This window comes from Pinus tabuliformis, chromosome 6 (genome assembly GCF_031772625.1).
Source record: "Pinus tabuliformis cultivar Carrire ecotype Pingquan chromosome 6, CPIR1, whole genome shotgun sequence".
NCBI lineage: Eukaryota > Viridiplantae > Streptophyta > Pinopsida > Pinales > Pinaceae > Pinus > Pinus tabuliformis.
The window spans coordinates 966,569,492-966,641,580 of record NC_142292.1 but is presented as its reverse complement, the minus strand read 5'-3'; positions in this window follow the sequence as shown (position 1 = coordinate 966,641,580).

The following is a 72,089-nucleotide window of genomic DNA, read 5'->3' as shown; positions in this document are numbered from 1 at the left end:
TTTTTGAATAAATTTAAATAATTTATTACTATTTTAATGTTGGAAGCTACATAACACGAAATCTTAGTGCGTGAGCTTCCACACAGAGTAATTTTGTTTGGACTCTATGAAAGAAAACTCTCTTTTGTTTGTTTGGACTGTTGTTGAAAACTTCTGACCCATTTTGTAGATAGGAAATATATACTTTGATTTTGTTTTGTGCAACATGAAATGGTAACAACAAGAATCTTTAGTTAAATAGTACAAATTTTGGTAACTGTGGCTATTCACTTATGGACACCATAATGTGGTATCCTTCCTTTATAGGGATGTTATTCAAATATTAAATTGACTTTATTTTACTTGAGATTCAATGGCTTCATCTTTTTTTTCTTCCATGTTTTTAAAGTGATATAAATATTTCCATATTATTAATTAATTGAAATTATATGTACTTTATTAAGTATTGGAAATTGTATATACTTTTAAAACTAAAATAGGAATCATGTTGGATTTTTCCTTTTAGAATATATATATATATATAAAGAAAGTTGTGGTATCAATGAAATTTTTTCACAGTGCATAAAGAGATTAATTTTACATATTTGGGATAATTAAGAAAACTAATTTGGAAGTAATATAAATGGATTTGAAAGGACTAATGAATATTTCCTTGTTAGAAATATTATTCAAGTTACAATACTTGAGATTTAAGAAGACAATGTTCTAGTGGGGTCAACAATATATTAGCCAAAAGAAAAGGCAAATTGCTTTCCAACACGAGTAAGAATCTTTGACAATTATTGAGAAGAAGAAATGGAAATGAATCCCCATGATATGATCATTTTATGGTTTCATAATGGTATCAAATATTTCCAAAATGACAGAATTTTATGTTTAAAATATAGGGTATTGCTGCAAAGAAAGATTCTTCAAATGACTGGATTGATTGTTAATATCTGAATTTTATGTTGCATGGAAGAGTGTTTTTGGATAGTATGAGTTCTCCATTTTTCTAAAACTTATAATTTATGTTATGATTAATGCTTTTAGTGTTCATGTACCATTTTTTTAATTAAGGAATTACTGGGGGGTGGTGAATCAGTAATAGTGAGATTCTTAATTCATTTTCTTGAATATTCTTTCAGTCCTTTTAATTTTCTGTTACTTATGAAAGCATTTATTCATAAAGAAAGTAAGCATCAAGTTTTAAGCATGCATATGTTCATACAACAAATAATATGAGAAACATACACATTTTGACACTGGTGTTTTCATGTGGAAACCCAAAGAAACAATGTAAACTTTGAAACGGGAACTCTAACCAAAAAACCCTGTAAAAACATCAAAAAAAGTGCTAAAAACTAAAAGTGTTGATGCTGGAATAACACCTTTTTTTTTTCTAGGGTAAATTTTCAACATGTTTTAAAAATGGAAGTGAAAACCGATTTTTTGTGCAAAAATTGTCCAAAAAACACCCTCAAAATTAAAAGGGTTGGTGTTCGAATAACACTTTTTTTTTTAATGGTAAATTTTGTGCAAAAAACACCCTCAAAACGAAAAGTGTTGACGCTAGGATAACACTTTTTTTTTCAAGGGTAAAATTTCAACATTTCAAAATAATGGCGTAAAAGATTTTATCATGACCCCGAAAAACATTAAAATTTCAAAAGAATAATGAAAACATAAAATAAAATTAAAAATTAAAAAAAATAAAACAATGAAAAAACACAAAACAAAAAAATTTAAAAAAAATAACAAAACATAAAATAAAATATATACTAAAAACCAAAAAAAAAAAAAAATCAATCATAAAAATGTAAAAAAAGTAAATAGCAAGAAAAACATATTTAAAAAAAAAATGGAAAAAAAAAAATTTATCTTGTAAACCATAAAAAAATTTCAAGTTGTTTTATTTTTCTTTTTTTAAATGTTGATTACTTAAAAAAAACAAATATATATATCTCATAAACCATAAAAGAATTTGGGAAAAAAAAAAAACAAAATTAAAAAAAAAAAAATATATATATATATATATATATATATATATATATAAAATTAAGTAATTAAGAATAGAAAAATTTTAAAAAACATTAACAAAAATTAGAAAATAAAAAATAAAAAATAAAAATTGAAATCAAACTACATTTAAAAAAAAAAAAAAATAGAAAATTAACAAAAAAAATTTAAAAACTAGTAATTTTTTAAAAGGAATGATAATTAACAATGCGGAAAATGAAACAAAAAATTATGAATAAGACCTCACAACTCACAGGGGCCCTCTTAGAGTTCAGGTTTGACTAGTGCTCAAAAGCTTCTTTACACATGCATTTGAAAACAATAGTGATTCGTATTATAAAACATAGTATCAATCTTCTCCATAAAAGAGCTATAAACTTAGTAATAAGAACCTTATGTTTCTTGTCTTGCTTACAACATTTACACAAATTATAAACTGACTTTGAAAGAGTTTTTAGCCAATATGGTATGAATCATTTTGACATGTATGAGACTGATCTGTCTTAGAATTCAATCTCTTTATGACTTGCTATTGAAAAATCAAGTCATAGATGATTTTATATCGATCTACAATCTTGACAACTAATCCAATCTTCATTCTCACTCGCTTGATGTTTGTTATTTTTCTTCTATCTATGTTTCATTGCTACACGCAGTTCCCAGGTTTGACTACTCCTTTGACTTCAAGATTTGTTTAACCTGCATAGCTTTCCAGGTGATACCAATAGGCAGTTGTCCATGTGGAATCCATTTGTCACCTTTTGGTAGTCTTTTTCCTTTCACTGGAGTGCTGCAACCTGTCTAACAGTGGATTCTGCTATGGAAACAAATATCAGTTGCAGAATGGTTGAAATTCCATAGTTGTAAGAATATTTTCATCATAATTCATTAAGAAGCAGAGATTCTAATTATGGATGATGAATACCATTTTGAGAGTTGACCTTGACCTTAAACATGTTGTGTTTGCTACAAAATGGTGATAAAAAGGTGAAGGAAGATGAAATAAGAGGGGAAAAAGGATAATAAAAAATAAACAATTCCAGACTTCAACATTCCCCCACACCAAAGGTTTTGCATGTCCTCATGCACCAAAATTTCAAAAACTGGTTCTTCCTTCCTCCTTTAGTGAATGATCTCTGAGGTCTGTGCAAGTACATCCAAGCTAGTATTATCTTTCTTCTTTTTAATGCCAAACATGGTCCTTAGTTTCTTCATTAGAATTCTTCTTTGTAATCCTTTGACCCTGTTTTTAAGAAACTTATTTTGAACTTTATGTTTCTTATTCTTTTTGTACCAATGACAGAGATGTAGAAGTATATTTTCATTATGAGTTCTGAGTATCTCATTCTAAACCTTAGCTACTTCCCTTTCCTGAATTAGATATTTATTAAGAACCCCCAGATCATATATATCTTGTTTTAGATTTTTTCCTATTTTGTGTTCTTGTTTTGTATTTTGTTTTGTTATTGAAGTTTCTCCCATTTCATACTGAGAAAAATTTTCCTTTTGTTGTGCTTTTCCTCTAGAGATTCCATTTAGTCATGTATTTCTTACTGGACGAGATCAATTTCTAGAGTTTGTCTTGTTGGGCTCTCTCTGTGAGGTGGCATATTATACCCTTCTTCTTCAAGATTTATCATCTCTGGTGACTGAGTATTTTTCATTTTCGAAATCCTTTTGCTTCTCCTTAATTTTACCTCTGAGCTTCCAATGTTTTGCCTCTTTTCTCTATTATCCTTTGTTTTCTTCTTTTCTTCAAGTACTTGCTGACTTGGGCTGGCTTTCTTCCTTCTAAGGTTTTGTTTCTCATTCTTCTGTTTAAATTTTTCAAGATATTGGGACAATGGAGTATTGTCTTCGAATGGGTCCTCTGGAGTTTCAGTCACACTCTGCTCTTGAATTTCCTCTTCGACTCTTTCTTTTTCAGGGCTAGGGTTTGATTTTATTCTACTTCTTCTAACCCTATTGTTTGGTTTCTTCTTTGGAGTTTCTATAAAGTGATTTCTTACTAATAAATCCTATGAATTATCTCCTCGGGTTTGCCAATGTGCCTCTATCAGAATCTTAATGAGTCCATGATGGTATAAAGAGTTATCAATGGAACTCGACTCTCTTTGTAAACTTTGAAGTAGGAAGTAAGGCATATTAATTTTAAACCCATTAACAAAATGCATCACAAGCCTAGCATGGTAGAAAAACATTGTCCTAAGCCTCCCTTCACATGTTACAAACTTTTGGATGACTAATAACAGATTCACCATTTTCCTTTTAACGCTATGACTGGAATATATTTCTCCATTCCTTGGTAGTCCTATTGCTTCTGTTACAATTGATTCTTCTAGGATGATTTTAATGTCTCCAATTTCTGCTTCCTCTCCATCAAATGCCTAGGCAAAGACTTTTGTAACTTCTGCTTCATAACCATCAAACTTTTCGAAGAACTGGAGTCATCCCACCTGTTGAAATTTCTCTCTAACCCTTGAGTATGCCTAGAGGAATTTTACCCCATTTGGATCAGAATGAACAAGTGTCCCCATGGTGCAAGGAAGTCTTGGTCCTGAATCGTTATTTCAACTAGGAAGATGGAAATTCCAAGAGAGACAATGGAATGAAGTGTAAAGTGAGAATGAGCAGAATGGATATGGCACAAGGTTAAATGATTGCAAAATAGGGCACTAATGAAAGAAGTAGTGTTACGTCTGGATTTTTACTTCACAACTTCCTAGATCCGATTTCAAAGGACTAATGTCATGTTTTAATTCTATTCGGACTTGATGTGACCAATGATGCAATGATGATGAGATATTGTACAATGATTATGAATGTAATGGAAAATATATAAGGTCCTATAAGGTCTTCAACTATTAATATATTCCTCCATGAATTAAAACCTAAGCTCTTACATAAAATATAATTCCAACATTCTTATTTATTTTGTGCTCCCTAAATTTTGTTGTAGGAATTGGATGTAGTTGTAGAATTGAGGATTGGCTGCAAAATGATAGAATTTCTATCTCTGCTTTTTACTCTTGGACTTTCTTTATTTAATTAGAAGAAGGATTCCTTATTGTTGTTGCAGCTGATGATGATGACCAATAAAAGTAATGATCATGAATGTAGTTTTGGCACCTGAAAAGAAAGAGAAGGACAAAAGAAATATGGACAAGAAAAAGGGGTTTTGAAAATCTAAACTACCAAGAGATCTTGGTTTTCAGTTAAGATTTTATGCATAAATATTCCAACATAGTTGGTTTTCATATTTATACTTTATTTTTTATTTTTTATTTTGTTTCTTATCTTTTAACAAAGATTACAATGAAGTTAGAGAGTGAGGAGAATAATCCCCTTCTTCAACCAACTTGAATTCATAATCCTCTTGCAAATATTGCTAAATTCTTCCCTGGTTAGTGGTTTATGATACAATCTTAATCTATGCCCATTAACAAGGAAAGTAATTTGTTCATAATCAATAATTTTGATTTGGACTGCTCCATTCTAAAAAATAGTATAAATCTCATAAGGACCAAGCCAATGAGCTTGAATTTTTCCTTGAAAATCTTTGAACTTGGAATCAAAGAGAAGAGTCCAGTGACCTTGCTTGAAATTTTTAGCTTTGATAAACTTGTCATGCCACTTAGATCTTTGCTACTGAACTATGATGGTCCTCTGAATAACATCTTGTCGGATCTCATCTAGCTCATTCAATTGTGCCAATATTTTTTCCTGAGCTTCTGAGATATCAAGGCCAAATTTGATTGATGTTCTCAAGGTCTCCACTTGGAATTCAATTGCAAACAAGACTTGCTTCCCATAGACAAGCTCATAAGGAGTATGTCTAGTTGTGTTTATCCATGTAGTTCGGTATGCCTATAATGCTTTTGGAAGCTTTTCTTCCCAATCCTTATGCAAATGCACAATTTTGGTAAGAATTGCTTCAAGAACTTTGTTGGTAGATTTCACTTTCCCATTGGCTTGTGGATGATATGGAGTAGACTTCTAATGCTTGATTTTATATTGATCCATGATCTTTTGCACCAACTTTTATGTGAATTGAGTACCTTTATATGTCACAATTTATCTTGGAACATCAAAATGAGTAAAAATATCCTCAAAAGGATATGTAACTACAACATTTTCAGTTGCAAATAAAAGAGGTTTAGCTTCTACCAATTTTGTAACATAATCCATGCAAACAAGTATATACTATTGGAAATAATACTAAGAGGGGGGGGTGGGTGGTGTGAATCAGTATTAGTCAAATCAATAACTTTTTCTTTTCATACTCTGATTTATATACGATACTTCATTGAAGGTAACTCGCGTGTACACGTAACTATATTTAAGGCAAACAACGTATATCCAACAAACTTATAATTGAGTTAATTCATCATATGTTGATCTTTAATCTGTGCATTAGTACTTCATTAACCATATAAATAGTAACCATGTGCAGTGATAACAGAACAAACCATCACACATAAGAAACACGTATGAACACCAAGATTTTAGTCCTTTCTCATTACCTTGGACCAAAACCACTTAGGACCAATACCTTGGACCAAATACCTAGGGTCAATACCTCAGACCAAATACCTTGGATCAATTACCTCGAACCAAAACTTTGGTTTTCCAAGATGTACACACTTTTCCTCCTGTGGGAGTGCGTGTATACGTATATGCTCTTTTTTTCTGTTAACCCGCGTGTATACGCTGCTTGGACAAAGTGAACCAGTGTATACTTATTAAACCACTCTCTTTCTTCAATCTTTGGAGTCTAATCTGTAAGTTAACTTGTTGCATTGTGAACTGTCATCTGAGTGAGTTTCCATCAAGGACAACACTTGTATCATAATGCCAACAATCTCCCCCTTTGGACTTGATGGCAACAACAAACCCAAGACACTCTCCCCCTTTGACATCAAGGGAAAAGGGCGAACCAAGATATTCTCCCCCTCTGATATACATTATGATGTCCATGCTCCCTCTGAGTACATGTTGAATTCTCTGATTAAGTTCCCCCTTTGGACATGCTGAGATGCACTAAGCCGTCCATACTCCTCCTGAGCACATGCAGAGTTTGTAAAAAATATTTTTCAAAAGAATAACATGACTCTATAACTCAACTATGTGAGTATGACCTTCCTATCACCACTGACTCATACATACATTAATCTCCCAACCAAGTGGGGATACACTAATTTTGACTCATCCACCCAACCAAGTGGGGATATACCAAATGTTTATACATGACTGAAATAGAAACTATTACATCATCCTTTCCATGCATAGTGGGGTTACAAATTAGGTCTTTTCATGACCTTTACATCAAATGATATACATGACATTTATAACAAGGATCAACAATCTAGACAAGACCATGATAGTCATCAACAACTATCATACACCATATATGATCTCCATCATCAGCATTTGTCAGCAACATCAAGATCAACATCATCAAAAGAGTCACCTGATTCAAGACAACTATGTGGATCAACCAATATAAGTATCTTTATGTACCAAGATCTTCTAACTTAATGCCAACAATGCATTATTAGAATCATATGCTCCCCCTGAACCTATGCTAGTCATTCACTATCAGATCTGATCATTGCAAATATCAGTAAGAATCATCAAGGAATCATCATCAATCAGATATACATCAAGTCATCAACAACTCAAGATCACTTCTACATATTATCAGTAGACTGTAATCATCATCAATCAAAACATAACAAATATTGATAATTAACTGAACCATATCAAACCCCCTTTTTCTGAGTCTATCCCACTGCTTTTTCCTTAAACCACATATATGCAACTGTGCAGCTTCGAACACGCATATATACATGACTTGTTTTCATGAAACTTGCATATGAGATTTAGGACATTGAAGTTTCACACTTTCAGCTCCCCCTGAGTCTTTTATATCTGTACACTGTGCTATGCCACATCTTTTTGACTGTACTTCCTTCTTCTTCCATATCGTCAAGTGTGATGATGTTTTGTCGTTTTGGTATGGTGCCTGAACTTTGCTCCTGCATTCCTTTGCTATATGTCCAAACTTGTTACATGCATAACATCTTACATGTTTCATATTTCTTCTATAGCATTTGATGGCTTTGTGACCAAACATATTGCAATAAAAATTATATCCCTTAAAGTACTTGGAAGCTGATGATCTTTCTTTGTGACAGTCTTGAACCATTCTACTTCTGCATCTCACTACAACATGTCCAAAATTATGACATATAAAACATTCAACATTATTCATCAGAGGAAATAACAAACTATCACTTCCATAGTTAGGAGTAAAAGACTTTCATTGAAGACTTTCTTTACTTGGTTGTTGATGGGGTTGACCTCTCATCTCCTTGTTGAGAATTTCAGATTTTGCATTAGAGTTCCTTGCCTCACCTTGTGAGCTAGATTCACCTTCAATAGATTCATGAAAACCATGACTAGTTTTGATGGTAGGAGACCTTTGACTACTAAGAATATTATCCAAAATCTTAGTATTGTCTTGAAATCGTAACAGTTTATCCTTTTCTTCTAATTTACCTTTTAATATTTTTACCTCAACCTGATATTGCTCTTCCTTTTCCAGATATTGCTTCTTCAAGATTTCTTCAGCCTTTCTTCCTTCTTCCACTTGTTGCCTTAATTTGAGAATCTCATTTTCTTGTTCTTCATATGCTTGAGGTAGTTCTTCATTCTGCTTATTTTCAAGATCTTCTTTTAGAGAGAGGATCTTAGCTTCAAGACTTTCATAGTAACTGGATCTATCTTTAAGTCTCTTGATTGTTGTACTATTTTCATTTACTTCAGTTCTTAATGATGTCGATTCATCTTGCAGCTTTTGACATTGATCTTCCTTTTTCTTGTACTGCTTCCTTACTTTGTTTCCTTCCTCCAATTGAGCTTTTAATCTCGTAACTTCTTCTTTGAAGGCACACTCCCTTTTTTAAAATAGATCTTGTTGATCTCTGATTTTATCTGCGAGTCTTTTAACTTCTACCTCTATGTTTCTTTCACGGTCACTTCCAATATCTTCAATATTGCATGAACAAAGAAAAGTATCACTAGAAGACAAAAAAATTGTACCTGATACTTCATTTGCTTGTTCATCTTCAATCTGAGGTGATTCTGAATCTGAATACTTGCTTCCACCTAACAACCCGTTGTCTCTCCTGTTATCACTATTCCTTTGAGATGTCTTCCTTTTCTGAGGCGCTGTCTTCTTTAGCTTCTTTCCCATTGTTTCTACAGATCTCCTTCAAGCGATCAAGCTTCTGCTAAAGGACCTACTATGATTCCAATTGTTTGAAATAATACTGAGAGGGGGGGTGAATTAATATTAGTCAAATCAATAACTTTTTCTTTTCATACTCTGATTTATATACGCTACTTCAATGAAGGTAACTCGCATGTACACGCAACTGTATTTAAGGCAACCAGCGTATATCCAACAAACTTATGATTCAGTTAATTCATCATATGTTGATCTTTAATTAGTGCATCAGTACTTCATTAACCATATAAATAGTAACCATGTGCAATTATAACAGAACAAACCATCACACGTAAGAAACACACATAAACACCAATATTTAAGGTGGAAACCCAATGCGAGACAAAAACTACCTGCTGTTGTCTTCTATTAATATAAGAAAAACATGTTTACAATCTTGTACTGGTGCAGACTCATACCAGTACAAAATCACCCACTTGCAGAAGGCTACAACCTTCTCTCGATCTCTAGATTCTATTGGAAGGGAGCTACAACCCCCTAGCTCTTGTACTAGCCAATGTTTTTACTAGTATGCAGGCACTGACCTACAGAAGGCTCCAACCTTCACTCATTTTCCAGCTGTTATTAGAAGGGAGCTACAACCCCCTGGCTCTTGTACTGGTCGATATGTTTACCAGTATATAGGTGCCGGCCTACAGAAGGCTACGACCTTCACTTCTTCCTCCAAGGACCACATTTCATAAATTTTCAGATTGGATACTCCTAGAACACAATACCATAATCTGAAGGCCTCGTTTCATCAAATTTTCATACTGGACCCATCAACAACATTAAAGATCAAAATCACAACTGCAATACAACCATCAAATACATCTGCATCAACCGATCACTCTCTGAATCAACTGAATCAATTAATCACTGACAACCCATCATCACTGAAGCAAATCACAATCAGTCAATCTGAACATTCAGAACACTGTCACCAAAATAGAGTCACCAGAACACAAAGCATAACCCAGAACTATGAATCAACAACCAGAACCAACTGCAACTTCAAACATCATATTTCATAATGTATACGCTACTTAGATGTGTCAAACCAGTGTGTAAACGCTCTTTAACCAAAGCGAACTGGCATACAGATCCGCAAATACTAACTTAAAACTTCAGAGCTATTCTAGACTTCAGTCATACCCAGATCATAATATTTATAGAATAAAACATGTGTCAGTATTCAGATCTAGACTATCCATGATCAAACCACATCATGATAATTCATTTCAGGCCTTATGATCCTGATCCATCATCCATCATCAACAAAATAGGTGCATCCTTAGTTCAAATCAAGCAAAGCATCAGAAACACATAACCTGCATATTTTATCTAACACTTCATAAGAGATTCAATCCTTTTACTTCCACCGTTTGGCCTAATGATCTTCTCCTCCTTATATAGTTTTAGTCCTTTCTCATTACCTTGGACCAAAACCACTTAGGACCAATACCTTGGACCAAATACCTAGGGTCAATACCTCAGACCAAATACCTCGGCCAAATACCTTGGACCAATTACCTCAGACCAAAACCTTGGTTTTCCAAGATGTACACACTTTTCCTCCTGTGGGAGTGCGTGTATACGTATATGCTCCTTTTGTTCTGTTAACCTGCATGTATATGCTGCTTGGACAAAGTGAACCAGCATATACTTCTTAAACCACTCTCTTTCTTCATTCTTTGGAGTCTATTCTATAAGTTAAGTTCTTGCACTGTGAACTGTCATATGAGTGAGTTTCCATAAAGGACAACACTTGTATCACAATGCCAACATAAACCTTTTCTATTTAGATGGAGGATTTATTGGTCTAGCAAAATATAGAGCCCATTTTTCAAAGGGTTCTACAAGTACCCATGGTTGTAGAGGCATCTCATCTGATGGAATGGATTTCCCCATTCTTTGACAACTATCACATATTTTAACATATTCTTTGGTATCCTTAAAAATGGATGGCCAATAATATCCCAAAAGAAGAATTTTGTAGGCAGTTCTTTTACCAGCGAAATGTGCTCCACATGGTTTATCATGACAAGCTTTCAGGATTTCAGGCACATTATCTTCTCGAACACATCTTTGGATAATCAAATGAGGTCCATTTTTGTACAACTTTTCATCTATCCAGGAATAAGGTGCACTAGGTTTGATCACTCTTTTCTTTTCTCTAGCTAAATGTTGTGGATGTAACTTTCCTGTAGCCAAATAATTAACAATATATGCAAACCAGGGTGTTTTATTAAATACTGCAAAAATATATTCGTTAGGAAAGTTATCTTTTACAGGAACATCCTCATTATTATTTTCCATTGTAGAAAGAAAATGAATAACTGTTTTTTTTTGTAACACCCTCCTCCCACATCTACCCAAGCAATTGGCTAGTTGGAGTAAACATGCGATGAGAGGCCACTATGATATGATTCGACCTCCTAAGTCACATTAAGGAAGTGGAATATATGGAAATGCTCCATACAAACATCCAACATCATCAACATAACCCTCATAAGACAAGTCAACCACTTAGACAACCTGTCTCTGGTTCCCACTACTATTTTAGGTCTCTTGGGCCATAGTCGCTCTCATCCTATGGGAAAGGGAGAGACCGACAACCTAAATTCACTCTCACAGGCCTTCCTCACAGTGACTGTGGACCGAAATCGTCAGTGCTGTGCCAACGACCCCACGATTTAAGCCACTTTTTCAGGTTCAGAGCCTAGGACACTGTCCATAACTAATCCATCTCTTCAAATCAATAAAGTAACATGGAAATGAAAGTACTAAAGAAAATTCTTGTTTAAGACCTTGATTAGATCCCTACTAGCCATGACAGGTATTTCATCAAACATTTCATCGAGATGTAACCTATAGGTGTAAACAACATAATTAAGTGTAGGGATCTCATACTTATCTGAGAATGACTATGAACCATTGTTCCCTCATACCATTTGTTGCATTATCATCTATTAGGTCAAAGACACATTATCCATTCACATACAAGTAAAAACATGTTGAAATCCATAAATAACTATTTCCATAAAATGTGCATATAACCAACATAATAGGAACATTAAACATGACAACCATCAAATCCATAAATACATCAGTACCTTTACACATGTAAATCAAGGGAAAGGATTTCTCATTAATGAATGCAATGAACCAACCAGAGATGGGACTACCACATTCCACCCGACCATAGAATGGTTGAGCCAAATCTATCTTCATCCATTCACCCTAATGCCATATTCCAAGCATGAATGTGGCATCTCATAAAAGACATGAATCAAAACTCATCCAGGGCTTCCATAGGCCATCCAACTGAACCCATCAAACAGTGATTCCACCTCATGGTCGGACATCAAAAAACCAACATCAACTTGGTCTCTATCCAAGCCTTCCAGGGCTTCAAAGTGTTTGGCCAACCAAGGCTCCAAGACTAATAACTCAACCAACAATGTTTACCGGGCTCTAGAGCGTTTTTCCAACCAAGGCTTCAAGACTAATAACTTAACCCACCAAGGGCTCTGGAGCGTTTTTCCAACCAAACTCCAAGACTAGTAAATCAACCCACCAAAGGCTCCAGAGCATTTATCCAACTAAGGCTCCAGGACTAGTAACTCAACCCAAGCTGGTACAGGGCTCCAGATCATTTTTCCAACCAAGGCTCGAGGACTAATAACTCAACCCAAGCTAATGAAACATGAGAACCAACCAAAAACAAACAATGAAAGTAGACCCGCAATCACCATGGCTAACTATGAAATGGAAAGGCTAGGCAATCCACTGTCAATCCTAACCATCCTCCATGCCAATGACATATCATAACCAAGAAACCACATGCATGTGCCATGCATGCCAAAACTAGTGAGGAAAACATACATACAACTCGGTACCTGCAAGCAAATCCCATTGTAGCTGCTGATCCCATTGCCCTCTTGCATTTTCCTACTCTCCCTTTGCCTTCTTGATCCAATAATCTAAGTATGCCACCCCTCCCAGAGTGCTCCAAGAAGACACGAAGTCTCCAAAAGTATGAGAGAGAGAGAGAGATAATAATGAGAGAGCTCCAAAACTAAACTGACCAAGCCTTGCCCATTGATCCTCAGAAGCCTTTTTATTAATGAGGCCTCTATTTTCTTCATTTCCCATTATTTTCCTTCATTTTTCTCCTCATATGCAACCTGTGACCTCTCACCTTACTTTTCTGCTAATTTCCTTTATTTTCATAAATAAATGTGCCAAAAATGCCTTTTTGCCTTTCCAAAACCTTAGCCATTGCCTTTGCCAATTTCCTTTAGTTATAATAAACCAAATCAACACCCATTAGAATTTCCCCCCACACCATTCAACCTAGAATACATGTCCCAACGCCATGGCCTTATATATATATATATATATATATATATATATATATATATATATATATATATATATATATATATATATATATATATATATATATATATATATATATATATATATATATATATATATATAGATATATATGGAATTTTCACCAGTGTTGTTACAGAACCCTCCCCCTTGGGGGAACACTGTCCTCGGTGTTCAATGAAACCTTATAACCAATAAGACTGCTGAAAACAAAACATATTTCCCATGGAGCTTTATAACATAGCTTGTTGTAGTATTTACAATGACTACTATTGAAACATGACAAACATACCATTTACTGGAGCTTTATACTATATCTCATTACGGTATTTATAATCCACATACACACATATGCACATTTGCTAAACCAAAAAATAAAGGATATGATGCCTACATCCGCAACAATGGAATCCAGAGGCTCATACCTCCACCCCCAAGTAATACCAGGATTCACCTCCTTTCCAGGAAATCCAAAATCCACTTCCATAGTCAAACTGCATCTAATGTCCAATGTTATAATCCTATTCCACTTCTCCTCTCAGTGAATAGTCACTGGCTCATTGTTTCAGGGAACACTCATAATGTGCATCTAATTCCATCTAGAAATTCTAATGACCAAAACAAATCCATCCATGACCTTCCCTTCTCTGCTACATAGTCCCTCCGGCACTCCAGTCACCCCTTCTGTGCAATCACTCACCTTCCAAGTTTCGCTAGTACCCCCATCTCAAGTAGTCCATCCCTTGGAAAGGCTTCCTCGCATCAGAAAATACAAAAACCAAGGCATATACCTGCCTCAAAACCATCATACCAGTCATAGAATGCTCATGGAAATAAATGGACACTATTAGGCACCAGTGTCCCACAATGGCCCTGCTCCTAAAGGCTTCACCAACATATTCTTTCCTGTTTCAATTCCTTTGTTTCTGCTGCTAATTCTTGTAGTTGATTTCATCCACTCCTGGGCATGTTAATGCATTCTTGTTCCAAGCACATAATTTCAATTAGATTCAAAATAAATTGAAATAACTTCAAATCATACCTCATTAGTGGCCCATCAATAAGGTACATTTGTAATTCTATTCACTTCCTGTCACGAGAAGTCAAACTAGCATATTTGACCAAATCATCATGTATAAACATATCACATCAGGTTAGCTCAAAACATAACCATCATAGATCAAAATGATAAATCACATGTAACCATCATAAACCAGAATCATAGATCACATGCAATCAACATAGACCAAAATCATAAATCACATGCATAATAAAACTAAAATGAGACACTTATCCTTTAATCAATCCTTACTTTTGCCTTTTTTCCTTATTCCATATGCACTCTGGATCAGTTGCCACACCTGACAACACCTAGTGCCTTCTCCACAACCATGTGCACATACCCATAGTGTGTAACACACACATACAACCACACACGACATACCACCATGCGATACATGCACCTACACCTAATTTACAACACATACACCTATACTCAGTGCATAACACAATAACATACATACTCCTACATCTGGTGTACAACACAACACAACACGTATACATACACAAGGTACATCACAAGGCATGCATTCGCACACAATGTATGACACCACAAATTCATACCATACACCCGATATACAACATAACTCATACATCTATACCTGATGTACAACGCCACACAATACATGTACTTACACCTGGCGTACAACACAACAAAATACATGTACTACACAAAGTATAGCACAAGGAATACAAACATCATGATACCACGACTACATAATGCACATACATAGTACTGCATGCCTATAACACCTCATGTGCGACATGCACACAATACCACATGTACCCCAGTACCATATGTACAACATGTACGGAGTACCACCGATACACCGCACCACCTATACAACCTGTGCATAACATCACATGTACACGGAAAAAGCTACACAACTTGTACCCAGTGCCACATGTACACCACATCACCTGTACCATGTGTATACAATACCACATGTACATAGTACCACATGCACACATGTACACGACACTACATGTACACAATGCCACATGCACGACATGTACACAGCACTACCTGCACACAGCGGCACTTGTAAAACATGTACACAACATTACATGCACACAACACCACTTGTACAATCATGCACACCACACCATATGTACATAACACCACATGTACAACAGACACACAACACCATGTGTACATAGCACTGCATATCCAACATGTACATAACATCATCTGTACACAAAACTGCATATCTGACATGTGCACAACACCATATGCACACAAAACCGCATATCCATCATGTACATAATACATTATGCATACAATACCACATATCCAACATGTACATAGCACCATCTATACCCAACACTGAATATGCAACATTCATACAACACTATTTGTACTACACCATGTACATAACATTACATAATCAACATGTACACACACTAATTATACACCACACCGCATGCACGCAACATTACAGGCGCAACAAGTACAACATATACGCCATATGCACAACAATCGTACCACATATCCAAAACCACACTAACTCTTTACCAAGCAACCTTGCTTCCAGTGTCTTATCCATGCTTATCCCAACATGCTGCAGATCACATTGCTTTGTCTTTGCTGATGTATCCCTCGGTATATCATATCCATAACATAAGCATAGGCATAATACTAGCATACAATATAAATTCATATTCACATGATACTGACCTCATATATTTGTTGTGACTACTCTTCCCACTCGATTCCTCATAGAATAGGAACCTCTTCATGTCATTTTCTTGCATAAGCAATCATTCCTCCACAAGAATGATTCCTAATGACCCTATTAGATAGTGACATAGATACATGTACACATACATACATCCTAAAATAATAATGATCTCGTTAGTCAACGTCATACATACATACATATGTACATATAAACATTAGCATAAAATAATCATGATTCATGATCACCTTGTCAAACATGACATACATACAGGCCTACATGTATACATATATAAACATCAACATAATTGTGATCACAACAAAATTTCTAGATATTATAATGTCAAGGTTAAGAAAACTTCCTTTATTCATGCATGACATTAAGAATAGTTGTTCCCAACATAGCCAAGGCATATGATGCCTCAGATCCATTTACTTTACCTTTTTGGTTACCTTGCTCATGAATTTACTGCCACCATCCATTTACCGCAATGGACCCAACCAATCCAACCGACTGTCATAGTCTTACCTTCTACCACACTTAATCATGCACATAGCTTCATTCGTTTCTTACATTACCTATTGGGTACCACACAACTCTCCCTGAGCTCCATCAACATTTTCCTCTTTCCCAACCAATTCCCCATGCTCAAAACATAAAAGGCCAGAACGGAAACAATGATAAGAAGAAAACCATGAAAACAAATAATAACATGACTCCACAAACAAAGTGGCATATCTATGGACCAGACAGATGAAAAATCGCAAATCAAGTGCAACAATCACAAAATACCAAAAGCACAAGACTAACCACAAACACCATGACTCAATCCCCATGGTTCCCAAGGAAAGCTCAACATGAGCCTTCTTCAAGATTTCATGGAAATCTCTCCTTTCCATGCAGTCCCCTACATAATATTTTCATAAACACATAACTGTCATTGTATAAATAATAATAACAATAGATAAGTTACCTTATCTTGTAGTTCCAATCACATTTCTTGCAACTAAACACATCCACACCATCTCTCAAGGGACTCCAATCCTTTGTCAGATCCACCTATAACTAAAGACTAGCTAATATACCTATCAAGTACATTTTCACAAATCTAGTACATATCCACATAATGTCAAACAAAATCAAGGTTAATAAGACTCCCTATATGCAAAGCACTTGTTCGTTTGGAATTAGGGTTTCCAAACATAGCAAAAGGAATTTTTACCTAATTCCTTTCTTTTACCTTTACCCTGCAACAAGTGAGTCACACTATATACTGTCACATCACCCAACTGTTAGTTATATAAGCACATCAATTATTACCTCATCACACTAATACCAACCATGTTTCCTGCAACTTCTCACACATGTCAACCACATGTTCCAAATATCAAGACAATCATATCTATCAATTTGAGATCAACTTTTACAAACAATCATGTCATAATCCATAGTCAAATCATAGTCATTAGACATAATGCTACAACTATCACCTACTACACTCAAGTAGATATCAATTGTCTCAACACATATGTGTTAGTAAAACCATCTTAAAGCAAGATCATTAGAACACATACTCATATTATGAAATTCATCAAACATTCAACCAACTTGCAAACATACCATGTTAAATAAATCAACTAGGCACCAAACACTCAAACACAAAATAGATGACATAATAAAACAAAGCACCAAATATATGACATAAGCGAACTCATATCTTAATGTATTTCAGGGGACGCAATCTTTTCTGCACAATCAATCTAGGTTATCACAATACAACTTCACAACATATCAGCTCAAACCTAAATCATGATATCCATAACAGTAACTAACTAACATGTTCACATCATAAGATCATAAGCATTTGTCGTTCATGCATAACAATCACATATGTATGATTAATATATATTAGTACGACGCCATATCACAAATATGTCGGCTCATTCTTGAATATCACAACCATAACCATCACGCATATGACCAATCCAAATTACAACATCAAGATCTCAATGAAATACCCCTAATCATCCAGTTAATGGCACATAACAACAATAAGCTATATATCATGCTTATCAATAACATAAAACCTAATCGTCAAGCTAACTGTCATATATAACAAACAAGTTAACCTATAACATAATCATCAATAACATATCATATAACATAATAATCAAGTTATCTAACCTAACCAACAATAGCAATGCTTACAACCACGTGTTACTATCATCCTTGGTTATTCGACTCATGTGCATATGACTATGCTAATCAACTATCATCTATCAGGTACGTAACCATAACATCAAAAGACAAGTGCATAACCTAATGTATATAACCTACTTCATATAACATTCCTTAAATTTCATACTTGCATTCCAAACATGCAATAATTGTATAACGATATGCTCTTATCCCAAAGTCTAATGTTGCAACCTCATTATGATTATCTGCATCTCCTGCTCTATCTCAACCAACACATTAGCATCATAAAAACCAATAGCATCATGATGACCTAAATTGCATACAATGAATTCACAAGGCATATTTGACCTATTATTCATGCATAACTATAACCAAGGCTATATGTCATTAATAAAACCTGCATATATACATATAACACATGTGTACAAAACCATATACACACCATTCTAGCTAGAGTCTAGTCATCAATGTATGACCATGTCAACTACACAAACCATGACCTCATGAACGACAAAAACAACCACCTCACATGCACTTGATAATATGTGATCTTTGATGTGCATAACAATGCATAATCAACCATACACACATGAAGACATACTCCATGACGACATTTTCAACCTTCACATGGCGACATCAATACAACCATGATCAACACCATGCAAATGCAACAAGCACATGGACTACATGAATAAGGAGCACATATGCAAGAACAATGAAAGAATGATCAACACATAGCCCAAGGAGAGTGCAACCATGCTTTGATACCACTCTGTAACACCCTCCTCCCACATCTACCCAAGCAACCCTCCAGTCGGGGTAAACACGCAATGAAAAGCCACTATGATATGATTCGACCTCCTATGTCACATTAAAGAAGTGGAACCAACAGAAACACTCCATACATACATCCATCATCATCAACAGAACCCTCAGAAGACAAGTCAGACACTCAGACAACATGTCCCTGGGTCCCACTGCAATTTTAGGTCCCTTGGGCCATAGTCACTCTCATGTTATGGGCAAGGGAGTGACCAATAACCTAAAGTCACTCTCACAGGCCTACCTACTAGCGTCTGTGGACCAAAATCGTCAGTGCTATGCCAATGACCCCAAGATTTAAGCCACTTTTTAAGGCTTAGAGCTCAAGACACTGACCCAAAAATGATCCATCTCTTAAATCAGAAAAGTAACATGGAAATGAAAGTACTAAAGAAAATACTTGTTCAAGACCTTGACTGCATCCCTACTAGCCATGACAAACATTTTGTCAAACATATCATCGACATGTAACCTATAGGTGTAAACAATAGAATTAAATGTAGGGATCTCATACTTATCTGAGAATCGATATGAACCATTGTTCCCTCATTCCATTTTCTTCATTATCATATATTAGGTCATAGACACATTATCCATTCACATTCAAGTAAAAACATGTTGAAAGCCATACATAACTATTGTCATAAAATGTGCATATAACCAACATAATAGGAACAGAAAGACAATAAACATGACAACCATCAAACCCACAATACATCAATATCTTTACAGATGGACATCAAGGGAAAGGATTTCTCATTAATGAATGCAATGAACCAACCGGAGATGGGACTCCATGTTCCACCTAACCATAGAATAGTTGAGCCAAAACCCTCTTCAGCCATTCACCCCCATGCCATATTTCAAGTATGAATGTGGGATCTCATAAAACACATCAATCAAAAGTCATCCAGGGCTTCCAGAGGCCATCCACCTCAACCCATAAAACATTGATTCCATCTCACAGTCGGACATCACAAAACCAACATCAGATCGGTCTCTATCCAAGCCTCCCTGGGCTCCAGAGCATTTTCCAACCAAGGCTCCAGGACTAGTAACTCAACCCACAACTTTTACCAGGCTCTAGAGCATTTCTCAAGCCAAGGCTCCATGACTAGTAACTCAACCCACCAAAGACTCCAGAGCGTTAGTCACACCAAGGCTCTAGGACTCGTAACTCAACCCAAGCTGGTATAGGGCTCTAGAGCATTTTTCCAACCAAGGCTCCAAGACTAATAACTCAACCCAATCTAAGGAAACATGAGAATCAACCAAAAAAAATAATGAAAGTAGGCCCACAATCACCATGGCTATCCAGGGAATGGCAAGGCTAGGCAATCCATTGTCAATTCTGACCATCCTTCATGCCATTGACAGATCATAACCAAGAAACCACATGCATGTGCCATGCATGCCAAAACTAGTGAGGAAAAAATATATGCAACTTGGTACCTGCAAGAAAATCCCACTGTAGCTGCTGATCTCGATGCCCACTTGTGATTTCCTACTCTCCATTTGCCTTCTTGATCCAAGAATCCAAGTATGCCACCCCTCCAAGAGTGCTCCAAGAAAACTCTAAGTCTCCAAGATTATGAGAGAGAGAGAGGGAATAATGAGAGAGCTCCAAAACTGAACACCAAGCCTTGCCCACTGATCCTTAGAGTTATTTTATTAATGAGGCCTCTATTTTCTTCATTTTCCATTATTTTCATTCATTTTCCTCCTCACATGCAACCTGTGACCTTTCACCTTACTTTTCTCTTAATTTCCTTTATTTTCATAAATAAATGTGCCAAAAATGTATTTTTTCATTTCCAAAACCTTAGCCATTTCCTTTGCTAATTTCCTTTAGCCATAATAAACCGAATCATCACCCATTAGGATGTTTCCCCCACCATTCATCTTGGAATACGTGTCCCATCGCCATGGCCTTATATATATTTTTACATGGAATTTTCACCAAGGTTATTACATTTTCTTTTCCTAGTCTATCAAGAATAGTAATTGAATTCTTGTAGTAATAACAACCATCTTGTAATTATACCATTTGTCATTGTTTTGTTCATTAGATATCTAATTGCAGAATGATTTGTATGAATACAAGTTTCATAACCAATAATGTAATGACAAAATGTATTAATGGCATGAACAACATCTAAAAAATCCTTTTCTGTTACAATGTAATTTAACCTTACGGGAGTCAAATTTTCACTTGTATAGAAGATGGCATAAGGATTTAAATATTTTTGTTCCAAGACAACCCCTAGAGGTGTATTTGAAGAATCAATAAAAATATGAAAAGGAAGAGCCCGATTAGGTCCTTTTAAAATTGGTGCTTCAGTAATATTTTGTTTCAATGTCTCAAATGCTTTATGATAGTCAGAATTCCAAGCAAATTCACAATCTTTTGTAAGAAGTTTGAAAAGTGGAGAGGCTATTTTTGTGAAATTTTCTATGAATCTCCTATAATATCCAGTAAATCCTAGAAAACTTCTTACATCCCTTTGGAAAATAGGAATTGAAATTTTAGAAATAATTTCTACCTTAGATGTATCCACTTTAATTCCATCACTCGAAATATGGTGGCCTAAAACAATCCCTTCATTGAACATCATAAAGCATTTCTCATGGCTTAATGAAAGGCTTACCACTTTACACCTAACAAATTTTTTTTCCAAATTTTCCATAGCTTCTTCAAAAGTATCACCATACACAATAAAATCATCCATGTACACTTCCACACAATCATGAATTAGATCAGAAAAAATACCTAAGACTACTCTCTAAAATGTGGCAGGTGCATTACATAATCCGAAGGGAAGAACCCTGTAGGAATATGTTCCCCATGGACATGTAAAAGTAGTTTTATCTTGATTTTCTGGTGCTAGTTGGATTTGATTATATCCAATAAAACCATCTAAGAATGAAAAATACTTCTTCCCTTCCAAGGTATCTAATACTTGATATATAAAAGGTAGTGGAAAATGATCTTTTAAAGTATATTTATTTAATTCTTTGTAATTAATTCACATTCTCCATTTGCCATTTTTCTTAGGAACAATAACTAAAGGTGACACCCATTGACTATTTGATATTGGATAAATGAATTTCACATTAAGTAATTTTTGTAATTCCTCAACAATTTCTCTCATATTAGGATTCATCCTTCTCTGAGGTTGTCTAATTGGTTTGGCATTTTCTTCAATATAAATATGATGCATACAAGTTTTAGGATCAATCCCTTTAATATAAGTGTACTCCCATGCCTAAGCAAAAGAGTGTCTTGGTAGCATATGTACCAATTTTATCTTTTGAAATTCTTCCAAGTTATTGTTAATATTCAATTTTTTATCTGGAAAAATTTCTACTTGAGAATTGCCAAATTTTTCCATAGAATGTAAAGCCATTTGGTGAGATGACAAATGTTCGATATTGCATTTTTCCTGAAAACTTTGGTCTTACACACAGTATGAAGAAGAATCATTATTATGAATTAAATTTATCAATTTATCTTCTTCATCTAATTGTGAAAAAGTATAAACTGGTCACAAATCATTAAAGTCCTCATTATCATCATCTATCCAAATATCACTTTCTATTTCAATTGTTGTTTTTGCAAGAGGATACAAGGTAAAATTCTTAGTATAATTTCCATGACAAATATACATATCACCATATCTACAACTTATGAATGCATCAGTTGTAGCTAGCCAAGGTCCACCAAGGATCAATTGATGGCCTCCTAAATTATTCTTGGGAGTTAAAATCATGAAATCTATAGGATATTCCCAAGAATCTAGAGAAACAGACACATCTTCTAATACTCTATCTAGTTTGATAACAAATCAATCTACTAGTTGTAATAATGTAGGAGTATATTGAAGATTAGGAAGCTTAAGTTTCTCCATTGTTTGTTTACTCATGATATTAATGGATGCTACTGGATCAATTAAAGTACTTGGAATCTCAACACCATTGATACGAATTTTCACAATAGGACTAGCAGGATCTGGATATTTTTGAACAATAGGTTTTCCCAACATGATATCAACAATTTTTCCTACCAATTGGATATTTTTTATATCTTTTCTTTTTCTTCCTTGTTTTCTAATGCATAGCTCCTTGATAGTTTTTGCAAATATTGGTATTCCTTTATAGCCTGTAATAAAGGAATTTAATGAAAATATTCTTAAGTTCATCCAGCATATCATAATATGGTAAAATAATTTTCCTTTCTATTCCTTTATCAATTTTAATCCTTTCAGGAAAAGGTGGATCTTGCAAAGAAACATAAGCTTGTTCTACTAGAGGAAATATAGGAGATTTCTTTATTTGCTCATCCTTTGATAGTATAGGAACATCTTCCTTTAGGGGAATTTTTTCTTGATCAAGATTTACATCTTTCGCAGGAACACCATTCTATTTAGGTTTTTGGATGACAGTTGTTGGTGATTTCATTGTTAAAACCCAACCAGATCTAAGTTTAACATCATTTAGACCTAATGGGGTAATCATACAAGCTTGGAAATTTTGTCCTTCGACATTATAAATAGCTTGTTGATTTTTATTGTTTGGATTCGAAAGTGGTTGGGAAGGTAGTTGATTAGGTTTTTGAGGGAATGGTAATGAAAGTTGATTTGGATTTTGAAATTGCAAAAGTTTTGTTGGTTGAGGAGGATAATATTGTGGTGGAAAAGAATGATATGGTTGATGGAACTGAGGATATTGAGGATATTTTCCATAAGGATTTTTCCAACCTTGAGCCCAAGATGGATTTTGAGATTGTGGGGGCCAAGGTTGCCATGGCATGGGTGTAGTCCAATTGTTCTGTGGTTGTGCATATGATTGAGTATTGAAACATTGAGTCATATTTGATTGTTGATTTTTCCATGGTATTTTAGAAATAAAGCAAAGATATTCAGCCTAGCTTGCTCCATCTTCATCTTGAAAAACAACTTTAAGACGAGATATTGAAGGACATTCCTTTGTATTATTATTTTTAGCACATATGACACAATTTTCTATACTATCAAAGGGACATTCTCTCAGGGAATGTTTCTTTCTACACCTGGGATGGAAAATACATAATGCAACATTCTTAGCTTTTTGTTTGTTTTGTATCTTAAGGGTATCTAGATGTTCACTAAGACTCCCTAAGATATTTGTCTTGAAATTATCAAGAAAATTTCTTATTTCAACTCTACTTACTATTCCAGTTGCATATTTATTAATCCTAGACATCACATGATCTCTTGGATTTTTGCTAGTCCTATCCTTACCCATAGAGATATGCTTACATAAATCACATATTTCTCCAAATGAAAGTTTTGACACAGCTCCCTTGCCCAACAAATTAAGAATATCAATCCATTCATCTTTTTTTTTTTAACAAGGACAATTAATGTATTTATTGCCAAAAGTGGAGCAAGCTCCTATTACAATCGACAGTAGCTTTTAAAAATTGAGAAATGAGAATGAGTTGATGGTAGTCCCTTCCCCTATGCTTATATTCAAAACTGTTGTGAGTTCTTTGGCTATTCTTGTTTTCTGTCTTACATTTTCTCTCTGGGAGAACAAATTCTGTGACCTTTTCCTTATTCTTTTCTTTTTGTTGTTCCTTAAGTTTATCGTTCCTTTTGCTATTGTTCATTCTGCTTGCTGTTCCTTTGGCCTGCTATTCCTTCGGTTGTTGTTCCTTCAGTCTGTTGTTCCTTCGGATGCTTTTCCTTCGAACTATTGTTCCTTTGACTTGATGTTCCTTCAGCCCGTTGTTCCTTTAGGTGCTATTCCTTCTGTTGATGTTCCTTCGGCCTGATGTTCCTTCGGATGTTGTTCCTTTGGCCTGTTGTTCCTTCGGATCTTGTTCCTTTGGCCTGCTGTTCCTTCGGATGTTGTTCCTTTGGCCTGCTGTTCCTTTGGATCTTGTTCCTTTGGCCTGCTGTTCCTTCAGATGTTGTTCCTTTGGTTTGCTGTTCCTTCGACCTGTTGTTCCTTCGGCTTGTTGTTCCTTTGGATGTTGTTCCTTCTGTTGTTGTTCCTTCGGCCTGTTGTTTCTTCGAATGTTGTTTTTTCTACTGTTGTTCCTTCTGCTTGTTGTTCCTTCTGATGTTGTTCCTTTTGTTGCTGTTCCTTCTAATTGTTGTTCTTTCTGATGTTGTTCCTTAAACTGCTTGTTGTTCCTTCTACTGCTATTATCCTTCGGCCTGTTGTTCCTTCAAAAGTTGTTCCTTCTTCTGTTGTTCCTTCTGCTTGTTGTTCCTTCTGGTGCTATTCCTTATGCTGTTGTTCATTCTGGTTGTTGTTCCTTCTGTGGCTATTCCTTCTACCATCTGCTGTTGTACATTCTGGTGTTGTTTCTTCTGCTTGATAGTCCTTGTGCTTGTTGTTCCATCTGCTTGCTGCTTGGCAATCCTGAATGTGACCTTCAAGGTACCAAATACCACTCTCCCTATGAAAAGCAGCTTTACCTTCTGTAGCTTGTCTAAGGCAAAGGATGAATCGAGCAGGGTCCTCCATTAAGGCTAAGATTACCTTGAGGCAGCAGGCAGGCTTTATTTGCCAGTGAGTTCGCTTGTTTGTTTAAATCCCGCAGAATATGGTATGAGTCAACAGTGTCGAAGTCTTTCAAAGTGTTTTGAATTCTCTGCAAGGTTTTGTTTAAAGCTAGATTACTAAAATAATATTCAGAGTTTAAGAGATTTTTCAGAAGCTCCGAGTCTCCGTATATTTGGATTGTTTTGTAATCTAACTCCTTCACAATTTGGAAAGCTTTTAGGAGGCTTTAACTCTCTGCTTGATTTTTCAAACTTATGCCTAGGCCCCAACTGAAACTGGTTTTTTTCGATCTGTTTGGGGAAAGAATCAATCCCCCTGCGCCTGCAGTGCCTGGATTCCCCTTGGATGCTCCATCAAAGAAGATAGTGGCTTTTGGGGTCCCCTGCCACCACTTAAGAAAGTCACGTGCAGTGAGACGCAGGCGCCAAGTATGATCTTTCATCAGTTTGTTGATTGGATATTTCCTTTCTCCTGGCACGTAGAGTCCTAGCCATGCAAAGACTTATGTAGATAATATAAAGGCAAAAGCTCCATTATCTATTATTTCCAATAAGAGAGCTTTTACTTTGGCAGCCACTTCCACTGATTTCGGGGTCCTGTTGTTAAAAACACACTCATTTCGAGCCAACTACACTTTCCACCAAAGGCATTTTGGAATAGCTTGCCAAATGTTTTTCCAGCCTACGTTATTAGATTTTTTCTTCGGGTTTTGATCAGCCTAGGAGGTGTAGAGAGTAACAACTAAAATCTGGGAGAGGATGGGTGCGCTAAGTCCGTGGAGGACCATCTTCCAAACTTCTTGTGTGAAAACATAGTCAATCAATAAATGGTCAGAGGTTTTGATAGCAGAAGTGCATAGGCAGCATCTAAAGGGCCCATGGAAGCCTCTTTTATTCAGATTTTCTCTTGTTAGTACCTTTTTATGCATGAATAACCAAGTGAAGAAATTCACCTTTGGAAGGCAAAAGGGAGACCAAATGGATTTCCAGAGCTTCAGAGTTAGCAAAGATGCGTGTGTGGCTTGTAATGAGGAGAATCCTTGAGCTGTTGTATAAATTTTGGTTCTTCCCCACCCCCATTTATCTTTAGATGTATGATGGACAAGGGCGAGGCCAGAAAGTGCTGCACAGAGCAAGTTTTTTTTTGTTTCCAGAGGGTTAGGAACCCCTAGAAAAGTCCATCCTGCCCAATTCCCTTTATTGTCCCAAGAACATATCTCTACAAGCCGGACAAGTCCTTTGTCCACTAGCCAGATTTTTAAATCATTACAGGAATTTAGGGTGGCCAATGGGGCATTCCCTTGAATGGTTTCCTCCCAAAGTAATGTTCTCTTCCCATTACCCAGTATTCTGTATAAATGATGTTGTATATGGTCGATGCTTCTTTTGACTAAATTCCATATTGTTGTTCCTGTTGGAGTAGAAGCAGTTGTGAGGTTTCTCAGGGAGCCTCCCTTTAGGTATTTCTTCCAAAGGATCTTGCTGACAAGATGATTTTTATCTGCATACAATTGCCATATGATTTTTCCACCAAGAGCCAGATTTGCTAAGCCTGGATCCCGTATCTATAACCCACCTTGCTGGAGTGGTCTATTTAGGATATCCCATCTTACCAAATGTAACTTGCTCTGATTGCCCTTGACACCATTCCATAGGAAGTCCCAAAGGAGTTTGGAGATCTATTCTGTGATAGACTTAGGAGCTAGCAAGAGGGAAGACTAGAAGATGGGAAGGGTGGAGAGGACTGCCTTTATCAAAACCAACTTCCCTGCCTTTGTTAGCCATTGGCCTCCCCAATAAGCTATTTTTGCTTTTATCTTGCTAATTACTTCAGTCCATAGGGAGGGAGGGCTTGGTCCCAAGGTTAAGGGAAGGCCTAGATATTTGATCTTTTCCCACTTGTCATACCCAGGGAATCCCAATATGCAAGCAATTCGAAGGATAGTTGGGTGATCTATGTTCCAGCCATAAACCACACTTTTTCTTTTATTGATCAAGGCTCCTGTGATTAAACAGAAGTGTTGAAGGATTTCTTTGAAAGCATTTGCTTTCTTCATCGAGGCCCCTCCTAGAAGGAGAAAGTCATCCACAAAGAGGGCGTAATTTATAGGGTCCACCCCTCTTGCTACCTTGATACCTAGAATAGTTCCTACTTCCATTTCTGTTGTCAACATTCTGCTTAGGGATTCTTCCAACAAGATATAAAGAAAGGGTGACAATGGCCATCCTTGGCGGAGCCCTCTAGAAGCTTGGAAGAAGTCAGAAGCTCTGCCATTGACCACGGGGGCCATCCAAGGTCTGTGTGTGCAGGCTTTTATCAAGTTGACAAAATCAGCACTAAAACCGAAGGAGATGAAGATTTTATAGAGAAATGGCAGTTTAACTCGATCAAAAGCATTTGACATATCCAACTTGATGAGCATACCTTTTTCCTTTCGAGAGTGACTAGAGTGGAGTGTTTCTTACACTTGGATCACATTGTCTATGAGGTGCCTTCCTTTAATGAAACCACCCTACAGAGGGGAGATCAGGTTCCCTAACAAAGGCTTGAGTCTATTGGCTAAGAGTTTGGAAAGGATCTTGTAGGAGGCATTGCATAGAGAGATTGGCCAGAATCTGTCGAAAGTCTCAGGGTTAACTTCTTTCAAGATAAGGGCAAGGAAGGTGGAGTTGGTGCACCCTCCCACTTTGGCTTTCTTTTGGAAGGCTTTTACCATTTTGAGAAGATCGAGTTTTATTACATTCCAGCAAGCTCTGTAGAAATGTATGGTGAAGCCGTTCAGCCCAAGTGTTTTATCCAATTGCATTGACCAAATAACTTCAACTATCTCTTTTTCAGAAAAAGGCTTCATTAACCCAGTGTTTACATCTGCAGTGACAAGAGGGGGGATGTTTGACAGAAAGTCAGTAGCCAGGTCATCATCAGAAGAACCATCCTCCTGGAACAGATTCTGATAATGGGTTGTGGCTGCTTGTTTTATGAGGGACTGTCCTTTGATAACTTCCCCCCCCCCCCTATTGGATATTTCGAAAATGTGATTCCGAGAGAGATGGGCTCTGCATTGTCTGTGAAAAAACATTGTGTTTCTATCTCTAGCTTGGAGCTAGAGGCTGCGAGACTTAAGGTTCCAGTATTCCTCTTCTTGTCGAAAGGAAAGAAAGGAATTGAACTAGGAATTCTATTTGATGAGTAGCTGTGCTTTGGTGATTTCAGATCCTTCCATGCCTAATTGAATCTCAGATAGAGCCTGGACTGTCTTTTGCCTATGGCTCGTAGGAGTGGAAAGGGTTTTTTTTTTCCTATACTTTTAATGCAGACTTAGCGTGTTTGAGTTTCTATTCCCACACAAAGCTGGGAGATCCTTCAACTCGTTGCACCCAAACTTCAGCCACTATGTCCATAAAGCCCTCTCTCGATACCCAAAGAGGGTTGAATCTAAATGGAATAGGGCCCAAGTCCTCCTCTTTCTCTATTAACAACAAGATGGGGTTATGATCAGATGTTATTTTGGGCAGGATATTTGAAGAGATTAAATGCTTCCCCTCCAGCAGAGTACTTTGAACTAGAAACCGATCTAAACGGGCAGCAATGTTGGCATTACCAACTCTATTGTTGGTCCAGGTATAACGAACTTTCTTAGGTTTGTGGTCCAAAAGGTCCCATTCGAGAATCAGAGACTACATCGAGGCATGGAAGGGATATTTACCCCATACTCCGCCTTTTTTCTCGTATGGGTTTAGAGTGATGTTGAGATCCCCCACCAAAATGATGTTTTGGGGGGCATAGATTTCTAGGAAGTCTGAGAGAGAATTCCAGTAGTCCTTCTTTTCCAAAAAGTTAACAGGAACATAAAGATTGAAGAGAGCTAGAGAAATCTTACTTGGGAGGTGAAGAAGATCAATATATATCTAGCGTTGGGTTGCAAAAAATCTTTTAAGCTGGAACTTATCCTCCAACCATAGGGTTACAAGGCCCCCTGAAGTACCTCTGGTGTTGACCGCTTTCCTGAGTTCTTTTTCCATTTGGTTCGACTTAAAGATAGAAGAGCATCTTCTTCTATGTTTGTCTCTTGGAGCAGGAGAATGTCTGAGGTTTCCATTCTTAATAAGTCTTTTACTGCTTCAACTTTCAGTGGGTTTCCCAGACCCCTACAATTCCAAGAGACAATCTGCATTATTTACTAGAGGGGGGCGGTGCAAACCCACCCTTTGGGGGTATGGTCCTTGTGTTCCTACCTAGTGACATTTCGATTGTGGACTGAATGCCCTGCATCTTTAGTCACTCCGCATCTTCTTCTATGATCTCCTTGTGATACTTCCTTCCTGCCTTTTTGTTGGATTACTCGAGGGGTTCATCTTCGGAAGAACCAGGACTATCTATCAGCTTTTTCTTTTTGGTCACTTCTGCAAAAGAGGGTGGGGAAGTGGCACCTACTAGAGGGCCTTGATTTTCCTGTTGGATTGGATCTATATAAGGGGTTTCTAAAATGGCTTCTATAGTTTGTCCCTAAGATCCTAAGTTTATTTCTGCATCTGTTGTCTGTTCCATATTTTGTTGCACCTCTCCTCTTCAAGTTCTGGTTGGTCTTCTGGAGGGTTTAGAGCAGCAAAATGATTTGTTGAGATGGTGGCATTTTTTGTGGCTTGATATTCGGTTAAACTCTTCCCAGCAGAGGGTCCTCCAGTCTCTGGATTCCCTCCTTTCCTTTTGGCTCTGATGGTCTATTTAGTTGCGGCGGTTTTTCTAGCTTGTGTCCACTATTCGCCCTTTTCTTTTTCAGATTCTTCCTCGATTTTCTTTTTGCAGTTTTGTGCGAAATTACCATAGCCATGACAATGTCAACACTTGAAGGGGAGCTGTTCATAATCTAGTTCCCGAATGTGAGACCAACCAGATATGGTCAACTTGATCGCCTCAGGCAATCCTATCTCCAGATTGACTTCAACACATATTCTAGCACACAAATATTGTTCTCTCCTTTCAGCCCTATCAATGTATTTTCCTAATTTGTTCTCAATTGTTTCCATAGATTTCGGGTTCTAGCTATGAAGAGGAAGATGAGGTAACCTTACCCAGACAGGGACAGCTAAAGGAGTGTCCTAGGAAGGATCAAAGTTCGGCGTCCATTATTCAGATAGAGCCCTTGGGGGCCCATGAAATATGGACCGTTTCAGAAAATGAGGTCTCGATCTTCTGTTGATTCGAAAACAAAAACATAATAACCTCTACCTACCATGTGGCTTCGTATTCCTTCAGAGACAAGGGGCCTCCAGTTTTGCTAGACCCATCCATCAATAGCTTTGGGAGAGGGCCAGAGACCCATGAATTTTCCAATGAGCCCTCATTCAGCCAGGTTCAGTGTAGTTCGGTATAGGTGTTCCGCAGGCAGCTCTACTGAAGGGATGGATTCAGCTTTCTTAACAAATTTCTGTTGGTTTGAGTTTTCTTTCCTCTTGCCACAGGAAGCTACCAATCTCTTGAAGGTGGCAATCTCAGGAGGGGGGGAAGGGGGGGCCCCTCCGACGTCCATACTAGTTGGACTCAAAATTTTGATGAAGAGGCTCAACACGCAGAGCTATCTCCACACACTAGTTGGTCTCGTCAGTGGGAGGCTACCGAGAGAGCTCCGCAGGAGCGACGACGGCTAGGTGGGCATGCTCCAGAGCCAAACCCTAATCTCGCAGCAAAAACTAAATCTGGTCGAGTGTTTATCAATCCATTCATCTTTGATTGACTTTAACAAAATAGCTTTTAGTGTTTCATCATCCAAATTATACATTTTATCTCTTTTGATGTTGTAAGCGAATCTTTCAACTAGGTCTTCAAGGATCTCATCCTCTTTTTACATCATCTTAACGATTTCATGTTTGAGGTTATGGGGCATACAATAATCCTTGTATTTTTCTAAGAACAAATTTTTCATTTCATCCCATGTTCTAATTGTATGTGTTCCTAGTCCCATAAACCATTTAAGTGCTCCATATTTAAGAGTCGCTAGAAATTTTTTAACTTTTGAGTATAAAGTAAGTAATCATAAGTTCTACACAAAACCTAAAAATCAAAGAGAAATGTTTAGGGATCCTCATGTCTTAAACCATGGAAATTAGGGAGAATGGAGGGTCAGAGGTTCTTCATTATAGTTGGGGTATCTTCATCAAAGATGGGAAATCCATAAGGATATGGTTCTCCCCTACTACCTCTACCACCAACTCAACCTCAACCTCCCCCTCTATTTCCTCATCTTCCTCTTCCACCTCTAATCACAAATTCACCACCATCTACATTATGCATTTCTCCTTCTCCTTCCCTGCCATTTTATATTATTCAGAGCTAATAGAAGGTTATATAGTAGGATTATCTATCTCTTCTTTTGGTTCTTCTACTAATAGTATGCTAAAATGAATTTATTCTTCTTCTTCTTCACTAGACATCTTTAGTTCCTGTCCCAAAAGTTGTTCTCTTGTTGAGGAGAGGAAAATTAATCCTTCTATTGGGGATGTGGGTTCGTCAAATACAAATTCTATAGAAGAAGTTGGTGAATCTCTAGATTGGATTTCTGATCTATGCACCTCAAGAAATCTATGTCTACCTGCCAATGATGGGATGTGAGTATGGTTGGATGGTGTGGCACTACGAGGTCTAGGTGGAGTGAGTGGCAATGTTGGATTGAACTTCTACCTCTACTTATAAATATACCCCTAGAATCCCTTTCTCTATGCATAAATGTTTTTTTTATCATTTTTCAATTTTATCAAATTAAAAGCTCTTAAAATGAAATGCAAGAATGGATTCCTATATATACTTCCCCAACAATGATGCCAATTTTTTTGTTAAATTAATTGTTCTTAATTTACTTGTTTAATTGTCAACCAGGATTTGTGTACTCATGAAATGTTCTTTCATTCTAAAGTTATATTAAATCCTCATTAACTGAATTAAAAACTTCTTCTTTGCAGAAAATTGAAAATCTACTTTAAGTTGTAGAATTCAAAACTTCCTTCTATGAAAGTAAAATGCTGGGAAAAAGCCAAAGTTCATGAAAAGACAATCTAATTTTACTTTACAGAAATCAAAGAATTCTACACTAACTTGAAAAAGAGGAAACCCTTATGCTAGATTGCAATAAAGAAATCCGAGATTAATTGTATGAAGAAGAAATTGCCATAAAATGATCTACTTACAAAAATCAAAATGAAAATATTTACAACTTTAAGAATGATTAATTGTGTGCATATTAATCCTCTAAAGAGTGTTTCATTAACAATTAAGAAATCAATTTAAACTAGGAAATAATCAAGTGCTAGAAAAGAAGATGCATTCAATCACTGAAATCTTTTTAATACTTTTCTGTTTATGAGTACTCTACAACCAAATGAAAACAATCAGAAATGTAACTATAATGGAAAACAAATTCTTAAAAGGAATGATAATTAACAATGCAGAAAACAAAACAAAAACTTATGAATAAGACCTCACAACTCACAGGGGGGGCTCTCGTAGTGTAGGTTTGATTAGTGCTCAAAAGCTTCTTTACACATGCATTTGAAAACAACAATGATTTGTATTATAAAACATAGTATCAATCTTCTCCACAAAAGAACTATAAACTTAGTAATAAAAACCTTATGTTTCTTGTCTCGCTTATAACATTTATACAAATTATAAAATGACTTTGAAAGAGTTTTAAGTCGATATGCTATGAATCATTTTGACACCTATGAGACCGATTTATCTTAGAGTTCAATCTCTTTATGACTTTCTATTGAAAAAGAAAGTCATAGGAGATTTTATCTCGATCTACAATCTTGACAACTAATCCAATCTTCATTCTCGCTCGCTTGATGTTTGTTATTTTTCCACTACCTATGTTTGATTGCTACACGCAGTTCCCAGGTTTGACTTTGCCTTTGACTTCAAGATTTATTTAACCCGCATAGCTTGCCAAGTGATGCCAGTAGGTGGTTATCCATCTGGAAGCCATTTGTCACCTTTTGGTAGTCTTTTTCCTTTCACTAGAGTGTTGCAACCTGTCTAAAAATGGATTATGCTGCGGAAACAAATATCAGTTACAGAATGGTTGATATTTCATAGTTGTAAGAATATTTTCATCATAATTCATTAAGAAGCAAAGATTATAATTATGGATGATGAATACCTTTTTGAGAGTTGACCTTGACCTTAAACATGCAATGTTTTCCACAAAATGGTGATAAGAAGGTGAAAGAAGATGAAATAAGAAGGAAAAAAGGATATTAAAAAAGAAAAAATTCCAAACTTCAATAAGAGGCACCAACCCCCTTAGGTTAGCAAGCACCAACTTTCCAAGAGGCACCAACCTCTTTTGAATGCAGGATACAACCTGCTCTTGCCACTATTCTACTATTTCATACAATTTTCAAACTAAAAATAGAGGCATATACAATTATAAAAAATACCAATAAGGTTGGTTGCAGAAACAACTTCTTCTCTCGATCTACTATTGTTCCACAGACTCCCTTCGATCTCATGTAGCTACTCTATGCCCGTTTCTCACAGAAACATATCCTCAACACTCTACCTTCTCTTGCACAAACTCTCTATTGCACTTGCTTCAGCTCTGCTCTCATTGTTCTTCTCACAACACTCACTCCTCAACACTTCAACAATATGCTCTTCTCCCCACTTTGATCCATGACAATCAGATGGTTTTGATCCTTTGATGCACACTACAATATTTTTTCTTTGCTGCTTGTGCCCATTCTTCATGAGTGTACCTCAGTATGGCTCCTCCTACTTTTGTTGCATCTGCTGGTTGAAATTTGTCATGGCATTAAACACAGAGATGGGTTGTTGAATTATTCACTCACTCCCTACGTAATCCTCCATACTGAGAATTTAATCTCAGGCGACCTACACACTCTACTACGACTCCCATGCTTATTCATTGCTCCACATAGGTTGAAAACACTCAGGAATGGCCACTATGTTCCTCATTTAAATCTACTAGTCATGCACACAAAGCAGCCAAATGCTTTCCCCGTTTATTCATTTATTCTTTGTGAACTATTGTCCTCATTGCCTTGTCTCAATGACTTATGTTGCGTAGCTGACTCCATAAACCACCTCTGTCGATCTACATTTAATATTCAACTTCTGACCCATTCATCCATTTAAATAACTATGCTATTTCATCAGACCATAAACGTATCATAACTCAAACAAAATAAATGTTACGATATTACATAGCTCCAATATCCTTAGCCCCCTTGGAACTTAGCTCCCTAAGCATTTACTTTCTCATATGACTGGGCAGGCCTGTGAGCTTCGGCTTGGATTAACACTGTAGCATTATATCAGAGCCCCTTTGTATCGTAACTTTTAAAAAGTTTCGATTGCATCTTAGCTCACTCTATTTATCCCTTGGTTCCTTTGAGCTCCATACGACCATGTGCTAGATAATATCAGAGCCCTTGTATATCATAACTTTTTCCAAGTCCATTTACATAGGAGTTACAATGTCCTCATCCTATGATATACTGATCTCCGATATGATGACATCACTTCTACATGTGGCGACTCCTGAGAGGTGACACATGTCACTCTGATTTTCCCCATTGGGCCACTGAAAATGCCAAAACAAGATGCCACGTGTCCACCATGCTATCACGTCATGCTGGCATCGCTTGCCACTTCAACTTCTCAAAGCCAATGACATTCTGCCATGTGTCTTACCAAAGGAGAGGAAATATTCCCAATTAACCTTGGTTTTGCAACAAGGTACTTTGTTAATTCTACACAACATCCCTTGGTGCTTTAACAATATTGGCAGCGCTAAATATCATAACTTCTCAAAATACATATGTTAATAAGTTCTGATATTTTGATATACTTCGACCTTCAATATGCTAATGACCTCTGATATTCTCATGGCCTCCAGCCTCCGATATCCCGATATGACATGTTGCGATGTCCCGATATTCTCCGATCTCTGATATTTCGATATGCCCTGCTACGAGGTCCCAATATTCTACGAACTCTGATATTCTGATATGACCTGCTCCAAGGTCCTAATATTCTTTGATCTCCAATATTTTGATGCTCCCATGTCCCTATGCTTCAGGGTTCTAATATTAGGTCCCAATGTGCTCTAACCTCCAATATTCATCCTTCCTCTTTGCTGACCCCTGATATAGCCTACTTCGATGTCCTAACATCTGATATTTCAACCTGCTTACAAATTCAAGTCCCTGAACTTCGACATACAATACCTTTTCATCCAGGAGGCAATTTTAAGACTTCCACACACCGTTGGAAATATCTATCAGAGCGCTTTTCAATGAAGAGGGTCTAATGTAGACTTTGATCCCATATACTATCTATAAACTAGCTGCAAAATATCTATCATTCTTTTATCCTTGACTCTTCTTCTTCTGCTTGGAATCATGAACTCCAAACATCATAGTCATCATTTTATGGCTTCTATAGTAAGCATGTTATTGTGATGATTCTCTACATGAAGCCTATAAGTACCATAGGATTCCTCTTGATCTTGGATTACCAATCAACGTAGTAGTCTTCCTTTTATGGATTTTCATTAAGCCTACTATTATGATGATTCTCTACCAAAAGCCTACAACTACCATGGGATTCCTCCTGGACTCCAAATCACCATGTTGATCCTGGTTGACATCAATGGAAACACTTTCACAACCACTAGCCATCCAAACACTGCCAATTTTCCAACAATCCCCCCCTTTGGCATTGATGGCAACACCGTAAGCTCCCCTGAAGCTAGGCATGGTATTCTTCGATGCCCCAATCATTTTCTCCCCTTTGGCATCAATGGAAAAGAATACTTCTTGAATACTACCCCTAAACCACAATATCCTACTCCTCCATTGATCCCACATGGTGAGTACCCTCAAACACCCACAAAAATGAAGTCATTTGGAAGGAGGAGTCACAACTCCTATCCATTGCCTGATATATTCAAAGAGTTCTCTTTCCAATGGATTAGTGAAGATATCTACAAGTTGAAATTTAGTGGCCATGTATTCAAGTCTGAAAACATTTGTTGCAACTTGTTCCCTTAAGAAATGGAACTTGATAGGAATATGCTTAGTCTTTGAATTCATGATTGGATTTTTGGAGATGCTGATGGCACTTGTATCACCACACATAATTGGAATAGGATCAGTTAGCTCTACCTGCATATATTTTAAAGTTTGTTTCATCCATAGAATTTGTGTGCAAAAGGTAGCAGCAACAATATACTCTACTTCGACAGTCGATAAAGAATTGAAGGCTTGTTTCTTGCTAACCCATGACACCAAGCATTTCCCTAAGAAGAAAGATGCACTAGAGGTGCTTTTCCTATCTTCAAGACTGCCAATCCAATCAATGTTAGTGTAGGAATTCAATTAAATTTGTTTTCTCTTAACATACCACAGTCCATATTGTAATATTCCTGCAAGATATTTGCAAATCCTTTTGACAACAACAACATGAATTTCACAGGGGAACGCCTAAAATATAGCCATAAGACCCATAACTTGCATGATATCTGGCCTCGAAGTTGTAAGATACAACAATATTTCTATCATGGATTTATATTCATTTTGATTTACCAGAGGTGTCTCATCTTCTCTGCATAATTTGCAGCCTGTAGTCATAAGTGTGCTCACTTGCTTGCAATCTTCCATCCAAAACTTCTTCATATTTTCTTTGAGGTATTTAGATTGGGATATAAGCACTCCTTGTGGACACTGAGATATTTTCAAACCTAGGAAGAAGGAAACTCTAATCATGGAAATTTTGAGCTCTATCTGCATACATTTTGCGAATTGATGCCCCAATTGTTCCATGTCATTGAAAAATATTATATCATCCACATACACTACTACAATTAGTAGATGGTCACCTTTAGACATTATGTATAAATTGTAGCCAACTTTACCTTTCTTAAAGTCTTTTTGTTGAAGGTATTCATCCAACCTTTTGTATCAAGCGCTGGGAGTCTGTTTCATTCCATATAGAGCCTTTTTCAATTTCCATACAAACCCTTCATCTATGGTGAGTATAAATCCTTCTGGCTGCTCAATGTAGACATCTTCTTCCAGATATCCATTGATAAATGTAGACTTCACATCCATCTAATATAGCTTGTTGTTTTTATGATAGGAAAGAGAAAGAAAGATTCTCATAAATTCTAGTCTTGCTACTGGCGAAAAGGTCTCCTCGAAATATACCCCTTTTTGGGCATACCCTTTGCAAACCAACCGAGCCTTGTTCTTGATTACTTGACCCTGCTTATTCAACTTGTTTTTGAAAACCCATTTGGTTCCAGTAACATTTTTATATTTAGGCCTTGGAACAAGCTCCCAAGTGTCATTCTTTTCAATCTGGTCAAGTTCTTCATTCATAACTTTCACCAAGAACTTCTCCTCACTTGCTTGGCTGAGATTCTTGGGTTCAATCTATGACAAGAAAGCCAAACTTGCATAACTTGTATTTCCAATAAGTTTCCTCCTGGTTTAAACACCATGTCTTTTATATCCAAGTATTTGACTCTCAAGATGTTCTTTCGGTACTTACTTGGAAGGTATCTTTGGCCTTGGAGCTATGCCTAATTCCTCACCTTCACTATATGAATCTATTTCTTCTAGATCTGCAGACCTCATATATGGATTTTCCTCATCATATGAATTCATATTCTTTTAGAGGACTCAGGTTGTGAAGCTATTTCATCTACTATCACATCAATGCAATCCTCAATCTTCTTTATCCACTTCTTTTAACATTTATATCCTTTACTTCGAGCAGAGTACCCAAGTAATATTCCATCATCAGCGTGAGAGTCAAACTTTCCAGGATTCTTATCATTCGTTTTCATAAAGCACTTGCTCCCAAACACTTTGAGGTGTTTAACTGATGCAGGTCTTCCCTTCCACAACTCACAGGGAGTTTTATTACTATTAGGCCTAAGTTGAGTTCCGTTCAATAAATATAGTGCTGCATGTGCTACTTCTCACCAGAAGATGTGAGACACATCTAATTCATCCAAAATTTCTCTGTCCATTTCCTGGATTGTTTAGTTCTTTCTCTCCACTACTCCATTTTTCTGTGGAGTTCTAGCCACTAAATACTACCTCCTGATGTCATGCTCTTCATAGAATTCTTCAAACTCTCTTGAAGTGTACTCTCCTCCTCTGTCTAATCTTAAGCATTTTATCTTTAAGTCTTTTTCATTTTCTACTTGAGCTTTAAATTTTTTAAAATGCTTAAATGCTTCCAACTTTTCTTTCAAGAGAATAATCCAAGTGGCCTTGGTAAAGTCATCAATGAGTAACATGAAATATCTTTCATCTTTCGGGGTTTTTTCTCTGGTTGGGCCATAAATATTTGTGTGAATGAGCTCTAGTGGTCTAGATGAGGATAACTCTTTTGACTTGAAATGAGTCCTAGTCTACTTTCCAAATTGGCATGACTTGCAAATTGAGTTATCAGGCCTTAGCAGTCTTGGTAATCCTCTCACAGCTCCCATCTTTCTAACTTTGATCAAACTGTCAAAATTCAGATGGATAATACTTTTGTGCCAAAACCGTGCTTCATTCGTTTTGATTAAATAATAATTAACCCTAGAATCATCAAACATATACACATTATTGTGGGTTCTGATTACCTTTCCCACTAGCGTTCTATTCTTCATGTTATGGATCTCACAGTCCTTGGATCAAAAGGTCACAACATGTCCATTATCACACATTTGGCTAACACTAAGCATATTGTACTTGAGACCTTCCACAGAGAACACATTTTATGCTTTTGTCTTTTGATCAAGACTGACTATGCCTTTACCCTTAATTCTTGCTGGAGCATTGTTTCCGAAGGTGACATTGTTCCCTCTATCCTTTTCTTTTAGAGACAGAAATTTGCTTTTATCCCCTCTCATATGCTTGGAATAACAACTATCCATATACCATCTATTCTCTTGATTATGGGTTGATAGAGAGAGTCCACACTCCATTCTCTTTTTAGTCCTTCATTTCCATCTCCCCTTATCATTTTGGATAGCTGTCTATCTAATATTTTGGGACTTAGATAGGTATTCAAACCTGCTTCTACACTCACTTACTTTGTGCCCAAAATTATTACATTTGAAGCATTCTACTTCACTTAATAGGGGAGAGAAGACATTTCGATCTCTAAGAAGAGAGATTTGAGATCTAAAATTTTGATCATCTCTTTCAACTTTGATCCTTCTACAATAAAAAACTTTATGTCCAAATATATGACACTTATAACAATAACCATAAAATAAATAGGCAGGCCTATTGTTGGAAGCCTTATGAGATTGTGCCTAAAGGTACCTTGGTTGTTTGGCTGCTTGATTCGTACTCCATTGATGATCTCCTCTTTTCTGTGTTGCTCTTTTTTCTTCATTGATTATTTCTTGTTGCTTCTTTTCATAGCTTTGTGGTTCTTAGAATCATGCAAACCTGAAGTTTATCTTCTCCATAGAAGATTCACGTGTCTTTGAGTATCCCAGACCTATTTTGATTCCCGAGGGCCTTTGGCTATTTAGAATATGATCTAGTTTCCTTGTGCCTTCTGCAAATTTTTCATCTAAACCCTTCTCGGTCTTTACTCCCTCAAGATTCGTTCTTAGAGAGACAACCTTTGCTTTAAGACTTTGATAGTTCTCTTACCATTCATGGATCAAGTCATGAAGAACATCTTCCTTTCATTTAACTTCTTCTAGTTTAACTTTCAAAGACAAAATATCATCTTTGCATGTCTTTGAGATTGTTTCCTTCCTTAACTTCAACAAATCTTGTTTTAATTTCTTGTTCTCTTCTTCTAGTTTCTCACATGTTCCTTGTTTTTCTTCTAGTAGAAGGACTAAACTATCTTTTCTCTTGATAACTTCTTCAATTTTTCCTTTTTGATAAGAAAAATCCTCATTATCAGAGTTATACATACCTTATTCAACATGTTGTAGTTGTTCCTTCAACTCTTATTCTTTTTCCTTTCTTTCTCTAACTCATCAAGAGCACTGATGAGTTCCCCTTCATGGTCCACTATTCCTTCTTCTTCTTCTTCTTCTTCTTCTTCTTCTTCAAAGTCCATAATACTTTGTTTCTTAGATTCTGTTCCAAAATCCGTAAGTAAATACTTATATGAATCATCCTTTGAAGAGTTTTCACTATCTGACTCTAGTGCTGAGCTATCCTCTTTAGAGTAGAACCCCATTTTCTTATAGAGATTTTTCTTCTGATGTTTCTCAAACTTGTTTCCAAATTTATGACATCTTCCTTTTCAACCTTTTCCTTATAAGGGAATATGGACGAAAATTTTCCAACTCTTCCACAGTCAAATCATTTAAAGGGAAACTTCCCTTTAAATTTTCATGAGCCACTCTTTAGTTTACTGGATAATTGAGCTAACTCCTAATTAGATTCATATCTGGAGAAGTCTTGATGATCTTTGTGCTCCTTGGAATTTTTGGATACTTTGAATGCTACCTCCTTAGGTTCAGACTTCTCTCTTCCTACTCTCATCTCATAGGCTATGAGAGTACCATGCAGCTGATCCATCTTGAGATCCTTTAAATTATCCATTTCTTCAATAATTGAGACTTTGGCATTAAATATCATGGGAAGAGATCTCAATATTTTCTAAACAATCATCTCTTCCTTGACTTCTTCACCAATTCCTCTAATCATATTGGTTACTTCATCAATGTTGAGGAAGTACTCTTCTATGCTTTCATGATCACTCATTCTCAAGATCTCAAACCTCATTTTGAAGGTTTGAAGTTTTCCCTGCTTGAATTTGTCATCTCCTTCATGAATCTAATCAAGATTTACCCACACTTCTATAACAGACTTACAGTGCATAACCTTCACAATTTTTGATTGACTAAGACCAAAGAGAATGGAATTCTTGGCTTTGGCATTATTTCCATACAATTTTTTACCATCTGGAACATCATGGGCATTGTAGTCAACTAGCACTGAAGTCCAAACATAAACTCCCATAGACATAAGATATGCTTCCATCTTTACTTTCCAAAAGACATAGTTTGTCCCATCAAAGACTGGTATTCTGCTTGAGTAAGGCTCTTGAATCTCTTTCCTAGACACAATTCATTATAAATCTACATTCCAGTGGTTAGACTATTCCTGAAGGAACTTAGATCTGATACCAATTTTTGAAATAAGGAGTTACTGGGGGGGTGCATTAGTAATAGTGAGATTCTTACTAATTTTTGTTGAATATTCTTTAAGTCCTTTTTATTTTCTATTACTTATGAGAGAATTTATTCATAAAGAAAGTAAGCAATAAGTTTTAAGCATTCATATGTACATACAACCAATCACATGAGCAACATACACATTTTGACACTGATGTTTTCACGTGGAAACCTAGAGGGACAAAAAAATCAATTTGTTGTTTGTTTATGATGTAATTTAAGCACCTACTTAATTACATCAGTTTTTTTATGAGCACCCACTCACAGGAGATACCAACCCCCTTAGCTTAGCAAGCACCAACTTGTGAAGAGGCACCAACCTCTTCTGAATGTAGGCTACAACCTGCTCTTGCCACTATTCTACTATTTCATACAATTTTCAAATTCAAAACAAATGCATATACAATTATGAAAAATACCAATCAGGTTGGTTGCAAAAACAACTTCTTCTCTCGGTCCACTGCTGTTCCACAGACTCCCTTTGGTCTCATGCAATTGCTCTATGTCTGCTACTCGCAACAACATATCCTCAATTCCCTGCCTTCTATCACACAAGCTCCCTACTGCACCTTCTTCAGATCTGCTCTCGTTGTTCTTCTCACAACACTCACTCCTCAACACTTCAACAATATTCTCTTCTCCCCACTTTTCTCCATGGCAATCATATGGTTTTGATCGTCTAATGCACACTCCACAATGTTGTCTCTGCTTCCCATGCCTATACTTCCTGAGTGTACCTCAATATGCCTCCTCTTGTTGTTGTTGTGTCTTCTAGTTGAGCTATGTTAGGACATTAAACACATGGATGGGTTGTTGAATTATTCATTGACTCCCTGCTTAATCCTCCATACTGAGAATTTAATTGTAGGTTTCCTGCACACTCTACCATGAATCCCATGATTATTTATTTCTCCACAGAGGTTGACAACACTTAGGAATGGCCACTCTATTCCTCATTTAAATATACCAGTATGCATGCAAAGTAGTCGAATGTTTTCTCCATTTATTCAGTTCTTCTCTATTAACTATTGTACTCATTGCCTTGTCTTAGCGACCTCTACTATGTAGCTGACTCCATAAACCAACTTCGTCGATATACATTTAATACTCAACTACCGACCCATTCATCCATTTAACTAACTATACTATTTCATCGGACCCCCAACATATCATAACTCAAACAAACTAAATGTTTCGATATTACACAACTGTGATATCCTTAGCCCCCTTGGCGCTTAGGTCCCGAAGCGTTTACTTTCTAATATAACCGGGCCTTTGACCATCGGCTTGGATTACCACTGTAGCATTATATCAGAGCCCCTTTATATCGTAACTTCTGCAAAGTTCTGATTGCATCTTAGCTCCCTCTGTTTAGCCCTTGTTTCCTTTGAGCTCCATATGACCATGTGCCAAATAATATTAGAGCCCCTATATATCGTAACTTTTTCCAAGTCTATTTGCACAAGAGTTACGATGTCCTCATCCTCTAATATATTGACCTCCGATATGCTGACATCACTACACATGGCAAATCCTGATAGGTGACATGTGTCACTCTAATTTTCCCTAATGGGCCACTGAAAATTCCAAAACAAGATGCCATGTGTCCACTGTACTATCACATCATGCTGACATCACTTTCCACTTCAGCTTCTTGAAGCCAATGACCTACCACCATGTGTCCTATCAGAGGAGAGAGAAAGAGTCTCAATTAGCCTTTATTTTGCAACCATAGCCCTTTGTTAATTATTCTTAGCATACCTTAGTGCTTTAACAATATCGGAAGCGCTGAATATTGTAGCTTCTCAAAATACAAATGTTAAGAAATTCTGATATTTCGATATGATCTTACCTCTGATATGATGATGACCTTCGATATTTCGATGACCTCCAACCTCTGATATCCCAATATGACATGCTCCAATGTCCCGATATTCTCCGATCTCTGATATTCCGATATGACCTACTACGAGGTCCCAATATTCCCTGATCTCCGATATTCTGATATGACTTGCTCCGACGTCCCAATATTCTCTGATCTCCAATATTCCGATGCTCCCATGGCCCTATGCACCAGGGTTTTGATATCGGGTCCCCATGTGCTTCGACCTCCGATATTCATCCTTCCTCTTTGCTGACCCCCGATATAGCCTGCTCTTATGTGCTGACCTCTGATAGTTCAACTTGCTTAGGACTTCAAGTCCCTGAACTTTGGCAGACAATAACTTTTAATCCAGGAGGCCATTTTGAGACTTCCACACATAATTGGAAAGATCTATCAAAGAAATTTCCAATGAAGAGGGTTCGATGTAGACTTTGAGCTCATTTGCTATCTATAAACCGACTGTAATATCTCTGTCATTATTTTCTCCTTGACTCTTCTTCTTGTGCCCAGAATTCTAAAGTCCCAACCATCATAGTCATCATTTATGGCTTCTCTAGTAAGCCCACTATTTTGATGATTCTCTACATGAAGCCTGCAACTACCATAGGATTCCTTCTCAGCCTGGACTACCAATCACCATTGTATTCATTATTTTATGGCTTTTCAATAAGCCTGCTACTATGATGATTCTCTACCAGAATCCTGCAGCTACCATGGGATTCCTCCTAGACTCCTAATCACCATGTTGATCCCATTTGACATCAATGCCAACACTATCACAACCATTAGCCATCCAAACACTGCCAATTGTCCAACACTATTAAAGGCCAAAAGCATGATACAATGTATATATAGTGTATTTTTAACATATGAAAATAATATGGATCCATTTTCAATGTTTGTATGAAGCATAGATAGTTTTTATATGCGAAGTCATATTTCGTGATTGAAATTTTAATATGTTAATGTTTAGTTGGATTTGAGACAATTTAATTATATCTTCAAATATTTCTTAGGGATTTATATGATTTAATTAAAAACTTTAGATATATATATATATATATATATATATATATATATATATATATATAGATATATATATATATAGATATATATATATATAGATATATATATATATATAGTGTACTTATGAATATATAGATTAATTATATATTAAATTAAATAGAAAGAAACAAAATGAGAAAAAGGCACATATTTTGGGTAACTTAGATTATAGACCTAGTTGGCAATGAAGGGATCTTACAATGCATACAATTATCCTAGAGACCCTATAAGAGCCTCGAGTGAGAAATTCGAAAATTTCTCCACTAATATTATCCAGTCTCAAATTTCTTAACTGAATATAAAGATGAATCTAGAGAAAGATAGAGGGAAATAAAGTGTTTATCTTCTCAGGTAGAAACAACATTAATTTCATCCCAGAGGAAATGTAGGTTGGAATAGGAATAGGTCTCCCCACGAATAGAATTTTTCAAACACCTGGCCCCAATGAATATTGTAAGTCTAGAAGAAGTTCCTTGGTGTTTTCCCTGTGATGAGCCACACAGTGAGCAAGATTGTCCCAAATTTTTTGAATGAGATGAAGTAGGGGGCCTCAAGCATATGTGTAGTTTGAAATGTGTTGGAGAAGATGATTATGTTTGCATGCTCCAACACAAAACTATCATCCTATATGAAGAATATATGAAAGAGAATATAGAGAAGAACATAGATATTGCAACCATTGTTAGGCTAAACATGTTAATTGTTATGGATGAAGAAGTTGAGAATGACCTTAGGAAGAAAAAATAAAGGAAATATTAAGGAAATAATCAAATTCTTGGGATTTCACAAGGTGTTAGGTTCAAAAGTTTCCAAAATCATGCTCAAAGAATGAATAATAAAATGAGTAGGAATCCAGGTACATTAGAAGCTCACTCACCATCAAACCCAAAAGCAAGGATATTGATTTAAGATAGACGGGACCAATGTTTTGGAAAATATCATGGGTTTGATCCATTTATTTAAGCTAATAAAGATCCCATCTCAAATGGAAAAGGTTAGAATTTTCTTGAACTATGAAGATCAAAATGATGATGTCCTATTCATATTATAATTTATGCATCAAGGAACGAGAGATGGGAGTAGTCCCTTTTATGTCACATTGGGAATTACTGGCAAGATCCTATTGCACAATTGTATGTTAGATTCAGGAGCTTCGATGAATGTGATATCATTAAAGGTTACAATTCAGTTGGGCTTGAAGAGAACCATACTATATAGGAACATTTGCACACTAGATTCTTGACAGATTAAAGTCTATGGTATGTCAAATTTCTTAAGGTGAACTTGGAGGTCTATCTAGATATTTCAGTTTTGATGGATGTGGGGGTTATTGATGTTTTTTATGCTTGGGTCATGTTGTTATCTAAGAGTTGGACCACCAATTTAGGGGGTGCATTGTAGATGGATCTCTTATGCTACCTGACATATTTTTCAATTACCTTCTAATTACTTAATATATGCATGAGAAACTATACATTTAATTGTCAATTTGGTATTCGTATGGAAATTGCGAACTTTTGTGCATCATATATGCTAATACAATCTATCGAGTGTTAATGAAGTTTCAATATTGATTAAGTATTATAGAGTTGGATTTTAATGTTATTTTTCAAGCTACCAAGAAAAACAAACCACAAACTTTTAGAAATTGAAAGATGACACTTACAAGAATTGAAATGTTAACCACAACACTTGCAGAAAATGAAATCAATCTTGTTGGGAAGTAAACACACTTGGAAGGAAAGTAAATCACTCTTGCTAGAAAGTAAGAACACTAGCAGGAAAATAAATCACTCTTATTGAAAAGTAAACACACTGGTAGGAAAGTAAATTGGTGACATGGTCAAGCTATCTATTCAATCCTTAAATCTGTAACATGAATGCACATGATGAAATGAATTGATTAGATATTAAAGTGCTAATAAAAATGTAATATGGGAATCCCAATTCAATATGTTGAAACATAATTGGTATTGCAGATTGGAAAAGAGCGTAAATCATTAATTGATCAAACTAAAACACCATTTACAATTAGAAAACATAATAACCTATTGAATCAACTGAATGGCAAATGAAACATAAACTAGCCTATCTAAAGTACAAGGCATTGCTTAATTGGATAAGAAAACACCTACATTATCAACACATCACACACATTGAACATAAATTAGTGAGCTTTGTATTAACAGTAATCAAAATGCAATTACAATAATCTCATTGTCCTCCCACTTGCTTGAGTAGAGCAAGGTGTTTATACATAATTCTTCAATCCTTTAAACCATGGAGTGAGAGGACAACCATGATAATCTCATATTCTCTTATTGATGAATGTGTAAGATAAATCTTATGTTGAGAGGCCCTCTCCAGCTCAATATGGTAGCGATGTTGTAATGTAATGTTTAAAATTTTGACTTAGTCAAAATAAAATAGTATTAAAATTAAAATTAAAATAAGATTGAAGTAAAATAGTTAGTTTAATTGTCGAACGAGACTCTCCACCCCAATATGATAGAGATGTTGTAGTGCAATGTTTAACATTTGACTCGTTCAAAATAAAATAAGATAAAAATAACTAGCAATTGCACCAGATGTTGCAAAGGAAACGTTGTAAGGAGGTAGCATAAGAAAGAGTAGCATAAATGAAATAAGTAATTTTTTTATGCAATTTTGTTTCTTTACTGGCATTTTTCTAAGAAAAAATTCAAAATTTGTTTATTTTCTCATCTAACAAAGAGTAACAATCAAATTTTCTAGTGAGAAGAATGGTAGCAACTTTTAAATGTAAGAACTCTCTTCCCTGGTGATAGTACATTTTGGTTTTCAAAGAAACTTCTTTTCCTGATCTTTTAAATAACAGATTCCTCTCTAACAGGCCCTTCAAAAAGACCCTTTTTATTCAACTGATTGAAATAGGAAAGTGTCTTTTGTCTAGTGCTTTCTGAGTTATTGAAATTAAGGGAACAAGTAAAGATATTGCTAGACAAAAAAGATTAGAGTGACTGAATGTCAAATGGCTATCACATTGAGGAATCTCTTCATATCTTCTCATGTGGGCCTTCTTCAATTGATGAGGTAGTAGGAACTTTCTCGGCTCCAACTCCTCCAGAATAAGGGGTGGAGAATTATGTTTAGTGAACTACTGGACCTCAAATCAAAATATCCATCTTGGTGATTGTTGTGGAACAAATTCTTTGTTATTAATTGCATGTAAGATGCGCTTTTTCATAATGGATGAGATAGTTTGGCCAAAGTACTCAAGACCTCTATATGAGGAAATATGCATGCTTATTTTTTTGCTACATGAAGGATGCACTTGGTTTTTCTAACTAGGTTGGGAAGACTTCACCCTTCCAGCAAATGACTTGCTTCTATCACATTCCCAATGTTGAATTCCTCTGATACTACTCATGGAACTCTGACTCCACTTTACAGCTAGAATTCTTTAATGGCATAACAACTTATCACTATGACAGGTTTCACTTCATAAGATACTACTAAAAAGCTTAAGTATGGTATATAATTCTAATATTTACGCTATCCACCTTCACCTGTCATTTGAACATAGAGCATAGAGTTATCTTAATCATTAATTTTTATGGATAAGGGACATTTGGGCCTTTTTAAACTCTTGGGGACACTTAATAAATCTCAATTCAAATAAATTTATATTAGTAAATTATCTACAATCATATTTCCACAATTCATCTTTGAACGACCAATATTCCACTGCTTTGGAACTTTGCACCTTAGTCATAATAACAAACATCATCAAGACCCAAAAGTAAGAATAAAAAAAGATATCATAATCAGGGAATCTAGTCACTTGTTTATGGATCATAATTCAATACCTTAGTGCCTTTTAAAGGTAATTTATTTTCCCATCAAATAAAAATAAACAATAAAATTTTATAGGGAGAAGAATGGTAACAAATTTTAAATGTAACAACTCCCTTCCCTGGTGACAATACATTTTGGTTTTGAAAAGGAGATTATTTTCCCGATCTTTTAAATAATAGATTCCTCTCCAACAAACCCTTCAAAAAGACATTTTTTTCAACTAATTGAAATATGTAATTGTCTTTTTTCTAGTGCTTTTTGAGTCATTGAATTTAAGGGTAGATGTAAAGAGACCACTAGACCAAAAAGAGTAGAGCGACTAAATGTCAAATGAAAATAACATTGAGGAATATCTTCAGATTTTATCATGTGGACCTTCTTCAACTAATAAGGTAGTAGGAACTTTCTGGGATCCAACTCCTCCACAATAAGGGGTGGAGAATTATGTTCAGTGAACTAACTACTCATGGAACTCTGACTCCACCTCACAGTAATGTTTCTCTTCCCATAACTCTATCTCGGGCTATAATTCCATATTTCTCTTGTTTCTGAATACATTGCATCTATATCACTGTTGTCTATCTCTTTTTGAGTGCTTGCTTGAATCAGTGAGCTAATGTGGCTCATCTAGATTCCAAAATCCTCGACTGACCCATTTTCTGAAGAGTCCTCTTATATTTTTAATTCTGCTACTTGGTCCTCTTTAGCCTTTTCAACATTGTTTCCTTCTAAAGAATCAACTCTTCTTGATAAGTCTCCTTTGGCCTACTTTTCTTCTTCCATATGCTTCAGATGTAAATGAATGGAACTTGAGATAGGCTTCGTGACATTTGCCAATTCCATGATTTTTCATTGCACTTATCATGTGTATTAGGGAAAATGTATTCCACACATTCAACATTATGACTTTTCAGGACCTGCTATAAGGTTGGTAGCTTTTCTTCACCATGTCTCCTTTCTTTTGTATGGTTGTCATTGATACAAACAATTGTCACTAGATCCTTTAAAAGTGCACAATTAATAAATTTTCCCCTATTTATGTCATGTTGACTAAGAAAATTAGATTTTGCATATTCAATTGTATGTCACCACCACACCTCTTCCATACCTGATGGGTTCTATTTCATAAGTTTCTTTGCATCCAGATCACTAAGCATATAAATTCCCGACAAGGGATCCTTTAATGCTGGAAAAATCAGAGATCCCTCCCCTCTTCTCTGATGTTCATTAGAAACATGAGATTCTTTAAATTCATATTGAGTTGCACTTTGGCCATCTTCCATAATCGATGTATAATCTTCAACCTATTTCTTCCCCTCTGTATTATCAAGTCCTGCTTGAATGTTTTACATATGATCCTTGAGCTATGAAAGAGTTATTTTTTCCTTCCTCTAGTCATGTTTAGGAGGAAACTTTATGTCCAAGAGATGGTACTTTTCCTTTTGGACCTCAATGGAACATGTAGGAATGATTTACTCTCTTAAAAAAACAAAATGAAATTTAGAAATTGGGTGGTCTTAATTACCTTTACATGCGAGAAATTTCCCTGCAGTAACCATCAACAAATCATTAAGCCATCAAGAAATCGTTCAACGAGAAGCAACTCTAACTATTAGTTTTAGTTTTTTCTTAACTATTAATTGTTAATCTGATGGCCTAAAATCTTCAATCATCTAACATTCCATTTGATGATACCAGTACATAAACCAATACACAATGGCAGCGGGGAGAATTGTTCTCAAAGGGGATAATTTGATCCTATGATGGTAAAAAAATCTTATGAAAATTGTTCACGGATTTGAATGATAATACAAATTTTATTTTTTATTTCTCAACCTTAATCTAATTTTCTAATTATCCATATGAATGGTAAAAACATTAGTTAATGATTGTATATTTTAAAAAGTAACTAAAATTCTCTCTATATGGTCAATTTTATACATGTATAGATGAGAAAAAATTCTTTTGAAAATTGTTCAATCATTATTCAATTTATCAAATGAGAATACAAATTATTATTCAATTTATCAACTTTAATCTAATTTTCTAATTATCCATGTGGCTGGTAAAATGTCAAACATTAGTTAATGACTATATATTTGAAAACTTAGCTAAAATTAAGTATTGGGGTTTTTGCAGTGCATTATATTAGATATCATTTTTGGATTCAACTATGTTAAGTAAGTCATTCATCTATGACCAATTCCATGAGAGGTAGTCGTAACTGACTAATTTCTCATGATTTTTAAATAGTCCACTTAGCACTCATTGCATCGGGTGATGCTCACAAGGGTGAAGAAGTGGGATTGAAGCAAGTGAATGAATCACTTAGCGTCAATCATCACTTCCAGGGCTTGCACTCGATAACCAGGACTTCACGGGAGGTCACCCATCCTAGATCGCCTCTGGCTCAAGTGCGCTTAACATGGAGTTTTCCCCACAATCAAGCCCACTTAGCTTGCTACGCATTTGCAAAACCTTAGCAAGTATTATGCCTCATGAACCATTCAAGTAGAGTTCCCTTCACTCTTTTTAATTAAGTATTGGGGTTTTCGTAGTGCATTATATTAGATATCATTTTTGGGATTCAACTGTGTTAAGTAAGTCATTCATCTATGACCAATTCCATGAGAGGTAGTCGTAACTAACTAATTTCTCATGATTTTTGAATAGTCCACTTAGCACTCATTACATCGGGTGATGCTCATAGGGGTCAAGAAGTGGGATTGAAGCTAGTGAAATGAATCACATAGCATCAATCATCACTTCTGGGGCTTGCACCCGGTAACCAGGACTTCCTGGGAGGTCACCCATCCCAGATCGCCTCTGGCTCAAGCGTGCTTAACTGTGGAGTTTTCCGCACAATCAAGCCCACTTAGCTTGCTACCCCATTTGCAAAACCTTAGCAAGTATTGTGCCTCATGAACCATTCAAGTAGAGTTCCCTTCACTCTTTTGAATTAAGTATTGGGGTTTTCGTAGTGCATTTATTAGATATCATATTTGGGATTCAACTGTGTTAAGTAAGTCATTCATCTATGACCATTTCCATGAGAGGTAGTTGTAACTGACTAATTTCTCATGATTTTTGAATAGTCCACTTAGCACTCATTGCATCGGGTGATGCTCACAGGGGTGAAGAAGTGGGATTGAAACTAGTGAAATGAATCACATAGCGTCAATCATCACTTCCAGGGCTTGCACCTGGTAACCAGGACTTCTCGGGAGGTCACCCATCCCAGATCGCCTCTGGCTCAAGCATGCTTAACTGTGGAGTTTTCCCCACAATCAAGCCCACTTAGCTTGCTACCCCATTTGCAAAACCTTAGCAAGTATTGCACCTCATGAACCATTCAAGTAGAGTTCCCTTCACAATACTTGCTAAGGTTTTGCAAATGGGGTAGCAAGCTAAGTGGGCTTGATTGTGGGGAAAACTCCACAGTTAAGCGTGCTTGAGCCAGAGGTGATCTGGGATGGGTGACCTCCCGGGAAGTCCTGGTTATCGGGTGCAAGCCCCGGAAGTGATGATTGACACTATGTGATTCATTTCACTAGCTTCAATCCCACTTCTTCACCCCTGTGAGCATCACCCGATGCAATGAGTGCTAAGTGGACTATTCAAAAATCATGATAAATTAGTCAGTTACGACTACCTCTCATGGAATTGGTCATAGATGAATGACTTACTTAACACAGTTGAATCCCAAAAATGTTAGCTAAAATTCTCTATATGGTCAATTTCATAGCTTAATCATATATGTAAAAGTGTTTAGTGTGAGGATTTTTTATTTTTATTTTTTTAATGTACTTATATTTTTAATGGTAAATATGAATTCATCTTTTTGAAAAATAAAATTATATAAATTTAATAACTTAAAATTACAATTTTCTTAATTAAAATTAATTTTTTAATATATATATATATATATATATATATATATATATATATATATATATATATATATATATATACCTTTTATTTATAATACCATTATTATTATTTTTCTTTATAATGCAATTGCAAAAATCTAAATTTAGTAACCACCCAACCCACAACCAACCCAACCCAAACTCACCTCTTAATTTCATTATTCTTTATTTCGTAGTGTTTTATTCATTATCAACCTCATGCTTGTTCTTACAACTCAGACTCCACGCTTTTCATTGGGATGAAGAACATCAAATAAAAGCATTTAATTTAAAGTTAGTCAAAGAATAAAGAAGAAAATCCATAATCTACTTTTGAGGGGGTGTCCCATAGATTTGAAACAATAGCGATAGGTAATGAATAACGATGACTTTTTTCCTTTTCATTTGCTTATGCATTGCACTTTCATCAAGAGTGGTCTTGTTGGTTGACTGCCTAGGAAATAAGTAAGAAATTAGTCAATTTATCTAGATTGTAGATTTAACTATTTAATTCTATAGATTAAAATTAATAAAATTTTGTTTTATAAATGTTAAATGTATAGAGTTTGCAATCAATACAAGTGTATTTACCATTTTCAATGTTTAAGTTTGTTTGCATGTGATAACTTTACCTGCATTAAAACTTGACATTTTACTTTAAGGATCGACCTGGTCCTCAAATAGCTTCTTGTGGGCCTGAACAATGAACATGGATTGAACACTAAAAATTGATTATAAATCTGTCACTAAATAAATCATAACTCTGTCAGTAAATAAATCATATGAAAATTAATATTTGGGCACTACTAATTACCTTTGCATTCAAAAACTTCGCCTGCAAGAGAGCTTGGCATTTTCCTTGAAAGAATGATCTACCCAAATTGTCATTGAAGATTAGTTAAAATGATTTGCACACAACTCTATGAATTCAGGAATTTGATAGGTGTCTTTGTCAAAGAAACTAATTATCGGGCAATTTAAGTCATTTATGTAAACATCCGGATAAATGGGATAGTAACATGTGTTTAGTAGCATTCAGTGTATTTCGTGTAGTGATATGGGAAAAACATCTCCTCTATTGGGAGGCAGGGCAGAGAAGCCACTTGGCTTGGTAGCTTTTGAGCTGGTGGGCAGGCAAACCAAGGACAAACACTCATCGCTTACAGCATGGACTACCAAAGTAATTGATCCTGTTTTCTCCCCATGCTTTGAAACCCCAGTCTGCTCAGTACTCCAAACTCTTTTATGTGCCTTAAATGAGAGTTTTTCTTTTCTTTCTGTGTGGAAAACCAAGAGAGGGTAATGAACGAGATCTACAAGATTTCCCAGTATTGCAAGAGGGAAGGGAAGAAACCCCATGAGAGGCTCATGAAAAAAGACTTCATTCTCTCATAAGAAGGTAGCTAGGGAATGAAATTTCTATCTTTCGACCCACCCCCTTTGTTCCAGGTCAACCATTACGGATTCCAAAGTAGACTCATCAATAATTAGTCAATCAATTGGTGGTAATTGATCTCAGCCCACAACAATTTTGGTAGAATCTCATATATAATTTAAGCTTGCAAATCAAGGAAATCACTCGACCATAAGGAAGAGGAATGCAATCGTGATTGTACTCCCTGAGATGTGTTATTCTGATGGTTATGGGTATATGACCACTTGGGCTACAACTAGTATGGGTATAGCGGTATATGTTATGCAACCATCTCACAAAATATAAGAAAGAGATAGATAAACGACTTTAAAAGTAGCCTCTTCCAGGGGGAAACCTCCTTTACATTACACAAATGAACAATTCTTGGATGATACAAATGGCAAGGCCTCTTTTCTATATATAGGAGTCTAAGGGGTCACAATATAATCAGAGCCGTCATAACAATAATAATGTAAGGGCACAACAATAACAATAAGGGATACAATGATAATAATAATAAGGGAATTCACTAGTATTATAGGGATCTAACATGTCCCTCTCCTTCCAAAAAGTGTTGTCTTCAACACTTGAGTAGTTCTGGATGCTTCTATATAGAATTCTCATCCTCCCATGTGGAATCTTTAGCGGGTAATTTCTTCCACTTGATGAGATACTCTGAAATTGATCGATTTCATAGTTGTTGAGTTCTTTTTTCTATGACTCCTTCAGGTTCCAATATGATTTTTCCTCCCTCGTCAAGTTTTGGCAATATTGTTTGAACTGGGAGCTTGTCACCTATAACCTTCTTTAAGAATGAAACATCGAAAATTGGGTGCACTCGAGAAGATGCAGGAAGTTCCAATTTGTATGTCATAGTACCAATATTGTGCAACACCTTCTATGGACCATAATACTTTGGTGATAATTTATTATCCTTCTTAGCTTGATTGATGGAAATTTGTTTATATGGTTGTAGTCGTAGAAATACTCAATCACCTACATCAAAACTTCTTTTGTTGTGATGTTGATCTACCTATCATTTCATTATATTTTGCGCCAAAGTGAGGTTATCCTTTAAGAGTTGGAGAACTTTTTGTTGATGCTTGATGTGATCTTTCATTGCTTGAACCTTATAATTTTCTCTTAAATATGATGTGATGGATGGTGGATGATATACATAAAGTGCCATAAATGGGGTCATTTTTGCTACAGTATGGAAGGAAGTGTTATACCACCATTCAGCCAGAGGCAACCATTTGACCCATTGTGTCTGTTTATCAGATACAAAGCAACGAAGATATTCTTCCAAACATTTTTTCACTATCTCAGTTTTCCCATCAGATTGAGGATGATAATACGAGCTATGAGCTAACTGAGTACCCAAATAAAAAAATAATTCTGTCAAAATATTTCCAGTGAAACTAGGATCTCTGTCACTTACAATATCTTTGGGTTTCCATGTGGCTTTTGAATTGTTTCCATAAATGCAGTAGCAAATGTACTAGCTTTAAATGGATGTGATAATGCACAAAAGTGTGCATACTTGGTAAGTCTATCAACTACCACCATGATGACACTCTTTCCTTCGGACTTGGGTGAACTTGTGATAAAATCCATTGAAACCTCCTCCTAACGTTGACCTGGAATGGATAAAGGTTGTAATAGACCTGGGGTCTTAATTGTCTCAACTTTATTTTGTTGGAAAACCAAACATTCCGCCACAAACTTTTGAATATCAGATTTAAGGCCATCCAAAAAAAATTCCTTCTTAACCTTGTGGTATGTTTTTAAAAATATTGAATGCCCTCCTAAGGGAGAGGTATGCATTCTAGAAGAATATTTTGTTTTAGTTTGGAACTCTTATAGAGGTATAAGCAATCTTTGTACCATAAAAAATCATTTTTCCAGCTAAATGTATCAGATGTACTGGGATCTTGCTGCAACTTTTAAATGAGTTCCCACACTTCTTCATCATTCTTCCATTCATCCCTTGCTTCATTTATCCAATTTGGTTGGATAATAGGAATGGAACAAAGCAATGCTTCCACATCCTCATCCTTTCTTAAGAGCGCATTGCAACAACATTTTGCTTCCCTTTTTTGTAGATGATTTCAAAGTCACAACCCAACATCTTTGTGACCCATTTTTGCTGCTTTTCTGAAGATAATATTTGTTCTAAAAAGTATTCAATACTATCATGATCCATTTTTACCTTGAAGTGTCTTCCCATTAGGTAAGGTTGTCATTTCTTAAGTGCATGTAGTATTTCTAACATTCCCTTCTCATAAATAGCTTTGTGTAAATACTTTCCTTTGATTGCACGACTTTCAAAAGAAATGGGTCTTTCTTCTTGCATTAAAATGACACCAATTCCATTTCCTGATGCATCACATTCCACAATAAAGGTTTTTGTGAAGACTGGTGCTTGGCACATTGCCTCTTTAAGATGTTCAAAGGCTTTTTTTTCTTATGGAGTCCAAGAAAATGCATCTTTCTTCATTAATGTTGTTAGAGGTGCTGCTATTCTCCCATAATTCTTAACAAACTTGCGATAATACCCTGTCAACGTGAGAAATCCTTGTAGATTCTTTATGGATGTGGTGATTTTCCATTCCTTAATGGCTTTAATTTTGCTAGGGTATACCTTAACACCTTCATGAGATACAATATGACCCAAATATTCCACCTCTTTACTCGAAAGAAACATTTGGAGGTTTTTGCATATAATTGTTTCTCCTCCAATAGTTTAAGCACTCTGTCAACATGTTGAACATGATCCTTCCAAGATTTGTTGTAGATTAGTATATCATAAAAAAATAATAACAAATTTTTTCTAAGGAAGGGTTTGAAAATGGAATTCATCAAACCTTGAAATGTAGAAGGTGCATTGGTAAGGCCAAAAGGCATGATCAAAAATTCATAATGCCCTCATGAGTTCTGAATGTTGTTTTCAGAATGTCTTTAGTCTTCATTCTGATTTGATGATATCCTGAATTAATGTCCAACTTGGTGAAGTAAATTGCTCCATGCAATTCATCCAATAATTCATCAATGACTGGAATGAGAAATTTATCTTTAATAGTGAGCTTGTTCAACTCCCTATAATCCAGACACATGCACCATGATCCATCCTTCTTGTGCATCAATACTAATGGAGCAGAGAAAGAACTTTGACTAGGTTGAATTATACCAGCCTCTAGCATTTCTGCAACCATAAGTTCAATTTCACTCTTTTGGGCATAGGGATATCTGTAAGGCCTGATGTTTGGAGGAACACTTCCTGGAATCAAATGAATAGCATGATCATGATCATGAATAGGTTGGAGGCCTTTGGGAGTCTCAAATACCTTGGAATGATTGTCAAAGACTTTTTGGAGATCTTGAGAAATAGATGATTGTGATGTGGGAACCTCTAGCGAACATAATTGTGTAATTACACCTCGTTGTTCTTTATTTAGAACCTTTGTCATGCCATTAGAGTTGATTATCTTTCCCGATTTCCCTACAATACCCCTTAATTCAACTTCCTTTCCTTCTGGAAAAAATTTCTTGAAAATTTCTTAAAAATTAAAAGTTATCGTAACCAAAGATTGTAGTCATTGGACTCCTAGTACAACATCAACACCACCCATTAGAATGGAAAGAATTGGACTATTCAATACATATTATCCCATGGATAGCTTGATATTATGGTAATTTCCAGAGAAATTTATGGTTACTCCATTTGCAACCATCACTTGACACTCTAGTGCTAGATATAGGAAGCAATTCAATTCCATGGCTATCTTACAATGAATAAAATTATGGGTACTGGCTGAATCAATCAACACTATTACCCTTTTTTTCTTGATATGTCCTTCTATCTTGATAGTTTTAGGAGTGGTAATTCCGACCAATGCATTACAAGATATAGTCAAATCCATTTCTTCTTTCTCTAGGATTTGTTCTTGGTGTTTATCCTCTTCTTTTAACGTTTCTTGTTCATTTTCTTCCTCCTCTTCACAATCTATGTAAAGTAATTTCTTCTCAGCACACTTATGACCTTTAGTGTATTTGCTATCACAACTATAACAAAGCCCTTTTTCTCTTTTTTCTTCCAATTGTTTGGTGTCAACCTTGTAGGTTGTGGAAGGCTAGGGGCAACAAAACTTCCATCTTTATAGTTGTGATTGGTAGGCTTCCTTGTTTCCATAATTTTGCTTTCAATTTTTTTTGCCAACCTGAATGCCTTCTCCAATAAATCAGGTTCCCAAAGGCGAACCTCATGTTGGATGTTATCCTTTAAGTTCGCTATGAACACATCAATCCTATGTTCCTCTGGAATATATTTTACCCCCATATTCAATTTTTGGAAGTCCTCAATGTGCTCCACCATTGAACCCTTTTGTTTGAGATTTATCAATTGGCTAAAAAAGGTGTTGCTTTTTGTATCCTCATAATGTGCTATCATTTCTTCCGTAAAAATTGTCCAAGCGATAATTTGTTTACAAGAGAAAATCCATCCTACCATACAAATTGATTGAGTTCCAAATATAAAGTTGCAATGCGCACCTTTTGTGTGTTTTGCACATTATGGAGGTCTAAATATTGCTCCATCTGTAGTATCCATGTTACGAGATCCTTGCCATCAACTTCCTCATATCGATCTTTGGAAAATGGTGGGTCTTCAATCCAATGTTAGAGTCTATGAAATCATGACTAACATTTCTTTTGTTCTCATCATGAGTTTCCTTTACTACCCTTTTGCCATTAGTCAACATTTCTTGTAGCAACTTTGTCAAATCTATATTCAAATCTTCCATGTTGCCTTTAATTTTTTACTTCTATACCATCCATCTTAGCTTCCATTCCATTCTTTAAACCATCCATCTTAGCTTCAGTTACTTTTTGTGAGAGCGAAATTTGTTGCACTTGGTCTCGTAATTTTGATATATCATGTTGAATTTCTTCCTTTTATTCTTGTGTCATAGTAGAGATTTCAGGTTTCTTACTAAGTGTTTCCATTTTCTTTCTTCGGGTCATAAAATAATGATAATTATTCTTCACAATTCCTTTGAATCACTTCAAACTACTTTCGCAAAAAAAACTTATGCAATTTTTAAAAACAAATACACATTTTTTTTAACTCTTTATATGAACTTGATCTTGAAATGACTTCTCTGTAATTTCATATCTCCAAGATTTGAAATTTCTGCCTGTGATAGCCCTCCGAGTCCTCTTTCCAACCCCACAATTCTGATCGTGATTGTATTCTCCAAGAAAGCGTTATGCTGAATATCCCTCAATGACCTAATTATAGACGGATTCAGTAGAGCGAACTTGTAGGACGTGCCACGTGTCACTGTTTCAACCTTTGGTTTTGAAAATGATACCCAACAAACTAAATTCCATCCTATTTCTATCACTTCATAGGAAATTTGAAACCGATGCTCAGAGAGAAAGTTATGAATATTTTCCCAAGGTGGCCTATTTGAGGTTGAATTTGGGAGCCTGCAAAAACCCTAACTTCCTTAGTTCATATCTCTGAAAATATAGCGCGGCAAGATCTAAAATTTAGTCACAAGGTTCATCACGGTTTGGGCTCAAATAGGTTTTAACTTCAGCTTCCGAAGCTTCGTAGAAACAAAGTTATTGCACAAATTCCATGATGACCTATTTGAAGCAACAAAACCCGAGAATCCAAAGCTCTGATACCAATTGTTATGCAACCAGCTCACAAAAAAGAAGAAAGAGATAGATCAATGACTTCAAAAGTAGCCTCTTCAATCGGGAAACCTCCTTTACATTACACAAATGAACAATTCTTGGATGATACAAATGACAAGGCCTCCTTTCTATATATCGGAGTCTAAGGGGTCACAATATAATTATAGCCGACATAACAATAATAATGTAAGGGAACAACAATAACAATAGTGAACTTCTATGGGGAATAATAATAACAATATGGGGACAACATGGGAACAATAATAACAATAAGGGATACTATGACAATAATAATAAGGGAATACACTAGTATTATAGGGATATAACATTATATGATTAATGAAGATCCGACTACCTAATTGTTCTATGGGAATAGATTCAATGCCCTAATGGAGATGTGTGTGGTATGAAACAGATAGATAGTTCGATGCACTAGAATTCGGTTGCCGAACGTTTGAGTCCTTCTTCTGCTTCGCTCGAATAAGAAGTAACCAGGTTAGTGTGATGTGCTGTGATCCACTAGCTCAAGGACATGGCGATGCAACCAAATGAAATTTAGAAATTGGGTGGATGCAAGAACATGCCCTGTAGTAAAGATTGTTGGTTTCGTTGAAGAGTCCATCTCCCAAAACGATATTTTGTGCTCAACACTGAAAATCCCTGCGAGAGAAACAGTCTTCTAGAGAAACCATCAAGAAACCCTTAAGCCATCAAAAACCATTCAGCAAGAAGCAACTCTAACTATTAATTTTTTCTTAACTATTAATTATTAATCTAATGGTCTAAAAATCTTCAATTTTCTAACATTTCATCCAATGCTATAAACTAGTACACAGTGGCAGCTGGGAGAGTTTTTCTCAAAGGTAACACCTTATGGTGTAATGAAAATAAAAATGAAATAAAATTGAGATAAAATAACCAGTTTAATTTACTGTTGCAGATTTTGTGTTATTTAAATGTTTTGGCTCAAGTTTTCACAACCCATGGTATTATTGTCTCTAGTCTATTTAAAGTCATAAAATTCCTATCAATTTTACACACATAAAGAGATTTAAATCATTTTGTATGAGAGCTATATAAAAACACAAAAAATTAACACAAATTCATAAAGTGACTCTGTTACAACGATTATGACCTTCACTTGTCAACCGATTATTATTGATAAAGGTAATTTTGAATCATATTTTTTGAAATACATTTTTCTTTATTAGTGAATAATTAATTATCTCTTATGTAAATATAAATTTTCAAATGAGAAAGCCTAATTCCATTGAGATCCATTACATGTTTGCCCAATCTAAATCCATGATCAATAACAATAGTAATGTGACTGTCTTGAATGCCATTGGTCTGTCCCTATTCCTTCAACGACTTAGTTGTCAGGTTGGTCATTTAATCGTATCATGTATGAAATTTAGTTTACCTGTACTTTATCTTTGTACAATTTCATATTAAAACGACACATTTTCACCAAGTTTTGTTTTTGTTCATATATATATATATATATATATATATATATATATACAGAATTTAGTTTTAATAGTTTGAGATATCATAAAGGCATTTCCAGGTATGTTTTACATACTTTGACGTCTTAAATTAATAGTGTTATAAATTTGATCATAATTGAGTTATTATGAACCTAGTTGATATGTGGAGACTCCAAAGCCTCATTTTTTTGGTAGTTTACTTTATATCTGTTGTTTTGTCTGTGTCTATGTGTATGTAGTGTGATGAGTTATGTTTGATGAAGGTAAAGAAACATAAAACAAAGGGTCATTTGTAATTTGTTTGATTTTATGTTTTTGTTTATTTTTTGGGATCTCATAAAGCCATTTCCAAGTATTTTATACATAGTGTGACATCTTTAATTAATAATGTTATAAATATTTTTTTTTAAAGTTCACGATCTTATAAAGACATATTCTAGCAATTTTTTTACATAATTATAAAGTTTTTTATCCACTTGCAAGAATGATATTGCTCATATTGTTATAAGAATTTGTTTATGATTATTCTATAAGATCTATCACATAAAACTAATCTTCTTTGCAAAGAAAATGGTGATTTTATTGAAAGATTACCAACATTGATACAATGAAGACTAATAAATACGTGTAGAGGCATTTCTATTTTATCTTTTTAATTTATTATATTCGAATTCAAAAAATTATTCGAGTTTGGAACCTTGATTTGACCAAATATCAAGTAGATTTTTGTTCCATTGAAATATGCTTTCACACAATGATTCTTATATTTTATACTTTCACACAACGGTTCTCATATTTTTATGTCTCGATAATGGGAAAACCTTGCTTTGACCAAATATCAAGTAGATTTTTGTTCCATTGAAATCTACTTTCACAAAGAGATTCTCATTTATTTATGTATGACAATAATGGGAAGTGAGATTTTCTCTTATGAAAATTAGTTTACCTATACTTTATCTTTTGTATATTTTCATATTAAAACAACACCCTTTCACTAAGTTTTGTTTTTGTTTACCTTTAAATTAATATATATATAAAAAATAAAATATATAGTAAGAATTTAGTTTTAATAATTTGAGATGTCATAAAGCCATTTCTAGGTATTTTTTACATAGTTTGACATTTTTAATTAATAATGTTATAAATTTAATCATAATTGAATTATTATGAACCAAGTTGATATGTGGAGACTCCATAGCCTAGGTTTTTTTGGGCAATGTACTTCATATTTATTGCATCCGAGAGTATGTAGTGTGATGAACTATGTTTAATAAAGGTAGAGAGAAATATTAAACAAAGGGTTATTTGTAATTTGTTTGATTTTATATTTTTGTTTACTTTTAAATTATATTATAAAAAGAATATATATATATATATATATATATATATATATATATATATATATATATATATATAATTTAGTTTTAATAATTTGAGATCTTATAAAGACATTTTTAGGTATTTACTACATAGTTTGACATTTTTATTTAATAATGTTTTTTTCCCTTATCAAGTTGAAAATGACAAAAACTACTTCAGCGAATGTAAATAGGCTTACAGAATGTTCTTGAATTGAGATTCAACTAGAATCAAAGAAAATCCTGCAAAAAAACATTCCCATAAAATATATTTCATTGGTTCCTTTTTTATATAATTTTTATGTTTTTGTTTATCATTAAATATTATATATAAAAAATTAAAAACTAGCATAAATCTCTTTCTAGCCCTTGATAAATCCAGAATTAAAGTAAATGTACACTAATATATATTTTAAAAAAATATAAATAACCTAGAATTTTTTTTTTAAAAAGAAAATTTTAATTTAAAATTTCCTGATAAAAATCTTATAATTTAAATTTCCATCAATCAAATACAATTATTACTCTCAGTGGCTAATTAATGGCATCGCGAAACCATTTATTAACTTTAAAATTCGTGTTAAAGTTATAATTTTTTTTGCTTTGAAAGCAATGAAATATAAAGTGAACTACGATGAGCTTTTAAATAGTTTCCATATATGATAAAACGTAATATCATGTGTAAAACCTTTTTAAACATTTTGTTTAGTTAGAAAAGCTTGATTTCCTTAAATGTGCCCTATCGCGCGGAGATAGACATGAAGTACTACAAAATACTATTAATGGCAGAACATACATCTATGCAAAGTCGTCAAACTGAAATGACCATATGACCATCTCTTATCTTCAAACTGAAATGACCATATGACCATCTCTTATCTTCAAACTGAAATGACCATATGACCATCTCTTATCTCGACCCATATTAACTTAGATATAGCTTCCTTGCTAGTTACTGCTTATATTAATTAATTAATATATTTGATTTTATTATGTATATTCTTTACAATTAAAAAAAAAAAGTCTTCCAAAAAAAATGTCTTTGCCCATGATAATTTCATGCACAAAAAACATTACCACATTTATGTATCTATGAATTGTTAATTTATAAAGATTGTGTTGTAATTTGTATTTATATGTGAAATAAATTGATTTTCAACCAAATTTAAAATTTAAAAATGCAAAAATCATTACCACATTTATGTAGTTATGCATTGTTAATTTATAAAGATTGTGTTGTAATTTGTATTTATATTTGAAATGAATTGATTTTCAACAAAATTTAAAAATGCAAAATTTTCGAGCCTTATGTAACATCTACAAAAATAGCTATTGTGACATGGAAATATGTCAAAAGAGAAAGGAAATACCTTTTATGTCAATTATGTGGACATCAATTTATTAGTTCTTTAACAAGAGTAATGAATCACCTCCTTAGTATTAGCAATGGAAATGGAGATGGTGTTGAAGGTTGCATTAAGATATCTGAGGAGAAAATAGTGCAATGGAGAAAGTCTGTTACTATTCAAAGATGGAAAGGAAAAGAGGGGAGAAGAAGAAGCAACAAATTGAGAGAGAGATTGCTATGTCTTCCTTAAACATCATTCATTCTACCTTAGTCACTGGTAGCTCAAGTTCTACCCCAACAAAAAATGGTGGAACTCCAACGTTAAATCAATTATTGTAATACCCCACAATAATAATAATAACAATAGAAATACTATTAATATATAAATAGATAAAACAATAAGTAGTTAATTAAAAAATAGAAATAATAATATATAAAGAAAAAATGATAATAATAGTAAATAAATAAAATAATAAATAATAAATTTTACATATATATATATATATATATATATATAGATATAAGTAAAGTTTAAAAAAAAAGAAAGTAAAAATAATAAAATAAGCCAGAGTTAAATTAAGAAAAATGTTGAATTAAAATTTAAAATGAAGAAATAAAAGTTGGCATGTTGATACATGGATTGTGTGCATGCAAATTCTTTCCAATCCCCTTCCATTTTTGGAACAATTTGTTCTATTTAATAGTTTAAAAGGGAGATTTTGGTGTCCATTTGTGTTTTTGTTATGTGTTGATGTGATGTTTTTGTTTAAATAATACTTGTTGTTCACATATTAAGTCTTTTGTTCATCATGTGTTAAGCTACTCCATTAATAGTTCAATTAATCAGATAAAAGAAAAGAAATTTATGTCCATGAATATACTAAATTGACTCACCCCCCCCCCCCAGTTTAATGAAGTTTCCATCATTTCTTGGCCATGTTCTTCACCCAAGCTTTCCATATCTCTTCAAGTGTTATACCCTCCCATTTGCAATCCTAGCCAAGAAATACTCTACATGTCGACTAGACTTGTTCTATGAAGGAGAAGTGGACAAATAGTTGGTTAATGGTCTCCTTAAAATCGTTACACAAGACACACCATGGAGGACCAATATTATTTCAATGTTGAATTACATCCTAGATGGGAACTTTTTTCTCCGTGATACACTAGACCAACAAACAAGACTTTGATGGGCATTTCGACTTCCAGAGAACTCTCCACTACTAGATAATATTTACATTTTGTGCAAGCACATTCAAGTGAATACAACCCAACTTAGGAGTATATATGCCATGAGGAGAAAGAGCCCATATCAACATATCCTCCCTATCATTCAATATGATGTTGGCAGAAATAAAAGCATCCAAATATACAGACCATTCCTCCCTGAAAGCCACCTAAATATTTAAATATGCAGTATTCAACCATCCTTGATTCCAAAAGGAAGTCTAAGTAGGATTATTAATATGAGAAAGTCTACAATATCCTTGATCCCTCAGTGAATTAATGGGAGCCAATGATAGTTTGTGTGTGTCACCACTCCCACCCTAAGGATATACACCCAACATAATCTTGTATCCATTACCAATATTCCATGCCATACCAAAAGAAATCAAATCAAATGAATTTAGGACAACTCTCCACACTATTGATATATAATTTATTGATTTGTCCTAAAGCCACACCCAATATTATAGATGATATGGTGCAATATATTTATGGTAGACCACCAACTCCCAAAGGACCTGAGTAGAGAGATGCCTCCATCCACATTTTGTTGCAAGGGCTTTTGAGAACGATGTTGAACCTCCAATTTGTTCTCTTTTTGATAATTTATATTCCCGTTTTCCACTTGTTTTTTTACATGCTTCCATTTCATTTCATATTTTCCATAGGTTAAAAGTCATTCAGGTCATACAACTACATTAAAAAGGTAAATGTCCATCATCAACTCAAAATTTATGTTTTTCTTTGTGAAATTGTTTCAACTAGACAATAGCTACAAAAATGTGCATTTTCTGTAGCTAACCTAATATTCCGTAGCCAAATCCAAATTTCTACAGGTTTGCATGTGCTAGAGATCAACCAAAGCATATGAGTAGCTGTCAAATGTCATCAATATGAAGGCCCACCTGTTGGTTGCATATGGAAGTTTACCAAATTGGCGTATCTTGTTAGTCAAAACTAGTCAACATGTGTATGGTACACTTATAATACACAAAATATCAAGTTTTCGGTTCTATAATAAAGTGAGTGAGGATTATGGAACAAACAAAGTTCATTCTTCAAGTTAAATACTCCAGAATACTTGGAATATGTAGATCTTCGTTTAGGATACAAGAATATATATAAAATGTATGAATAAGAATGATGTTACAATTGAAAGTGAGGGCCCTGTATATATAGCCAGGAAGAACCCTTTCACGAACAATCATGTATGTAGAGACATGCCTCTTTGTTTAACTAATTATTATTTAATTATATATTATTATGATTATTATTTATTATTTTACTTTCACATAAATTATATTCATAACATTTCCTTCCCCCTTCAAAAAGCTTTGTCCTCAAAGTTTGCTGATGAAAAGACTTGATCTCTTTTTCTGTTTCGAATGTCTTCTCATCTCGGAACTATCTTCTTTGTTGATACAAGTTGATATGATCCTCTAAGTGACAAACAAAACTATCGCATTGAGAACAGATCTGACAATCCTAAATTAATCTCTTGTGGAATCTTGCAGTGACTAGAAACTTGTGATGAATTGTTATCACCTGAATGGATTGCATTGTCATTAGTATTCTTTGGAACATCAGTTTTTTGTTTATGTTCTAAATATGTAGCTTTATTTAGTTTTCTACTCTCATGATTTGGATGTCGATAAGGAATTATAGTGATTTGATTTTCTCTTATCTTGTTTGTGTCGTTTTCTTGATTTATTTGAAGCACTTGATTTCCTTTAGCTATGGAAGTTCAATGGTTAATTTCTGATTCTTCACTTGAATCTTTTGTTTTTGGAACTGCAATTTCAGAACATCTTTACTTCAACTAGCTTGTCCTCATCTTGAGTTGTGATATTGACGGGATCGATATTTGTGGTTTCTTCATCAACCTGACTTTCTGCGTTTGTTGCTTCCTTCTCAATAAGTTGTTGTGCCTTGTTTTCTAATGACTTCTTGTCCTTATTAAGCTTTTTTTATTTGCGTTAGTAATTTTTCACTATGGTCTTTAAGCCAAGAAACTTCTTCATTTTTTTCAATGGTGATCTTGTTTATTTCTCTTTGCATATTTTGCAGTACTTTTTTATATTCTTGAAAAATTATTTTTGAAATATCTTGTATGTCTTTTCGCGCTACTGAATTTTGCTGCAATGTAACATCTTGTAGTGCTATTTTTTTCTTTTTGTATGAAAATTTCAAAAAAATATTTTTGTATTCAGGATGAAGGAACCTAGGGTCTCCATCCATGGTGATCCCAGAATAATGTCTCCTTGATCATTCCATAGGGGTTGAACAAATAATTGCGATATAAGTGTATAATCTCCAATGTTTAACTGTAAATCAGTTATTTCGTATTGTTTTTTGTCCAAGAAGCCTATTTTTTCAATTATATTTAACTCAGGAATCACCAATTGGTTTTCAATTTTAGGGTGTATATAATTTTTACTCTCAGGGGGAGAGATAGAAATAGTAACATATTTTCGTGCGAGAGGTCGCTATATTTTAAATAGAACTTTAGCATAGTTGGGTAACGTTTCTAAAAATCTTCCTTCCTTTATTTCCGAGTTAGAATCCATTAACATTTATCAAGGTGAACTTTGTGTTTAATAATATATTTCCTTAAGTATTCATTTTTTTTTCAAATATTCCTCCTTTCTTTTAATGCCTTATACAACTTCCAAAAACTTTTGGTTTTAAATATATAACCTTTTCACTTTTTTTTTTAATGTTAACAATTTCCTTTCTCCTTTTTTTTTAAATAATATATATATATATATATATATATATATATATATATATATATGTATATGTATATGTATATGTATATGTATATGTATATGTATATGTATATGTATATGTATATGTATATGTATATGTATATGTATATGTAGATATGTGTGTGTGAGTCACAATTGTATTTAGCCACAAAGTGTAGTTATAATCGTGGGGATCGTGTATATATATATATATATATAATATATATATATATATATATATATATATATATATATATATATATACACGATCCCCACGATTATAACTACACTTTGTGGCTAAATGCAATTGCGACATTTGTTCTTGCTTCAACCAACCGACAACTAAATACAATTGCGATGTTTGTTCTTGCTTCAACCAACCAACTGTGACGGTCAACCTGTGGGTTGGTTGGAATGATGACGGTGGTCAACCTGCAAATTGGATGATGGGTGATTAGTGTGGAATAAGACGTAGCCGAGCAGGGAGAAGGTGGAGTCAGTAGTGGGATGGTTGAGAGTGGGAGTGTTGTTGGGCAGACACATGCGTGATACACCACGAGATGCAACGGAAGATTGTCAGGCACTAGTCGATGGTCATATTACTAGAGAATGGTGGACGTTTATGCTTGATGTACATAGAACATGCGTGGGAGATGAAAGAATGAGGCGACATGAAGGAACAGTCAGTGGATAATAGGAAGTGGCAGATGCAGTGGTTTTGAGAATGGTGGTGTTAAGCGAAGGTCAAATTCGATCGAAGGCAAGAATACTGGTCTATCGGCTACACTTGCTCCAATGGTGGTTATTGAGTGATGTCAAGGGTGGCAAAGAACCAGTGGCCCGATGAGTAGCTTCAGCAGCTCGACTAGTGGCTTGAGCAGGGCAGACGACAAGACGTCTACAGAGTGTGGTATATCGGCTAAAACAACACGTGGTAAAGGTTCCAGACTTGGTTCCTCAATGTAATGACTCGATAGTAGATGGGGCTGTGGACACTTCTGGACACTTGCTGCTACTGTTTATGTGCTCGGTTGTGTGTACTATGGCTATTTCTGCACCTTTTATGATGTTGAGTCGACAACTCCATTTTACCCCTTTTTTTATTTACGAATTTGTGTGTGTGTGTATATATATATATATATTGTTTTTTTTTTATAATTCTTTTTTTTAATAATTTTATACATATATATTTTCAATATATAAGTCCTTTTTCCTTTTTTCTCTTGTTCTTTTCTTTTTTATTTTTCTAATTTTTAAATCAGTAGCAATTTTTTTTGTAATTGTGAAAGGCCTGACAACAAGAGGGAGAATATCCAAACTATGGAGCGAAACACTTCAATTATACGAAAACACAGTTGATGGAATGTTGATGGCCAAAGGCTTGGATTGGAGAATGAGGCTCTGTGTAGTAGTGGAGTGGCTAAAGGATCGAATTGCTCTGATACCAAATGGAACGAACAAAATTCGTTCTTCAAGTTAAAAACTCCAGAAGACTTTGAATATGTAGATCTCCATTTAGGATACAAGAATATATATAAAGTCTATGAATACAAATGATGTTACAATTGGGAGTGAGGGTCGTATATATATAGCCAGGAAGTACCCTTTCATGAACAACCATGTTTGTAGAGACATACCTCTTTGTTTAACTAATTATTATTTAATTACATATTATTATGATTATTATTTATTATCTATATTTATTGCTTTTACATAAATTATATTCGTAGCAAATTATTAGCAGGAGAGCAAGGTATGAAGACCATATTGAAGCTGATGATGTTTCAATAAGTGTTTTCTCATGATTTTCTCCTTCAGTAGCAAATCATGAGAAGCAAAACTCCTATTTCAATTCAGAGACTTAGATGTTGATTTTAATTCTAGTTTCTATGCACCAATTCCTCAAGTTGTTTACCTTTGAAAACATTATAAAAACACTTCACTTGTAAGTGAAATCCATCCAGTTAAGTTACTGATATTATTTTGAAAGTTATTACTGTGAAAACATTGTTTATATGCTATGAGTAATATAGAATTTGTTCATGGCATTCTCGTGATTTTTGTTAGTGATTTCATCCTTGTGATCTAAGTTTTAAATACCTCGCACTCATCATGAGGGCCCCATGAATACGTGTGATAATATCATAAATGTTCTTCATTCCTTCTATTTAGTTTCCTTATGATATGCATTTATATTAAAATCTATTTTGTTTAGATGCTTCGTTTCATTTTAATGATTTGTTCTTAAATTAGAATTATACTCATTTACCTTTGCTTTTCTACAAGTAAAATGCTCGAGAAAGACCAAAAACAACCAAAAAGATTTACTTTGATGTTATTTTTTAGCTTAGTCTCATATTTATGTTTGGACAATTATGATTAGCTTTGGTTCAAGTATGCACACACTAGTAATCTCTTAGGATTTAGTTCAAGTTCCTTTTTCCCATTTTAGTATAAAATTTCATGATTCCTACTTTCTATAATAACTTTGCTTTCATTAATAGAATAATCTTGATTTATTTCCAAAGCCTCATAGATTAGAATTTTACTTAATTCCTAGATCAATTTTTCTCTCAATAGATTAATATTTCCGTCAAATTCAATAGATTAAATTTATTTCAAAGCTCCATAGAATATATTTATTTTCCAAGTTAAATAGCTTAGATTTCCTTTCCAAGTACAATAGAGTAAATTTATCTTTCAAATTTCAATAGAATAGATTTCATTTCTTGCTCAATATAATAGCTCGATACATTCATAGAATTTGGAAGCCTTCACATTAGCATAGTTTGCTTTGATTTCCTTTACATTTCAAGTCTTGAATTTGATGTTTTCTTAGATATAGTTTTTGAGAAAGAACATGTGTGTGCTCACTAAGGTCTTTTCATAATTAGGTTTTATTTTCATCTTGCAATTAGAATAGTTTTCTTTCCAATTAAAATTTGATAGCCTAACATATATAGTGCAAGTATACTTCATAAGTTCACGAACCCTAGATTGATAATTTAATGCAAGTAATTTAACCACAATTAAATTACCTAACATTTATAAAAAAGTTGTTGGGGAAGTATGCATAGGTGTTCACTTTTAATCTAGGATGTCTTTCCATTTATACAACTGTGTTTAGGAGGAGTAGTATGCCAAGAGGTAAGAACCTATGCATCACGATTGTGGGGTTCTTCCTAAACTAGAGATGTCATAAATTGAATCTCATTATAGTTGCATTAATTATTTAGATTTATAATTAATCCATATTAAAATCATTTAGGAGGCATGTACAACGAATAAGATTCTAGAGTTAGATTTGTAAGTAGAGGGCGTAGTTCAATTCCCACATCACCAACCACCCCCGCTAGACTACGTAGCTCCACACCACCTTCCAGTACACACATTACATCATTTTTAGGTAGGAGAAGACTCCTTGAAGTCACAAGGTCAAAAATTCAACCTATTGAATCACAATATTCGTCCACAGAAGTTGTGGTAGAAGAACCTACATCCTCAATTGAAGGGTCATATTCCTTTCTTCCACAAGTGAACAACTAATTGGAAAAGAGTTAGAAATACCTAGTGGAGAGGAAGAAGAAGAGGAATATTTTCTTGAAAATCCATTACTAGAGGAACTAGAAGAAGAAGAATTAGTTGAAAAAAAACCCTATTGAGTAACCCTACATAAGCTCTGAGGAGTCTACAATGGTAGGTGAAGAATAATTACACATTGGAGAGGAAAGACCTAGAATTGGGGGAAGAAGAGGTAGAATACCAAGAGGTGGTAGAGGTGGTTGAGGTGGAAGAGGAGGAAGAAGAGATGATGAGGGTTTTCATGAAGAAGATTATCCTTTTGGATTCCCTATCCAATATATAGA